Source organism: Sylvia atricapilla, chromosome 5 (genome assembly GCF_009819655.1).
Source record: "Sylvia atricapilla isolate bSylAtr1 chromosome 5, bSylAtr1.pri, whole genome shotgun sequence".
In the NCBI taxonomy this organism is placed as follows: Eukaryota; Metazoa; Chordata; class Aves; order Passeriformes; family Sylviidae; genus Sylvia; species Sylvia atricapilla.
Window position 1 is genome coordinate 59961103 of NC_089144.1, and position 71790 is coordinate 60032892.

Below are 71790 nucleotides of genomic sequence, written 5' to 3' on the forward strand. Positions count from 1 at the left end.
TCAACCAACAGCTTCATATTGGATATCTGCAAACTGTTAATACAATTGTGCAAAAAAAAAAAATTAAAAAACCAAAAAACCACCCAAAAAAACCCCTTAAAAAAAACAAAACAAAACAAAACAAAAAAGCAACACCAAAAAAAATTCCCAAAAACTAAAACAAAAAAGCCCCAAACAAAACAAAAAACCCAAAAGTTGCTCCAACTCCTTTGCCATCTAAATGCCTCTTCATTACAGGTGGAGCAGGAAAATAAATTCAAGTACACTGAATACACCTTTGTAATAAAACTCCAAGGCGCACACCTCGATGTTTACCACCATGGCTGTTGCACCAGCAATTTTCTTTCCTTGTCCATAGATAAACACACGGGTGGTATTAAAGATCCTTCTGTGACACTGAACAATACAGATGGTCAGGCTTTTATCCGGAATGTCATGACAGGAATGTCATCTGAAGCGGGTGTTGGTATTTCCAGCAACACCGCAGCTAAGCAAGTACACCAGATACTGGAAAATATTGACTATAAAAAGCTATACAAAGCCTTGCTTTTGTGATTTCTCTTTTTTTTTTTTCTTTATTTTTCTCTTTTTTTTTTTTTTTTGTTTTTCTTTCCTCTGCAAAATTGTCATAAACCATCTCATTTAATCCCTTAGGAAGAATTTTCAAAGTGCTTTTCGAATGAAATGGTTTACAAAAACACTCACTGTGGATCAATAAAGTTAATGAAATGCTGAAAAAGTGTGCAGGGGGGAGTGGGGGGAAAGAGAGATGAAGGAGCAAACCAAACCTCATCTTCTTTAACACAGTGAGGGGCTATTACTAGGGAAGATGTACAGAGCATCATTTAAATGTCTTTGTGGCCAAGCTAAGAAGCTGCCAGAAGTTAACATGGACGTGAAGCGTTAGCACTGTAAAGGATTATAATGCTTTTCCTAAATGATCCACCACATCTTGCAATCCAAAGGTTGGAGGTGGTCTGCCCAGCCAACAGGTCGGGATTAATGCGTGCATTCCCCCCTGACCATGAACACTTGGGAACTTTGGCTCGGCCCACGGCTGGGTAAACGGAATTGCTCTCATGCCAAAGATGCTGCTGTGTTTAGAATGAACCATGTCAGAAGGAAAAGTAGATAAAAAGTCAAGAGGGGCAGAGGGGAAGTTGGGGCAGGGGAAAAAAAAAAAAAAAAGAAAAAGAAATCAACTGAAAAAAAAAAGCCCAAAAGACACCTGCTCTTCTGGCTGGTAAAATAAAGCATCTTCTTTCTTAGGTAGCAGCTACCACAGACAGCAAGAGTAAACAAAACTAACATACAGAGATCCAACAAACACTTCTGACTAATAACAGAGGTGACAGATCAGCAAATCTCTTCTGCATTCAAAATGGTTCAATTGCTTCAGGGATCTTTTCCCACTTTGCCCTAAACCCCTTATTCTATTGCTTTGCAATCTAGTCAAGCCATAAAATCGCACACACGATTCCTTTCTTAAATCTAAAAAAGGGGTGTATGCACTAGTTCATAATACACAGACAAGTATACTCTACTTTGTTCCCACAAATGCAGGCTTACATTGATCTAGCTACTTTGTATGCTTTTATAAGCATTTAATATCACTGATACATAATCAAATAGCAATTACCAAATATATCGTGGGATTCCCTTCTGTAGAACATCACAGGCACCAAATGCTTTTTTTTTTTTTCATTATTCAGTTTTTGTACTTTTTTTTTTGTTTTTCTTTATACCTAAAAGAGCTTTAAATATGTTCTATGTGGGAGCAGATTAAAAAAAAAATTCACTCTAAAAATAATAACAAAAATAAAGGGTCAGGGGGAGCAAGCGTGACTTTGTGTGCCGGTGTCCTCACAGGTTGATGTCTCTCACATCTGTGGGAGTGCTGGCCTGGTCCAGTTCATCCACTGTCTTGGAGGGGTTGCTCTGCTGCTGCTGCTGCCGGACTTGCTGCAGGCTGTTCACAAGCACCGCCTCGATCTGTTCCTGACAAGCTTTAAGGCAGTCCTAGAGAAAAGAAAGGAAATTTACCTATTAGTAAAGATAAAGGTGGTTTTTTTTTCCCTTACTGAGCCAGCAGAAGTTGGAAGTGCATTGGTCAGGTACTTCCAAGAAGTGCCTGCTCTGACACGAATCAACCTTGAATTCTGAGAGATAATTACTCTGCACAAACTCCCTGGGTTCAACACTGTTCATGCTGTAATGATTAGGCTCTAAATCATAATATTTTACTGGTCTTTGATCAATAGGTTGCCCAGAGAATCTGTGACTGCCCCATCCCTGGCAGTGTCCAAGGCCAGGCTGGATGGGGCTCTGAGCAACCTGGAATAGTGGAAGGTGTCTCTGCCCATGGCAGGGGGTGGCATTGGATGGGCTTTTATGTCCCATCCAACCCAAGCCATTCCATGACTCTGTGATTATGTGATTTATGTGGTTCTTGAGCAGGAACCTAAATATTACAGAGAAATAATTTTTCCCTCTCTTATGCAGGGTTAAACCACCTAAGTTGGTCTTCTCTACAAAAACAAGTTGCAATTTTATCCTGAAATAACCTCCATGTGCTGTACCAAGATCACACAGACATGCTCTTTATACAAAGCAAACTGATGGGAAACTGAAGAAGTTTTGAGGTCTCTGAAAAAGCATAGTGCTCTGGGGCTGAGTTTTATCTGTCACATATTTGGGTCCCCCAGGAAGAGGCAAAAAGGTTAGTTTATCTGTGAAAATTCACACAAGAGAAAATTCACACAAGCTCCAAATGTGCAGCTGCATTACTGAACTGTAGAATCATTTAGGTTGGAAAAGACTTCTGACATCATCAAGTCCAACCTTTGTGCAAACACCACCTTGACACCCAGACACTGAGTGCCATGTCCAATCATTTTCTGAACATATAAGCAGTTCCCAGGGACCACTGCATCACAAACTACAGAACATTCAGAGAAATAGCAGGGTACAGTACAGTAACATATATATGGGAGCCTGTTTATCAGGAGTCTCACAATTAACATGAAGTATAAATACAGAAGTAAGTGCAAAGGATTCACCACACTTAAACTAGACACAGCGATGAAGAAGGTGACTATTAAAATAGGATTACAGGATGTCCCACACTCTTGATAATATACTGGAAGACCAAATAACATGGTTATTTAACCAGAAAAGAAAGTGAGAGAAAACCTTGACAAACTCTGAGTTATAGGAGAAACTTGAAACCCAAGTTGTGACTGTATGAACACAATGCCAACCATGTTCAGTGTGCTGGCACTGGGCAGGGGGACAAGTGGTGCTACAAGAAATGGCATTTTCTAAAGGCAGCCCTGAGGAGTCCTTCTGGAAAAGGCACTAATTCTGTAAACTTCCTGTGGCCTCAGCCTGCCTAAGAGCTGGGTCACTCTCTCCGGGAGCCTTCAGGGAATAGAGCAACATAGAGTTTGGTAGGAAGATTTCAACAGCACAGTGCTTTAACCAGAGCCCCCACAGCATCTGTCAGGGTGAGACCGAGCATCACCATTCCCACTGTCAGGCAGGGGAGCTGGAGAACAGAGCAGTACACTGACCTCCACAGGGTTCCACAGACACCTGTGAACCTACTACGGGATGTGACTGCAACACTGAGGAGCCAGGCACTGACCAACACACCCCTTTTTCTACACAGGACCTGGTTATTGGGGAGGGTTTGAAATACTTATGTGTGGAGGATTGATTTGCCATCCCAGCCTGACTCGGAAAAACACATCCAGTGAACAGGATCTCTACGCTGGCAATGCTGACATTTGTGATGGGCAAAATTAGCTCCAGTGGGTAATGAACACCCATTTTTCTTGGCTACCAGCCGGCAGCTGCTGGCTGCAAAATCCTGTCCTCACATAAAGGAAAATCCCTCATTATCAGCTAGGGAGGGCTTTAGGTCCATTGTAAACATTCACCTGTGTGTAAGAGGGCAATGACAACAAATCACTGTGTGGGTCAAGGCATTTTTAAATGCGGGGGCACCAGTTTGGAGACTCTTGTAACACACGACACACGTAATGCGGTTTTTTTGGGTGTAAGAACCTCTTCTTTTAAAACACAGTTCTGAAGTACTGTGTCCTTCTGAAAACAAGCCAGATTTTTTTTAAAGCAGCTTCAGTCTGAAAAGCTTAATGAGGCAATTTCCTTGCAAGCAGGCTTGGGGAAGGAAGGGTGGTGACATGCAGAACATGAGGCTCGAGCATTTGGAGTCAGCTTTGTCTGTTCCTAAACACCCTCATGTAATCATCATTTACACCATCACTATACAGACTTCTGATGGGCAGTGTGATGATTCATTTCAGGTATGAAGAGGCTGAAATCTCCAGGTAACTCTATAGAGAAATGGGTCATTTCTGGCATTTTCATTTTGGTACATAAAATCTATGAAGTGGCCTCAACTGGAATAAAGTGTGGATTTTATTTCATATGGGAATCCACAGGCCACCATGTATTATTTCTCTTGTCTACACTTAGGCTTTGAACTTAAAACCACTGAATTCTTTAAAACAAAGAAACCTACAGTAAAAATGACCACCACACTGCATTCATCATGAAATAGTTTTCCCAAAAAAGTGTTGCTATTTGCATACTAAACCCCCTTGGATGTTAAATCTCTCAGGTGAAAGGAAAAAAAACTTCCTAATTTAGAGTATCTTATCAGCTCAGCTGTCATAGTATGATAAGGTAAGTGGCTCTATTGTATAGATGAGGGCATCACTGGAACTTTGAGACACAATACAAAAAAATACTAAAAACCCATCAGGACAAACAGCCTGGCCTTCCCATGACACAGTATTTTTAACCCCTCCAAGTTTCATGGGGATTTGCTGCATGAGTACATATTTTACCGGTGGACTTTCATTTTGCAAGCTCTAGATGGCTCTGACAAGAGAGAATTAAGTTTTAAGAACATATCAAAGAAAAAACCCATGAATTGCATTATTTTCAACAAATCTTCCTTGAAAGAACACTACAATGCACTGCAGTATGACCCCAGACTTTTCAATACAAGGACTAGGCCATTCCTTCAGAATACTGCAGGGTTTGCCTTTGTTGTTTTTATAAAAAACTTTTTAAAGTGTGTATCACATGGATCAACTTCCCCATTCTTCTATATGGTCTAGTAGTTTTAATGATTAAAATAGTTCTGGTACTTTCCATTCCATAGTTTTATTTTTACTTCAGAATTTAGAGAACTAAAAAGGCAATTAACTTTGAGGTTTCTTTTTTTTTTTTTTTTTTTTCATTATGAAACTCTTTCATCCCTAGGTGATTTTACTAGCACGCTTGAAATGCATTTGAAGAAAAAGAAAAGCTTTCCTGTGTCTGATGAGGGGCAGCCTGGTGGCCACGGTGGAAAGGCTGGTAGTGAAAATAACTGGAAGGAGGAATCAGCAGCCCTATGGCATGAGCTACTTATTTAAGTCAATAATCATTGAAGATTTCAATTTCCATTCATGACAATCTTGAAAGAAAGCACTAGCCCTAGGGAAAATCCTGGAGAATATTACACATAATTCGCTTTCTTGAACTTTTCAACACTTCTGTGGAATACTCATGTCCAATATTGGCCCCCAGCTTCCAGTTTTAAACTGGCTTTATGGTTCACTGGCAAGCTATGAGGGAAGGCCTCCCACTCTAACCCAACTCAACTCAACCAACAGGCTCTTGCTTTGCACTGCCCAAAATCCCAAAGCTGGGAATGCTAAAAAAGCCTCCTGGAATTTGTGTGTTAGAGGGTGGTTAGTTTTCCACATAGATATTAATTACTTCACAAAAAAGTGTTAAGGCCCCGATCTCTTCCTCTTTCTTAAAACTAATTTCAAAAGGGAAATCTGAAAAGGGCATTTTTTAGGTGCAGGATCTGGTTTAATAAATGCAAAGGATGCTGGAGATCCCCAAAATTACAGTACTGTTCACTGGTCATGTATGCATTGCTTGGATAATCTTAAGAAAGCAGCAATCAGACATGCATTAAAGAGTTGGGATTTACATAAATTCCAGTGTGGAACATGTCATCTGTACTCCTACACACAAAAGCCGGCTGGATTCCTCCACTGGTTCACATTTAAGCCCCAATTCAGACCTCTCCAAAGCACATGCTTCATTGTTGACATAAACAGGGATTCCTTCCCAAAGTGGGGCCTTTGTGTGCTGAGCGCTGGCCTTTACCTCACTGACCTTCTCCAAAGCAAGGGCTTGGAAAGCTGCTGTGGGAACATCTTATCCATTTACTGTATTTACAGTGATCTCACATCTAATGGATGCAGTTAAAAAACAGAAATATCTTCCCTCCTGAATGTATGTTTTTGCTACTGTAACAAAGAGCATCAGTCACAGATAAGTGTCTAATGCCTCTTTTTCCACCTGGAAGTATAGAAAATACTGATTTGCTGTTCCAAAAGACACTTCATGTGGACTAACAAGGACATCTCATTCAAAAAATCTTAATAACTAATTCATGTCAGAGATTCTCCACTTACTGTATCCATGTTATTGCAATAATGCAATAAATAAGGTGACAAACATTAAGAATCTGAAATACGGTGCATTTTTCTCTGCCATTTTTTGATCTTTTCAGCAGTTTCAACAGTGTCCTTTCTAGATTCGGTTCCACTGTTTGCTTCACCACTCAGTTTTCTGGTTTCCTGTTGCTGCTTTGGGTATTTCTCATTGCAAACAGGAGAGAACAATGTTTTCAGAACCGGGAGAAGAGAGTAAAGCAAACACACCAGCAGGGCAATGCAGGGGCAGATGCCAGGATACTCCTTGCTCAGCACGACTTGGGATTTCTGGTAATCTCTACCAGGTCGTACTTTGAAGACATGAAAAGGTGAGAAGGTGCGGGATTCATGCTGCTGTAACACACACCCTGAGCGTTTAGCGGAAAAGGGGGTTTTCGAAAAGCTGGGCGGAGCTGCCTGCGTTCCGGAGAGCCTCAGGAGCGGAGCAGGGATTCCCTGCTGGAGCGGCCGATCCATGGGAGCCGCTCCTCGGGGGCCTGGCTCCCTGGGCGCGCCGCGCCTGTCAATGGACCCGACGGAACTCCGCCATCAGCCCGCGGTGTCACTGCATCGCCCCATTGTTGCTACACACGCACAGCACTCACTGGGGAACAAAAAGCTGAATGAAACGGAGCAGCTGCCAACTCAGGCAAAGACAACTTAGGAAACTATCTCATTCTTCCTTTCTCTGGGAGGCTATTTCGCCTGTTGTTTCCTTGCATACAAAATGCGGTCTGCAACAAATAAGGCAGGATAAGATACAGCGAGTCCTGTTTCTTGCTTCCAAAACCACAGGCCCTAGACACTACAAAGGAGGGGATAAATGGTGTATGTGCTGTAGGGACAATGTTCGAATGCAATCCATTCAAGATAGATTTCCACAATTTTTTTTTACTGCAGCTCTGAATTCTTGAGCATGAGTGGTTCTTCACTTCCGTTTCTGTGCAGAAATCTGCAGATCTTTATGAAGGGATGTCTCTGATCTTGGGAATAAAAAAAAAATCCCGGCACTGACATATGTGGCACATATAAGTGGAGATATTTTAGATGCCATTTATTATGGATCCAGTCTTCAAAACGGCCCCACTCCACATTTTTAAGGGCTCACAGCCAGCTGTTTCGACAAGCCTTTAAAAAATGTTTGGTTCCTTGCTTTTTTTTCTACTTCAGGCCCTTAAATATGCTTTAGATTTTCCAAACTATTCAATACACACCAGTTACCATCTGGGAACAGACTTTTAGACATGACTTCTGCCCACATACAGGCTCTACCTGAAAACTTCTCCCTGGTTGCTGATGCTGTGGAGACCAACTCTGTGTGTCATCCAGATGCAACTTGGATGACTGCTCTTCCAGGAGGTGAGGGCCAAGGAAGGTCTCAAGCAAAGCAGAATATTGACTGCAAGGTCTTAAAATGTGCCCTACCCATTCAGCTATCCCTCCTCACATCCCGTAATTGTGCACAGCAGGGATGCTTGTATCCTCCTCCAAAGCATCTGGCTCCACCAGGGACAGGATACTGCTCACACTGGAGTGCTGGTCTGGGATGCTATGGGAATTCCTGACTTCCTGAGTTGTTTATTTTTCCTTTGCAATGACCCACCAAGTGATGCACAGGGAGCTCTGCAGCTTCCTGCCAGTAGGTCTGTTAACTCCTTGCTCACCAGCCTTTCCTCTTCAAGCAACCACAAAGGAAATGTTCCCATCCCCTGGCAGGAGGACAGACTGGAACATGCAATCCCCATCCTGCAGAGCTGTGTAAAGTTAGAATCAGAGGCACAGAATGGTTTGGGTTCAAATAGACCCTAAGGGTAATATTGTTCCATCCCCCTGCCATGGGCAGGGACAGCTTGCTCCAGACCAGGTTGCTCAGAATCTCATCAACCTGGCTTTGAGCACTTCCAAGGATGGGGCAGACAGTTTCTCTGGGAAACCTGTGCCAGGGCTTCACAACCCTCTCTAATTGTAATTGAAATTGTTATTTGAATTCCTAATTTCTTCCTAATATCCAATCTAAACCTACTTCCTTTCAGTTTGAAGCCATTCCCCCTTGTCCTGTTACTACAGTTCATAATGAGAAGTCCCTCTCCAGCTTTTCTGGAGCCCATTCACAGATGCTGGAAGATGCTCTGAGGTCTCCATACAACTTTCTCTTTTCCAAGCTGAACAGTCCCAACTCTCCTATACTGTCTCCATAGGGGAGCTCTCCAGTTCTCTTTATCAATTCCGTGGCCTGCTCTGAACTTGCTCCAGCTGCTCCTTATGTTGGGGGCAGCAGCCCCACAAGAACAGAGTAGAAGGGGAGAATACTGTCCCTCAGTTGTGTGGGATTAGCTCTTAGTGGCTCTTAGGGACAGTAGCAATCAGAGAAGGCAGTTCAGATGCACCATGCAGAGCTACTTTCACTGCCCTTCAGGCTGCCGTTTATTTTGGTCAGTGGAAGGAGTAATGAAACCAGGGTTTGCCTGCCCCTGTTGTCACACTTTCTCCGGCCCGTGATTCAACCCTCACCAAACAGCCCGGGGCAGCTATTTACCAGAAATAACTGGTTATCCCTAAAATGACAGTGGCAGGATGCCTTGGACAACTCCATCTCATGTCTGGGACACTGCTCTGGATTCATACAAGGATAGCCAACACCAACATGTTTTTGAAAGGAACTCGTGCTGGTTATCTGCTTACCCAACAGCTGGGCTCTAAATTACATGTTGCTTATTAATAACGTATTTTTGGCCTAATTCTTAATTAAAAAGGTCTATTTGAGCTGTAAATGCCAAACTCCAGTCACAGTTACACGAATGTAAATCTAAAATAACACCATTGATTTCAGCCTCCTGGTTAATGCTGCTATTTCCCAGCAAATAGACTGCACCCTTAAATTATCATTATAAAACACTGAAAGTTCAGAAAAGCTCACTGTACTTAAGTTGCATCAGGGTTTCATTACCATTCTTTCTTTTCATCTGCTCACAGCTTTGAAGCTGAGATTTTTCATGCTTCACCTCAGACAGTGACATTTTTTTGAAAAGCCAGTGAGAAAGTCCTATCATCTGTTTCCATGCTAAGCAATCACACACTCCAAAACAAAAATGAAGCAGAAGCCCTGGCTGAGAAGGACTCTTCCCCAGCTGCCTGATAGTTCCTGTGGGCTACCATGAGGCACAGGGGGCCAGAAGGTTTTCCTCTGCAGAACTGTAAATTTCTGTGACTTCCCCACTTTTCTCCTGCATGATGGTCCTAAAGCCCAGTAACTCTCATTTCTCCCTCTTCCCAAAGCCTCCACTGGAAAACAAAATCATTCACACAGTGACAAGAAATTAATTGTGCCACGGCAGGAACAGCTCTCAGGCATCAGAAATTCGGAAGTGAGAGAACTGAAGCTCTTCATTCAACTTTAATTAAAGTCCCAGTGTAAAATGTATTACAATAGTCTTTACTCTTTATTAAAACAGCCTTGGGCCAACTCTTACACAATCCAGACAGTACATTTTTTCCAACAATACATTTTACACATGAGGCTGGTATTACTACCTATTGCTAAGTCTGTGTCATGCTACTCTGAGATCCCATTTTCAGTTGCTTCTCTCTCAGGCTATATCATGTGGGGTGAAAGTTTCCAGTCCTGGACCCTTTTGTATTTTTCCAATGCAAAACTCACAGAGAAAATACCTAGCAAAATATTTCTCCCAAACTGAAACAGCAGGCTAATGAAAAATACACTATTTTGCCCAAGCTCAAAAATTCTGGCAACCTGTGGTTAGGCTGAGGCTTCAAACCTTGCAGGGAGTTAAGGGAAAAAACAGCACCTTGAAAAAAACAGCACCTTGAAAAAAATAACAGCCCCTCTAATTTCTGCAAAGGCTTATATTTTTATAAGCAATTAAATTATCCAGAAGCTCCTTTTGTCTCAAGTTTGTTCTGATTTGGGGGATGAGTGAAACTCTCCTCTATATCTGTGCTACTGTGGGCTGAGACCAGGAGCAAAGAGAAGATGCTGGTCTCTACGCAATGCTGACAGATTCTTGGAGAGGAGATGTGAACAGTAAAATGTTAGGAGTTCTTTGTTATTTGGGAAGAGTATTAATTTTGTCTTCTGAAGGAATGTAGGCTCAGTCATATCTGGGAAGATTTTCACCAGGATGACAAAAAGCATGCTAAATTTAAAAGAAAAGGTGTGAATCAACAAATAACAAAATCCCTGCTAAATTTAAAAGAAAAGGTGTGAATGCATTTTAATTGCAAAATGAAAACCCCATCTTCTGACCACTTTAGAACTACTATGATGTTTTTGTAGGTATTTTCTTTCAGACTTAAAGAACCTGAATAGAAAATATGAGCACAGTAGATAAAAGTTTTCCAAATTGCAAGATGCAGCAAAAGGGCCTTATAGGGCTTACACCCAATTCCCTCAGGCAGAGAAGGTGTCCCTCCTCTCAGAGGGACCAGGATGGTCAGAGGGATGGAGCAGCTCTGCTGGGAGGAAAGGCTGAGGGAATTGGGATTGCTCAGCCTGGAGAGGAGAAGGCTTTGGGGTGACCTCACTGTGGCCTTGCAGTGCCTGAGGGGAGCCCACAGGAAAGATGGAGAGAGACTCTTGACAAGGGCCTGGAGTGACAGGACAAGGGAGAATGGTTTCACACTGACAGAGAGCAGGTTTAGGTTGGATATGAGGAAGAAATCGTTCCCTGTGAGGGTGGTGAGGCCCTGGCACAGGTTGCACAGAGAACCTGTGGCTGCCCCATCCCTGGAAGTTCCAAACCCAGGCTGGATGGGGCTCTGGGCAACCTAGGATAGTGGAAGGTGTCCCTGCCTGTGGCAGGGGGCTCAGAATGAGATGGTCTTTAAGGTCCCTTCCAATCTAGCCATTCTGAGATTTTATGGTTTAAACTTGAAGCATTCTCAATTAGAATTATTCCTTTTTCTATGCAAATCCAACTCGAATTAAAATAAATGGGAAATGCCAGAACTGCATTTGAAAATTAGGATCAATTTGATTGTAAGAAAAAAAGATAAACATCAAAATTCTCCCCTTTTAAGTAAACTGGAATTATTACTCCTTTTTAACCAAATCACAAACCCAAATCTTCATTTCACAATGCTACCACAGATGTAATAATGCCACATATTTACTCTGTGAATTAAAAACAATAAATTATTACATATTAAGGACAGTTTGAGTTGTGCCTGTCTCACATCCTGCCTCAAAATTAGCTCATTATTCACTTCCTCCAAGCCAAGAATTTTTAGGTGATACCTGAAGGAGGGCCAGAAGAGCAGTTTCAAAGGATGGAAGCACAGGACTAACAGCAGCACAACACCTCCTGGTTTGCTTTATGCCCCAGGGAATGCTGCCTGCTCACCCCATCACCCAGGGCTCCTGAGGAGGCTCAGCCTGCTGCAACACCAGCTTGGGCAAGCAAAGGCTCTCCCCACCACTCTGGAGACTCAAACCAAAGTGCTGGGTCCACACCTGCAACTCACTCCCTGCAGAAACATCCCCTCCTTCGCTCCACTCAGCCTTCAGGATCAGGCCCAGTTCTCCCCTACGCCCTGGGAAGTGAAAGGAGAAGAGGAATGTGGGACACTCACCACATCTGTGTTTGTGATCTTGGCCAGGAGGTCCGTGAGGCTGTCCCCATCATCGAGCTGAAGGCCACAGATGGCTGCTCCCACACTTCCAGTTGCTATCATTGATGGTGGGTACATGGCAAAGTTAAAATCTGCAAGAACAGATCTGGGAATTAGTCCAAGCCCAGACCAGAAAAGCTGCAAAACATCAGAGGCAAGCAACATAAAAAAAACCACACCCAAGAATAAAACCCGGGGAAGTAGAAGAAAGGGAAAAGTGCCACTCTTTTTGGTCCCATGGAGCTCATTAGTCACACTGCTCATCACAAGCAGTCAAAGGAGGGGGAACAGACCTGCAAATTAAAATGGAAATGCGGTTCAGTCTTTTATTCTCACTGATGCATAAAGTAAACCTGGACAATTTTTAATAGTCTTTCCTTAGTTTTAAAGAAAAGGAAAGAGAAGAAGGAGGCTTTCTGTAATTTATGTCAGAAATTTGGGTCTTGGTCACATTAGACCTCTCTGTACAACCAGAAAACTAACTGGAATAAGGTATCACAAAGGACCAAAATGAGATTTTTAGTCACGTCAATTTTTCAAGAGTTAATTAATTCGAGCATTTAAAGAACTGTCCGGGAAAGAGATTTTAATTAACGGTTCATCTTTACTACCTTAGCAATTAGGAAGTGAGAACACTTACAGCCCATAGCTATGAAATCAAAGAACAAAGATCACATTTGTTATTACTACTACTTCTTAATAAACAAGTTAAAAATACACTTCAGAACTTCCTCTCACACATCTGTCAAATAAGAAGAGAAATTAAAATAAAATCCTGTGATCTTTATAAGGCAATTTTATGGTTTATGATGCTGCCACAGACACTGGTTTATCAGCACTAGTTTATCTTGCTTAATACCAGATCTCCCACATCTTGATATATTCCTAAAATGAAACTTGATTTACAAGTTCTTTGGTTCAACAACAACTCATTAACAAACCTTTCTCTACTAATGTTCAGTATTAGCAAACCTTTCTCTATGAGTTTTCAGCAGGGGGAACTGGAGTAGAAGGAAGAGTAAACCAAAGTAATACATATTAAGAAATAAATTACAAGCATACATTCCATCAATAGAAACAGATTATAGAAAACTGCCCAGCTGCAGATCCCAAATCCCCTCTGTTCACAAATTCTGTAACCCTGCTGCTGTCTGTGTACCCACTCCGGTTTTAGACACATGGAGAGTTGTTCTCAGCCTCCCAAACTCAGAGCTGGCACATACTTCAATAGCTGTGGAGACAGCATGTTCTTCTCCAGGCTGGAATACATCCCTGGGATTGAAGCAGTCCAGTAAGAATGGCACTTAATGGACATAACATCCACCCAGATGGACCAGAATGGGGGTGTTAGAAGTGAGGAGACAAAAGGAGGAGTTGAAACCCTGACACAGATTTCTCTGTCTCACAAAGCCACCAGGAGGCTTCCACCTGCAAGCCCAGGACTGCACGCTGCTTCCTACCAGACATCACACTCTGACAGACACTTTTGAAGGGCAAATTCCCACTGGCTAAAGTAAGAAATATGGACTGCCATTATTATAAAAATAATAACTATTGTAATAGGAAGAACCCACTGTACATAGTAAAGATGATTCCTGGAAATGAAATTATATTGCCCTCCACCAACAAGTGAGACAACAAGGAGAACCTTGACTCCCAAACTAACAACAAAAAAACCTTGACTCCTAAATTCTCAGTGCAGGACACAGCCCTGACTATGCTGATCTCAGCACGTGGCAAGCGAATGGGAATTACACTTCCAGGACTGCCCTTTCTGCCAGTCACCAGTGCTGTCCCCCAGTGCTCAGTGTTGGGGCCAGTTCTCTTTGATAAATGACCTGGATGAGGGGATCGGGTGCACCCTCAGTCAATCCTCAGGTGACACCAAGTTGGGTGGGAGTGTTGATCTGCTTGAGGACAGGAAGACTCTGCAGAGGGATCTGGACAGGCTGGATTGATGGGCCCAGCACAGAGAGATGACAAGGCCAAATGCCAGGTCCCTGCCCTGGGGTCACAACAACGTTCAGCAGCTCCAGGCTGGGGAAGAGTGGCTGGGAAGAGCCCAGCAGGAAAGGGCCTGAGTCTGCTGGTCCATAGTGCGTGTCCTGGTGGGCAAGAAGGCCAATGGCTCCTGGGCTGGGTCAGCAGGGGAGTGGCCAGCAGGACCAGGGCAGTGACTGTCCCCTGCCGTGGGCACTGCTGAGGCCTCAGCCCAAGTGCTGTGTCCAGTTCTGGGCCTGGCACTGCAAGGTGGACATGGAGGGGCTGGAGCGTGTCCAGGGAAAGGAACAGAGCTGGGGAAGGGGCTGGAGCAGAAGTCTGATAAGGAGCGGCTGAGGAAGGAAAAGAGGCTCCGGGGAGCCTTATTGCTCTCTACAATTCCCTGATAGGAGAGGGCAGCCAGGGGTGGGTCAGGCTCTGCTCCCAGGGAACAAGAGACAGGACAAGATGAAACAGCCTCAAGTTGTGCCAGGAGAGGTCTAGATTGAGTATTAGGAAGAATTTCTTCAGGATGATCAGGCATTGGACCAGCTGCCCAAGGAAGTGGTGGAGTCACCCTTCCTGGAAGCGTTCAAAAAACATGCAGATGTGGCACTTGGGCGTCATGGTTTAGTGGTGAACATGGCAGTGCTGGGTTAGGGTTGGAGTCTTAGAGGTCTTTTCCAAGCTTAATGATTCTATGATCAAAATCGTTTTCATGTTTACTTCACGTGGAGTTATATAAACACACCGAAGGGATAACCACACCCCTAAGTTGGGAAGCAATTCCCATGTTTTATCTTGGAGGCTCCAAACTGTCTTTCACTTATGCATGGGAACTACAGGTAGCAATTGACTTCCTGTAATTTTGCCCTCCTTGTTCTGAGTTTCAGGCAGGATGTAGTAAAAAGCTGGTGCTGGGAGGGCCCATGTCCAGGCAGAACGGGCTGAGCAAAGGCCAGAGCTCCACCTGCCCTCTGAAATTCCTTGCCTGGCATCACGACCTCCACGTTATCCGAACACCGGTGTTCTCGTGGCTGATTTTAGATCCACTCCCAGAAACTGTCTTCCTAGGAAGCTGAATAAAGAGGCACAGTGTCCCTGCCAACTAGCACTGCTGTAGGTCTGCTTCCACGTGGGGTCACATGCGAACATTTCTATGCCCAATAACCTTGTTAGCTCCCTTAATGTCATTCATAATGCAAATGAGACAGCGAGCGAATGGCCAGAGGCCCAGAGTGACTAAAGCTCAGCATCCAGAAAGTCTTACATTGCCTCTAGCTCTAAACTAACTTCCCTCCATAACAAGCACCATAAACTTGGCTATCAAAGCTACACATGCCCAGTCTTTGTTGTACAACAGGCAGCGATTTGTATCACTGGCTTCTATTTTTAGCATATTAATTAACTACTGCAACTGGTGAGGCAAGTGTCTCCAACTGGAGAGTGTGGCACCATTGTCTGAAGTCATCACCTCATCTCGAGCTATTGAAAATCATGGCAGTGACCCTCCTGCTGATATGAATTTAACCTGACATGCCCACAAAGGAATGGGGGGTGGTGCACCAATTTTGTGCACATGGTTCTCCACATCACCCTGGACCCTATTAGTGTGGAAAGAGCTCATTGAAAGAAAAGAAGCCACATTGTGCTGGGCCACCTAGAGGGTTGAATAGAAAAGGCTGAGGAAAAGAGCAGGCAGCGCAATAAAGGCCATAATTAACATATTTCCATATTCAAGCAAAGCAATAACTACGTGAAATGTTTTTCAAGGTGCAGTGAAAGCATAAATATTAAGTACCGTATCTGAGGGGATGCAGAACCGCCGCCCCCCCAGTCTCTTAGATTCCATTGAGAAATTCAAACCAAGCTTTTTACATGCTATTTTCAATTATAAACCTCTATCTCTGCTTCTACTATGACAACAAGACAAGCCTTGCCATCCTCACTCAGTTTTCACCCAGGTAAAACTGTCCCCTCTCCAAACTAGGTCAAAAATTTACCATGAGATTCAAAGAAAAAACAAAATTTAAAAAGGAAAGGTGAGGGCACAGAGAGACAGCCTAAAAATGTGTGCTGAAACATATGCAATTACTGCAAATTTTTGTAGGAGATAATTAAACCTGAACAACAGAGGAAATTTTATAGAAAGCATTTCTTACTGGACATGGAATTTTATAAAAAGCACTTCTCCCTGGACACCTGAAGCAAGGTTATGGGCTAAATCCTTCTGTGTGCAAACTTAGTTAACACGCACCCAGAGCCTGCATCTAAAGCATGGCTCTGACTCTAACTTTGTTGTGATTTATAGGTTTATAGTTGGGCTCAATGATCTCATAGGTGTGTTCCAACCTAATTGATTCTGTGATTATGCCATTCCACGCAAAAAATACAAAAGAGTCTCATTTTAAGTTAGAGAAGCAGTGCCACAGCACATGCTCTATGAGAATCGGAGCACACAAACACTTTAAGGGAAAACACTGGATTGTTAGAAACCAAAACTAGTTTTACTTTCTATTCCCAGGCAATAAACATTAGAAACCATCCCATCTCATTTTAGTACCACCTATTTCCCAAATGACCTCAAAAACAAGTGACCAGCCCTGCACAACCCCACTGACTTCAGCGCTGAAAATAAAAAACGGCAATGCAAGAAATAGCAGCCTTTGAAACACAGCCACCTGTGGACCAGCCAGCCAGCCAAAGTCATCAAGTAAATTCAGGGTACCCTGAACCTGTCCCCCACTTTCAGCCTGGAGCTGACACAGCCAGGGCATGAGGAGGTTTTTCTGCCAGGGGAGCACACGTAATCCACGCCGAAGTTCCAGGGCTGTGAGCACTGCGGCTGAGCTGTTTTGCTGGCTGTCTCCCAATCCAGTGGTCTTCACTACCTTCAAGCCAGGAAAATGCAAGGCTGACAGTCAGTCCAAAGCAGAAGGGAACTGGAGGAAGGAACCCAGAGAGGTCCTGCAAGGGGAAGCCTTAACTTGCAGCCAACAAATAAAACCATCAGAAGGAGAAGAGCACTGACAAATACCCAGGCTGAACGTGCTCGGTGTGTCAAAGTCAGGTGGGGGAACTCTACCTACTTAAAATGACCCACATTACTGATCTGGCTGCTGGTTGAGCTTTTCTTCAGCAGCCAGTTTCAATCTCTGTAATTTGATAGATATTTATTTATAGAGTTGGAAACTGCTGTCTTTACAGAGTTGGAAACTGCTGTCGTAAGGAAGGTAATTTTTCCCATGGTGGGCGTAAAAAGGGATGGGAAAAAAAGTATGTTACCTCCATCAGGAAAACAGGTATTGATACATTAAAATTATATAGATAACGGTCACAGCCAGCCTCGGACTTCACCCAGCCAATGCCTGTACTATGAACACAAGCATGGATCTATATTTAACTATCTAAGTTTAAAAGAAAAGTCTATGATAAACAGTGGAAGTAGTGAATTTAATTCTTGTCTGCTTTGATCTGAATGCAATCCCAGGGTCAGTGTGGTACACTTTATTTTTTCCTAATACAGTTGGTTGTATCTGCAATGGCCACATTTTTTTTCTTGCTCTTGTATCTCTCCAAGACATTGCAATTTTTCCTCACGTTAACTATTTCTACTTTTAAAGGCAAAACCAGATAACTCTTCAGCCCTTCAAAGCAAACACAAAACTTTCAAGTAAACCAGGATGCAGACATGCTTCCATCCTTTGAGTAGGTGGGAGGGCAGACATCTAATTCTGGTCCTCGGTTACATTAAAGCAGACAGCATTTGGCCTTTAGCCAAATGGGTCTGAACTATCCTAAATGTTAATGCTTCATCACAACCATCCAAGAGAGGTAAAGACAGGGAAAACACGCTGAACAACCTATGCAAAGTAGAGGAGCACTCACAACAGTATGCTCATTAGCTAATGGTAAATACCATTTCTGAACAGCTGTTTGCACTGGTTATTATTTGCACTTATTTTTACACCTTTCTAACCAAGGATTAGGATGATGTTAGTGCCTGAACCACCAAAACGTCAGACCTGCAGCTGGTAGAAAGGAGGGCAACTCCTCCGGCAGCTCCGTGGTGGTGCCAGCTTGTATCAACACATTCTCTCTTTCTCTGTTTCTTTCCACCTCCTCTTGCCAGACCTGACTGGTCATGAAACATTCCCGAGGCTCTGACTACTTACTGATGGCACTTCCTTGGTTCTTGTGGCTCCACTAGCTGGAAAGCTCACTATACTGATAAGAGCTGCCTCTCCCTGGAACAAGCAAGAGCCTCCTTTTGTGTAGTAATAAATTAGTGCAAATTATTCTTTCTTCTGCTATGCAAGAAGTTCCTGCAAACACTGCCACTTTGTAACATGTATTTCATTTCTTAAGACATTGACATAATAATGAAGCCTCTGCAGACTTCATTCTTACCCTCAGCAAAGAACAGGTCCCAAATAAAACTTGTACCACACTTCCAGGCTCTGGTAACTTACACTGGATGAAAAGGGGATGCAGAGAATTGCCCAGCAGGAATGCTGAGGAGCAAACAGGCCTCATTCTGTGTGGTCACCCTGTAGATCACTACCAGGGCTGTAGACCTCATCTTGGAGTCTCTGCTCAGACAACACTCCCATTGACTTCCACAGAACTTCTGTATGAAGAAGGATGCAGGATTTGGCCCAGAAGTTAAAAAAGCCTCCTCAGCTTTCAAGTGTAGATGATTAATGTCCCAGAAACAGTGGGCAGAGGTTTGGCACACTTTATGAAACTGACTTAAAGCTGACATTTTCCTGCTCCTTCTCGGCCTCTGCGCTGACACAGGCCCTGAGATGCTGGATCCACCATGGGCACATCCCACCTGCCACAGGACTCAGCTCTGGCACAGAAAAGACCATGCAAAGGACTGAGTTTTGTGCAAGCTGCCTTCTATCTCTGCAAGCCTGCAAAGATTTTTGCTTCCAAGTTTTGCTTGCCACTCAACTAAAATCCTGTGAAGTTCCTCACAGAGATTAGTGCCTCCATTACAGCTCCTCTTTCTGAAAGTCTGTCATGCACAGGCTGCCCTCCCTCAAAAACCATTCCCTTGCAGACTCTCACATTAAAAAAGGGTATCTTGCACCAAAACTGTGGCAGGTACAGCCTCTGAGAGAAGAGTGTAACACAAGGAAGCAGTTGTACATCTGTGGCTCTGAAAAGGCTGCAAGAAGAAATGATGAGCACGCTGAAGTGTGAATGCACAGTTCTCTTTCCAGCAGCAGCGTGGCAGGCTCTGCACACACCTCTGTAACCACTGCTCTCTCCCACTCCTTCCAGCAGTGATTCCCCAGCTTGGAGCTCAGCACAGGCAAATGGCCAGCCCCTGAGAGAACATTTCCAAGCTGCACAGTGCTTGGCAAAGAGACAGAGGAACAAAGGGTGCAGAGCAGTAAAGAGATGGAGGTGTGAGCAGAGTTGAAAAGCAACACAATTCCAGCCAGCAAAATAAGGATGATCTCCATTGGGCTCACAGCTAAACAGGAACCTCCCATGCTGAAGAATCCCAGAATCATTAGGGATGGAAGGGACCTCTGGAGTTCACCCAGTCCACACCCCTCCCAAAGCAGGGTCCCCTGGAGCAGGTGACACAGGAATGTGTCCAGGTGGGTTTGGAATCTCTCCAGAGACAGAGGCTCCAGACCCTTCCTAGGCAGCTGTTCCAGGGCTCTGCCACCCTAAGGGTACAGAAATTCTTCTTCATGTTGAAGTGAGACTTCTTGTGTTTCAGTTTATGGCCACTGCTCCTCATCCTGTCACTGGGCATCACTAAAGAGAACCTGGCACCATCCTCTGACACCTTCTTTGAGATATTTATACACATTAATGAAATCCTCTCTCAGTTTTCTCCAGACTAACCACGCTCAGCTCCCTCTGTCTCTCCTCACAAGAGAAAAGCTGTAAGCACCCCTTAAAGGCCCCAAATGCATCCTCTTGGTGCCTTAAAAATTCAGAAGCCTGCTGAAGGAGATTTTGGCTTGCATGGGGAGCCACCAATGGGATGAGAAAACTGACATGGTGACAGATCAGGCTATGCCAGGGCATAGCATCCATCTATGCACTCTTACTGTACTGTGAGCAAGACAGCTGGAGGAAAATGCCACTTCCATGCCCTCCTAATGGAGAAGAAGACTCTTGAAACCTTTGTGAGTGCAGAGCAATGAAAGAGAAAACTCTTTATTCAGGAGGACGCACAAGCTTCTGCTCAGCAGCCGTATGTTCCGATGGGACCAAGGGCAACGAGAGAGACATTCCAGTTCCAGTCATGCTGATGTGAATCATTAATCACTGCAAGGACTGGGGAGAGGCCATGGGTTTATATCCAAGCAGATTGGTTCAGGAACTGGGCTCAAAATAAAGGCAGAGAAACAGAGAGAGTGCCAAAGTGACCAAACATGACTAAAAGGAATGTGCAGAAAAACAGAATATCACCTCCTTTTGGGGAACCTTCAGATGGAAAGGAGAACAGGGATGAGTATCACAGTGATCCTATGCATCCAGCACAACACCCAGTAATTGTTCATGCCTGCTTCCCTCTTCATTTGCTGACACTAAGTGCTGCAGGACTGAGATCAAAGCCAGCTCTGCACAGGCAGAGAGCACCTGGGAATTTCTGGTAAAAACGTTTTTGCTGGGAAATTAAAATGGAGAAGTTGGTGAAGAAGAACTAAGGCTAGAGGAGAGAAGTTCAGAATATGCCAGATTTTGCATTATACTTTTAAGAAGAAAAGTACTTGAAAGCAGAGAAAGCTGTGCTGAGATGAATCAGGAAGTAGAAAGAGATTCACTGCTGTGCTCCAGACCAGAACTATTAGCCAGGTCAGGTCTGGGAATAGCAAAGAGTCAAACCCAGGTTATAAACACACATGGGAAGCAAGGAAAGAGGGAGCCACATGTCAGAGGAGGTTCTATTGCTGAAAGAAGGCAAATGGGGAAATGAAACACCAGGCTTAACCCAGGCTGGCAGAGAGCAGCAGCTCTGAGGGAAAAGGAGAAAGAAGAAACAGAGCAGCTGATGAGAGCTCTGCAACAAACAGGACAAGAAAAGGAAATGACAACTGGATCTGGAAGGAAGTCTGATGAGAAGGGGCTTTTCTTCAAAGACTGGCAGTGAAAGGGAAATTCTGTAGTAACAGCATTTCCACAATGGAAACTGACGTAGCAGTTCACAGGTAAAGTGGGAAAGTGGTACAGAGTGCCTGGTAAGATCTCTGCTTTTGAAATGAGAAGGTGTTGTAGGCCCTCCACAAAACAACACAGTGGTCTGTGGACAATGGGATGAGAAGAAAAGAAAATCTCCAGCCAGCACCACGGTGCCCTCACTTTTGGGAAGCTCTGTACTCAGCAATTTTGTCTTTCACTTTTAAGAGAAGAAACTTTTGACTTGTTGCCTCTTTATACTCTACACAAAGAACTTCATTTCATGCATTGGAGACGTATAACATGAGAGGCAGATCACATGGGGGACACACATAGGGGAACTGCATGACGGGGCTGAGGGCTGGAAAGGGGGCACTGCTCTGGATCTCAGTAGAAGGGCCTCTATAGCATGGAGCTAACCACCAAAGAATTCATGGAGTGGGAAAGAAGCCATGGACTTTGGAGCTTCTTTCACGGCCCACAGTCTTGTAATGGTTTGGTTATTTAGAAAAGGATTATAAGGATTACAGACCAGAATCTGAGAGGTTAAATCATTATGAAATTCTAGGGCTCTCAAGAAAACATTGTGCTGGATAAGAAAGAAAACAAACCAAAACACTACTGTAGGAAGTGAAAGCAACGAAAGAGTGAGAAGATTGTCTTGTTTGGAAGGCAACATGGAGCTGTATTGGAGTTTGATTGCTGATGGTGTGAAGATCCAGGGAAATGTCCACGGGAAAGATCATCTTTTTCATATCACACAAGGCAGAACAGTGAATGCATCCTGAGTAAGGGGAGAAGGCAAATAAATCACAAGAGTGATCCTGCAGTATTTGAGCAGTACTTCTATGGAGTCCTGTGGTCTTTGGTCTGAAAAGGATCATGCAGCAGTGGGAAAAGAAGAGAAAGTCTGAGCATCATGGCAACCAAAAAGTTAATTACCCTAACACAACACATATACAAATCTCTAAAACAGATCAACTGAGGTAGGAAGAATTGGTCAAGTCACTATTGTCTTAAATACCAAGAAGCAGGTGTTCAAACCCAAAAGTTGCACCCAGTGTTCCCTTCCTCTCTGCAAACACAGAGGCAAAGCAGTTCCTACAACAAAGGACTAGGTATGTCAAACTGGTGAATTCAAACACTAACCCATCCACTTCTTGATAATGACTATGGAAAACACTGCATGCTGTTTATCTAGTCCAGGTCTAGCTTCTAAAACATAGTCTTACCGTTACCCCCAGATGAAAATTCAGAGCACACTAACTTTGTAAAAGCAACTGATGAAAGAAAAACCCAAATAACAAAATAACACACAAACAAAAACCAGTATTTTGCAGACAGTTCAAAATTTAAAAGCCTCTCTTCCACAAAGGCAATTATTCTTATCTAAATCTTCAGAAACTGTGTTCAGCCATATGGCAAAAAGGGTGTGCAATGATTCCCTATGAAACACAGTAGTTTCACTGCTTTCCTGGGGTGAAGCTAGGAAAGAATACAAACGTTTTTAGGAAAAAAAATGTACCTTTTAAACTATCATTCCTTGTGCTTCAGGAATGTGGTAGTATCACATAAATGCTAAAACACACAATCTTACCTTTTATCTGGACAGAGTCCAGGTAATGCAAAGTTTATAAACACATTCATGCAATGCATTAGCTCAATACATTTTGGGCTAATTGCGATAACAGCTGCTGTATTTTGAGCTGTCCTTACAAATGATCCATGGCCCTCTAAAAGAAGGAGTGAATGGGCAAAATAAAACCCAGGATGGTCTAATCCAGCCTTACTAGACTTCACTGCAAAAGCACCACACACATCAGCTGCACTGTGGCTCACTACTGCAAGAATTCTGTCCAATGCACAGTTCTGGGGCCTGATTCACAACACCCTTTGCAAACAGTCCCATGGGATTTAGCTCCTTTTCCCACATCGTGTAAGGATGGAGGGGATGAAGTAGCACCAGAACAAATGTGCACTTCTGACCACACTATGAGTAGCAGCAGCCAGAGCAGCTGAGCCTACCTGTGGCACAAAGGGCGATGAAGGTCTGTGCATGCTTCCGGATCAAAAGCAACTTGTCTTTAGGGAGAGGCACCTTCCTTAGGATGTGTTCAATGAAATCATGTGGGGTGACGGCTGCAAGGTTCCACTTCAACTTCCCCAGCACCACCAGCTCCCATTCCTGCAGAGGGGGGACAGGGAGAGCAAAAGAGAAGAAAAGCCATAAGCAAGCCTGCAAAAAACCTCTGCTTATTTCTTATTATAACTTTATCACTGCTAAATTTGGTTTGCTCAAACCCTTTTTTCCATACGCCTCTACTGCTTTGAAGTTGTTGACTTTATATTCTTTTTTTTTTTTTTTGAACACCAGAAATGTCAGGCTCTACTGAAAATAATGAGACCTGGCAGCTCCTGCCAAGGTTTTAATTTTTTTTTTTTCGTATCCAGTGCTGAATGCCCACCCAGAAAGTTTAGCCTGCAATTAGATATTGCCAAGGTCACTGTAGTCCTTTCCTAATAACTTCTTTTAAATGGCTATAGTCCTTACTTTATAGCCATTTAAAGCCCTAGGGACAGCCATGCACAAAAATAACCTAGATATACATTCTTTTTTTCAAAACTGGGGAAGTTGGCTTGATGGCATTCCCTCCCAAAACTGTACTCCAAAGGTCCTGCAGATAAATCTGATGGTTCTTAAACTACTCCAAGACAGGCTCTGCAGAAAGGAAACACACACAACACAGCCAAGAAGTAGCCTGTGTAAATTATTTGCCAGTAAATCATGTAGGAGCCATTCCCAGATTCTTTGCACGCCCAAAACTCGCACTGCAATCAAAGGAAAACTTGGGCGTGTACGTAACTACCGGCCATTCCCTACAACGGGATTCCATGTGCGAACAGCACCCAACTGCCAGATCCAGCCATGGGGTGCATGACTTGCATGTTTCAACATTTAAACCCAGTTCTGAACAGTGCCCCACAGAGTGAGCAAAGCTCAGGCCTCCGACTCGCATTTGTCTCATCCATCAACTATTAGCTATTAACTAAATTCCACACACTGATTCCTAAGTCCTGATGATGCCTGATGGAGCCCAGCATGGTGGGGAGCCCCAGCTGAGCTCACAGAGCTGGCAAGTCAAGGAAAAAAAAAAAAAAAAAAAAAAAAAAAAGTCCTTTAATTTTGCAGCCACGGAGACATCAACCAGCGTTGCTGAGAAACCATAAACATGGACCCCACAATGCCATTTCTGCAGTCGTTTCCCTGAATAGATGCCCACTTTAAGAGCAAGTTACTTTCCTACGGACATTCCTGCTGGATTATGACAGAGCCCTCCATGGCCTGAAAAATCTCACATATATGCAAAAGGCTGCAGAAACCAGACAGGTTTTTTTTTCATTTCTCAAGAAAACCTGTAAAATGCTGGAACATAACAGCTATTCTGTGAACTAAGGCCTGCTCTTCCTGGCATTACTGATGTGACAGGTTTTGAGACAGAACAGTCAACCCAGAGGACCAAATACAAGGAAGCACTTTAAACGTATGTTTAAATCCACGTGGCACAAGAAGGTAGGGACATCGCTCTGCATATTTGCACATGAGGACCATGGCACATCTGTGCCACCAACAGGACACCTCGTGGGCCTCACAGCCAGGCAGGCTTTAAGGGCACAGCTCTTTAACTCTGTGGAAGCACAAGCTACCAACCCAAACCCCTCCCCAGGGGGATTCCCAGTGATTCATAGGAAAAAGTCTCCTTGCTACCCAGATGGTTATAGCCATGTCTCCGACCTAGCAGCCATGTCACCAAGGGGCCCTGGTGCAGGTTCAGTGCTCCACATCATCATGTATACGTCACTTATTTCCTTCAGTAATTATCAATTTGCTTCTGCTCCCACTGCGTCTGAACTGAGAGAAGCAGGAGACACAGGGTGGTTTAACTGAGCTGTACCACACACGATGGGTGAGGCTGGAAGGGACCACAGTGGGGTACCTGGTGTCGCCTCCCTGCTCCAGCAGGGAGTTTCCCAGAGCACAGGGCATAAGACTAGGAGCAGACAATTCTGGAATATCCCCAGTGAGGAGACTCCACACCCTCTCTGGACAATCTGTTCAGTGCTCAGTCATTGCACAATGAAGAAACTCTTCCTCGTGTTCAGGTGGACCTCCCTGGGCATCAGCTGGTGCCGTTGCCTCTCGGGCACGGCCGAGCATCCCGGGCCTCCCTGGAGCATCCCGGGCCTCCCTGGAGCATCCCGGGCCCCCCGGCCGGGCCCCGGCTCCGCACCGCCGCGTGTCTGCCGCCAGGTGGCGCCGGCGCGCCGCCCGCCCGCGCACGTGCGCCCGGCGAGGTCCCCCGTGGGGACAGTGGGGACACGGCGGGGACACGGCGGGGACACGGCGGGGTCGGGCCCACCCCCGGCACCGCCAGCCCCGGAACCCCCGGCAGCGCCGTGCCCCCGCACGAGGCGGGTGGCGGCCGGAGCGCCGCATGGCACTGCCAGGAGTTTCGGAGGACGGGGATGTTCCCGCGGGTGTCCCCCGCCCTCAGCGTGGAACCCCGAGATTTTCTGGCCGTTCAGAAACGCGGGAAAAGCGTGGGGTTTTTTTTTTCTAAAAGGCAGGGGTTGGGTGGCGAAGTGCTGGGTGGTCTGACAGCCAGAGAAAGGTGCTGTGCCGGAGAGGAGGGAGGAATGGGGCTGCTTACCAGCAGCTCTTGGGGTTTGATGGAATTGTCCGTGTATATGCACAGCTTCTCGGCTGTGAGGGGGATTGTCTCTTTCAGCTTGGAGGCCAGGAACATGCACACCGCCCCCAGCAGCTGCAGATGGCACTTCCGAGTGGGCACCACAGCTAAGAATCTGTCCAAGTAATTCATGGCCAGAGGGAAAACTTCTTCTTCGCACTTCTGCTCCTCGCAGACCTGCAAGTGACGAGCGTGGGGAAGGAATGATGGGGCAGTCGGGGGACAAACGGGGGTGGGGAAGTGAGAAAGAGACAAGAAGGAAAAAATGAATAAATCAGTGAACCCACCAAACAGACCACTACTTCCCTTGCTTTTGCTCCTGCTATTTTTGTTTCCCGGGGAGCTAAATTTTGGGGGAGGGGGAGATCTGTGGAGAGGCTGGGAAGGCTGTCAATCGGCTTTCACATTCCTTTAGTTCATTCAGTAAGAAATGAATTCAAGACACTGTGTGGGAGAGCCGAAAAGCCCCATCCAGCAGCAAGCGAGCAGCCTCAGACTTTTTTTTTTTTTTTTTTTTTGCGACCCAATTTTTCTTTTTTATTTCGTCATATTTTCAAAAAATCGATAAAAAATATCAAAACTTCCCCGGCGGTCCCGGTTTTGGGGCTGGTGGCATCCCGGGACGATCCCCTATCGTTTCCGACAATTGTAAAAATTCCCCCGCCGGGTGTCCCCCAGCCCTGCGCCCCCAATCTCGCGCTGGGGGGGAAGGACGGGAGACAGACATAGCGAGGGCGAGGTGGGGTGGAGAGAGAGCCCGAGTCGCCTGGATCTTTTTAGCAGGCAGCGAGCAGCAAAATTACTTTAAAAATTTACCAAAAATCGGAGCGGCGGAGAAAAAGCACAATTCGCACATGAAAATCAAGCGGGGAGTCTGGGCTTTCCAACCCACGGGGTTTGGCTCGGGAAAGGTCCCCCCCAAAGGAGATCCGAAGGGGCAAAGGATGGCTGGTGGGGCCAGCGCGAGGCAGGCGAGCCCGCGGGGCTCCGGGCCCGCTACCGCTGCGCCTGAAGCCTCGGGGCGAACAGGGGGTTCAGCGCCCGCCCCACGGCCCCGACACACCGGGGCTCCCGTTCCGCGGGGGCGGGGGGCACTCTCGACCCCCCGGAAAGGAGCGGGGGCAGCCGGGCTCGGCTCTGCAGAGTCCGCATGCAGCGCAACATGGCGAGAAAAAGGCACGTCCTCCCCACTGCATACGTGGGCACAGAACCCTCGCCGGGCAGAACGCGAGGCACACGGGGCACCCCCGGACCCTCGCCCCGCTCCGGGCGCTGCTTCCTTTTCCCAGGAATGCCTCAATCACAAGCGCTCCCGGAGGCGGATTTTCTTTGCTTTTAATTGCAAATGACTTTTCCAACTCTCCCCCCCACCCCAGCACGCCGCGCTTCCTCTCCTGCACCCCGCTCCCGGAGCCCCCCGGAAGGGGCGACTTCCCCCGCGGGCTGCCGGTGTCCCCTTCCCGCACCGGCTGAGCTCCGGAGGGGAACAAGGAGGACGGGGGATCGACAAGAAGGAGCCACCCGGTGATCAGAAGAGCGAGGGGCTGCAGGGGGAGAGGGGCCGGGGTGCTGCCCGCCGCCGCTCTGCCTCCCCCCGCTCCGAGGGGCCGGGGTATACGAACCTCCAGCATCCAAGTGGCCACCATCCTCCTCATGAAGGGCTGGATGTCCTTCTGGACGCACTTGAAGTAGGAGCATTGGGGCAGATACCTTTCCTCTATGGTTAGTAAGTTGTGCAAAACGCGGTCATCGTAGAGCAAGTTCGGGTCAGGCAGAGCTCTCCTCATGGGATCCACCTCGCAGCACAGCAGCTCCATGTTTCCAAAGAGGTCTCCCTCTTTCTCTGATGGGAAAGGTTTTTCCTTTTTTTTTTTTTTTCTTTTTTTTTTTTCTTTTTTTTCTTTTTTTTTTTTTTTTTCCTTTTTGGAGGGGGGGAAGGGGGTGGGGAAAGGAGAGGGGTAAAGGAGGAGGGGTAGGTGGGTGGGAGGAAGACGGCAGGGCTTTCCAGCTCGCTCCTGCCTCTCTTGAAACTTGTCTCTCCCTCTCTTGATTTCTAGCCTAAAGTTGAAGCGAAGTGACGCAACTCGCCAGGGCAGGCAGTTCTCTCTTGTTATTATGGAGAACAGCAGCTGGTCAGACGTAACATCAAACGCTTTTTTTTTTTTTTTTCCCTCTCTCTATAAGCTAACAAGGAACCAGGAGGCCCTCGTATAGGGACACACAGACACAAATGACAGCTTCTCTTTTGCTTCCTTCCAGCAACCAAATTAAAACCGCTCCACACTTGCCTTCTGAGGGAGCCCGTCCCGATCAATTTCCCTCTCCTTTTCTTATTGCAGGGAGCTGTGGGCTCCCCTCGGTACCCACCTAGACGATGGGGGCATAGCAGGGTGCCAGGTCCATGTCTCGCTCTCCCTGCTCCGGCACCCCCTTAAACCTGCAGCCGGAGGGGGACAGAGCTCCCCGCTAACAGCAACCCTCCCCCAAAAAAACCCATGAGGGGTGGGGGTTCCGCGGCGTCTTCGGGGTGAAATCTCACAACCACCACGCTACTTCCTCCGGCACACATTCGTGTTTCGAGCAGGCGAACCGTCTTAGCGCTGCATGGCCACAATGCTACAACTTTCTAGGAAACGCGGCGGAGGAGGGAGGGAGGGAGGAGGGAGAAAGGTTGGCTGGGGAGGAGGGGGGAGGTGAGAGGAGTTATGTCCCACACACGGTGACTTCCACCATGCTCGCACTTCCCTAGCAGTCGCTCCCCGCCTGCAAAATGTGACAACTTTTCGAAGTCTGCAGGCTGCGGCAGAGCGGAGACTCCCGAAGGGGAAGGCGCTCCCGGGGCGGGCGCGGGATCCCCGCAGCGGCCGCCCCTCAGCCCCCCGGCCGCGGCCGGCGCGGAGGGTGGGCCGGGGGCGGCGGGCACGGAAATACCGCCTTAAAAGTGCGAGCGGGGACTTTGGGGCGCCGCTTCCCCTCCCGCTATTTGCATAGCCAATAGCTCTGGGGCTCTCGCCGCTGCGCGCTGATTGTTACCGGGCAGATTATATTTTAAGGGCGCATGGTGCCCGGGCATCGAGAGTAACCGCGGAGGGATGTGGCGAGAGGGATGCCCGCTCAGCCTGAGGGCACCGCCGGTCCCGGCAGCCGCACGGGCCCTGCCGGCACCGGGGGCAAGGCGGGCGAGCGGCCGTCGTTGCCCACCACCGGGCACCGGCGGCCCCTCCCACGCCAGCGCTCGCCCTTCTGCATCAGAGCGGATGGGAGGGGTGGGAACAGCCTTGCCGACTCTCGCCGGAGTCCTGCAGCCAGGCTGCCCCGGGAAAAGCTGGCTGGGATACTGCCCCGCAAAGAACAACCCGCCCGTCGGAGCAAAGGGCTACTTGGGCAGCAGAAAGCCAGTGGGAGTGTCGCCCGCCCCCATCCCCGGTAGCGGGGGACGGCCGAGAGCAGCGTTTCCCCACAAACTCATCCCCGCGCACCCCTCGTCCCGTCCGCGGAGCGCGCAGCCTCCGGGCGCAGCCGAGACGCGGGGAGCTGCCGGACATCGTGTGTGGCCCCGGCGCCGAGCCGCGGGTTACCGGGACCAGGCGGAGCCGTGCCCGGCAAGGCTGGCGTTTGAGGGGCGGCGAGAAGGGGGCACCCATCGGTGCACGGCGAGGGCGGCCAGCGGGACCCGCTGCGGCGCGCTCCGCAATGAAAGGCTCTTTAACTTCCACCGTTCATTTCCCCTTCCTGGCTGCTCCTGCGAACAGGGAGGGTGTTGTGTCAGCGCACGTTTTCCTTTTCCAAACTTAAATTCATAAGCGCTCCCGTCTGGCTTTGTAGCCCTACAATGCAGCGATTGTGATTTATGTGGGTTTCGGGGGGGGGACAACGGGTGTCCCGATTGTCCGGCAGCGACTTTCCGAAGTGGGGTGATGTCTGGGGCACGGCGGGGAAGGGATGCGGGGCCCCCCGCGCCCCGCGATGGGGCGGCAGCCGGGAGAGCACCGAGGGCACCGCGGGCGGGCCACGGCGCTGGGCGTGTGGTGGGGATGTCCCGTTAGGGGGAAAAAAATCCTCCCTAAATCAATAAATGGAAGCGTGCCAGCTCTGCACGCGGAGGTGCCGCTGATCTGCAGCAACGTCGCGAAACAAAACAAAACAAAAACAAACAAAAAAAACCCCTCACCAAAACAACAACAGCAAAAACCCCAACCAAAACAACCAAAACACTTTCTCGCCGTGCGACGGCTTTAATTGCTCCCCATTTCCAGCGGGGAAACGCGGTCCCTGGGAAGCGCGGCCGGCGGGCAGGGAGCCAGGGACCCGCGGCCGCGGAAGCCAGCGTGCCCGAGCTGCCCCTTCGCCTTGTCCCCGTGCCCACGGGCGCTGCCGCATGCGTTTGGAGGCAGCAGATGTTTTAACAGCCTCCGTGTAGAGATTACCGAGTGCCATATGTTAAATACCACCCTTCCTCCGGAAAAAAAGAAAGGAAAAAAAACCACCCCAAAACAAAAACACTAAAAAACACCCCCCCCCCCCCCCCCCAAAAAAAAAGGGCAAAAATAATAATAAAAAATAGTACAACAGCAAAACCCACCCTTTTCCCACTCGCTCCCCTTCTTTTGCTGAGCTGCCTCACCCATTTAAAGCGTAAATGATTAAATCAAACATCGCGGCGATGTGCGCGCAGCCCCGGGCGGGCGCTCCCGCGGAGCTGCCGCCGCGGCCGCGGGGACACCGCGCTCCCGGCACAGCCGCTCCTCCTTCCCAGCCCCGAGGGACGGGGGCTGTGCTGCTCCCAGCCCCACCGCAGCCGCCGGGTGGCAACACCGCCGGCATTATTTAGGTCTTGGAACACTTCTGCAGGGCACCAAGTCCGGTGTCACGGCTCCTCATCACGAACCCGACGCGCGGTTATCGTGTAATCGATAATATGTAATCATATTTTATTTGGCTCTGTTGGAGAGCCCAGCAAAGCTCTTGGGGTCTTTTTAATAAATCCTAAACTCGTCATCACTCCTATTTATTTAATTTCTTTTCCCAGCAGATAGCAAACAACCAGTAAGATGCTTCAGGGGACAGGATGGGCTCAAGCTTTGCAAAGCAATATACACGGTGTGAGTGCGCCCGGCGGCCGCGGGTTTTTGTTTGTTTAAATGGAATAAGTATTCCTTTGCAGTGCTTGAAACCTGAAGGCTGGAGTGTGAAACATGAGAATCTGAAAGTGAAACCGACTGGAAGCCAAAAAAGAAACAGATGAACGTGTTTCCACTGTCCAAACTGAGGAAAACCCCGAAAGCAAATAAGCACCATGAATAATGATATGCGCAATAGATTTGAAATAAAATTATTCCAGCTTCAGTTCACTGGAAGCAGTCTCGTTTGGTGGTTTGGGATTTTGGTTTTGTTGGTTTTGGGTTGGTTTGGTTTTTTTTAATTTATCTGATTTTTTTTCCACAGTTCAAAGGTAAATTGCATCATTCCATGCTGTGCATTCAAGAGGAAAAACACGATGAAAACTATCTTTTATTTCCTCTGGTTTTTGATGAAAGACTGGGAAAGGATGCAAATAGCACAGGATCTTTTGTGTATCATCCATGTAATTTTCAAGGAGTATTTTAATTATACAGGTAGTTTTCAACTCCAAATAACTGTGTGATGGCAACTTTATGATTAAGCCATATCAGACAACATAAGTACTGAGCAGGTGAAACGTACCTTGTAATAAAACTATTCTCACCTTTAAAGGGTGATTTTATGCAGGCTCAATAGTTAACAGCATTAACTAATGGATTCTGTGTGATTGGTTAATATATTTTTAATTAATTGCTCCTTTCTGTTTTGTGTAAAGTTTCTTCTTTAACCTTTCTCATTCCCTAGTTGAAACTTTTTCAGAGCAGAAACTGTGTTTGTGCACAGAATGTACGACTCCAGTAAGATTTCTTTATTAGGTGAGATGGGAAAGGAGTGAAAAAAAAAAAAAAAAAAGATTCAAGGATGGTCACATACCTGGGACTGATGTTTTATGCTGGAAGATTCGATAAATTCATCACATTTAGCCCAAAGAATTCCCAGGCTGACATTACTGCCTTATCTGGCAGGGGTGCGGTGTCCTTTGCAGCCGCCGTGCTCCTCTCCTGGGGGAGCAGGGTGATAAGGCTGCCTTCGTTTACTCGGACAAGGAACAGGGAACAGGTGCCTCCCACGCGCCAGGAAGTCAATGGAAAGTGACATTTTTTTACCCTGGAGTGCAGAGCTGTACAGAAATGCTATCATTCTTTTCTTTGGTTTGGGTTTTTGGTTGTTTTGGTTGTGGTGGGGTTTTTTTTTGTTTTGTTTTGTTTTGTTTTTTTCCTTTTGGTACAGGTATTGGAAAGAGCAAGCACAATTCCGATGAATTACAGGTATGAACCACTGATATCTACTTCATCATTAATGATATGATAGAATCTGAAGGTGACAATCCCCCCTCCCCCTTTTTTTTTCTCCTCACTGCCTATGAATCAGCTTCCTTTTCTGCTTAAAATGGCTTTGCTGTTAACCTCTTGCATTCCCTACCTGCTGGCATGTTTGTATCAGTCCTTAGTTCAAGAATGGCTTCAACATTAAGTGCACACGTTTTTTTTTCTTTTCAGACTGTTGAGAGTTATCAATAAAAGACTTTTGATCCCCAAACCTGCAGTTGATCTCTAATTTTCAGAGCATCTTGCTGTGACATAGCTACCTTCCTTCCTTCAAAAGCAATGCCTAATCTTTTCTCTGTTTCTCTAAAGGTGGTTCTGCTCTTACGAAAACAAATGTGGAGCATCAATTCCATTTTATTTGCTTTCTGTCTACACTGAGGCAAATATTTTACATTTCATACACATGTGTAGCATCCCTAAGTCTATAAAAACAAGGAATAGGAAGGGAAGATAATAAGAAGAAATTGCTCCTTTTATGGGGATTTCGGAAGGGCATATTTTAGTTGTCTTAACAGTGCTGTGAACTGCTAAATAATCATGGTACTTACTCCCAGGAGAGCAGCTGTATTTAAAAGGTAAGTGCAATGATTTTGTTCAGCCACAGTGAGAGAATTATCCTGACACAGGGTCCCACACCGAACAGTTTGCTGAAACATGAGGCATGTATTGCCTGCCAAAGAGCGAGATATTTTATATGGAGTTTCATATGGGATTTTGGTTTGGAAGCCACGTGAATGACTGTGGGATGGGGATAAGCTGGATCTCTCATTGTGTGCAGATGTGTAGAGCACATCCAAATTCTGAAAACAGGTGGATTTTTAAAGGGAAGAATGGCTTGTCTTGTTACCTCTGTGAAAGCATCAAAATTTGTCCATAAAGAAATACAAGGCTCTCAACCAGTATTTTGAATGTCCCTTTCTCATTCCAGGGACAATGGAACTCTAGATGTACTGATTTTTGTCTTCTTAACATGATCAGACAAACAAACAGAATAAACTTTTATTGCCTGGCAAAGAGACAAACACATAAAACCCCTAAAACAATAGTATCATCAAATGAAACTGTAAATAAATTCTCTCTACTGAGGTAAACTATTTTACTTGTAATTTCCTCCACCAAAGCTTCTGAATTCAAAGCTATTCCCATAGATAAGCAGTCAGGATATTTTACTACTTGGCTCTGTGTCGATTACACTTACACCTGGGAAAATTATTTGTTTTTAAAATATGAATAGCCTAAAACACTACATTGCATATAATATTAATGACCACCTGAATACAGTGCTATCATTTGCTTCTTTTTTCTCTCATTCTCTTTTGGGAATGCAGCACTTTAGTCCTATAATGGAGTGTTCCAGCACCAGTATGCTCCAAAATTATGCATTTTATAGTGGTCAAATTGAAGCATTTTGAAAGGTGATGCCCCTTTTCACAGTGGCACTTACAGCCAGAGCCTTCAGTCACTGCCAGGTGCCACGTGGCTTTTGAATAAATGGCTTTATTGAGAATGCAGACAGTATGGGCAGTGAGAAAACCCTCTGTCATCCATGAGGTCCTCAGCATCCCTGGCTTCCCCAAACCCTTCTGCTCAGCAGTGCTGCCTGTGGTGAGGTTTTGCTGGGCATTTAGGTGAGTGATGGGCAAACAGGAGCTCAGGGACTCTCCCTCTGTGCAGGGGAGCAACAAACATCTTTGTTCCAAGCTCAGCCCTCAGATATTTCAGATCTCAGCTCCCAGCATTCACACACAGTCGGATTTTGGCTGGCTGAGGTGTCTTGCTAGGCATGGTCAAAGTCATGTCTGCTTTGTCTGAGTTCCATCCAAAGTCTGAGGAGGTTCTTGTTTGGTCTGGGCAAAGCTCCTGATGTGGATGACAAGGTCGTTTGGGCAGAGACAGGAAGGCTGGTGAAGTGATAGCTGCCCTCCTGGTGAAGTAGAAAGAAATTCTCACAGGTCTCTGTGAAGTCCACTGCTGCTGCCCCTGGAGAGCTCCCAAAGCTCTTCCATCACTCCACAGGGGCAGAACACTTTAGCAGCAGCAACTGGGCAGTAGTGAGTGATTTCTCTAGTGCTGCTTCTCCCCAGCGGTGTCCAAGGAAATGTCCTCCCCTCTCTGCAGCTCTGCTACCTCACCCTCTGGTAGCATTTGGCTTTTACTCTCAGCTAAGAAACCCTCTTGCCCCACTGCTGTTTTCCCTGAATCTGGAGTTGGAGTTAACAGGCAGATACAACTTCTATGCACAACCTTATGCTGCCCTCCAGATGTTTTACAAGTAAATATACCAGGTCTGAGGGAAACATTGCTCTTATAAAGAGTTAGGTTGGAAGTCATCTAGTCCAGTTCACTGCTCACAGCAGGCCACCTCCCAAGCTGGACTGGGGTGGTCAGGGCCTTGTGCAGCCAAAACACCCAAGGTTGAAGATCCCACAGTCTCTCTCTCGGTAATGCCTCAAGTGTTGCACCAGCGTCAGGTGGAAGAACGTTGTAAAAGACCTTTGTTAAGAAGGGTTAAGAACTTCTGTTTCTTTGTTAATAATCCTCGTGCCTGGTCAGAGTTTGCCTGGCTGTAATTCTTGTCCATCCTCTTGAAGTCTCCTGAGTATCTGAAAAGTAGAAGGAAGCAGTGATGAGTGCTTGCTGGCCACTGGCATAACTCCATATACATAGCTCAGGGTGTAGCATGCAGGATCTGTAGTGTGCCTTTTATTGGTGAATGGAACTAAACTGCTTTAGTAACTAAAAAAATCACTAGCACATGTCCCACACTGCTCTCATTCACGGAAACCTCCAGATCTCCTCCACTGTATCCTCCCATGGCTCCATCCTTGGTCCTTCTTCATCCCTCGTGGTACAAATCTGTACCCCAAGCAAAACTCTGTTGTGCTGTTATTTCATTTCTCTGTGTGCTGGAACTCTCACCTGGGCTTTCACCTCATCCTGACATTGCAATAACCTGGAGCAGGTTCCTGGAGTGATGTTGGTTGCTCCTCATCCTGTCTTTCAGCTCTTCCCGAGGTATTGTCTGCTGGCTGGGCTGGGAGCCCATTTGCCTAAGTGGGTTCTCATGCCCAGACATTAACTGTTCTAACTGTTCCTTTTTTGGGTTTCAATTTTTTATTTATAAGGCTCATTGATGCCAGTCACCATCCTCAGAAGAGAAGCTTCCACAGGTCAGAAAAGCACCATTTCTGTTTTACAAATATCTGAGGCTCTGTGCTGTAAAGCAACATCTTACATATGCACCATGGCACATCGTGCAGTGGCAGTCCTTTTCCAGTGTCCCTGCAGTTCCTGGACAGAAACACCTCCCTCATCAGAGAGTAAGGTTCGTTTTACAGATGGTATCCACACTTTTGTCCTAGCACCACCTTCTCTTGTGCCCTATCTCACAAATGTTGCACTGGAAAGAAGGGAGGGGAACTGGTTTCACTGTCTATGAATAGATGGACTATTAGAGATTGTTGGCACCTGAATGGGCTTGTTATCTTCAGATAACAAAGGAATTGCTCCATCCTGGAGAAGGTCAGGTTATGCAGATTCTCTGGGAATTGAGGGACAAGCATTGCCTTAGAAGCAGGGCTAAGAAGCAATTTGCAAAGAAAGCCTGGGAAGGTATACAATCAAGAAGGGAACACACCTCTGCAAAAGAGAACCCTTTTTAATGAGTCAGGTACCTGTGAAGGGGAGCTAAAGAAGAAAGGTTTCAATTTGATGTGGCAACACCGTGTGCAGGACTGAAAAAAAGTCCTCCTAAGAGGATTTGGAAAGGGCTGACAGAGGACAGTGAAGAACCAGAAGCAGGCAAGTGCAGATAGGCTGTGCTGTTGCATTATTTGGCTCTATAGATTCTCTTGCACATCTCAAGTAAAGCGTGATTATTTTTGCAAACATTACACAATCGCTTTGCTATGTATTTTAACAGTTATTTATCCCTGAGGTGGTAAATTATAAAGTAGAGGACCTGCAAGGGTGGGACGCAAATAGGAAAATAAGTTGGAACTCTTGGAGAGCTGTGAAAGCTGCTACTAATCTCTGTTTCTGCCTGTGGGGTCTCAGTAAAGGAGGCACCCAAGGGAGGACACACTATGTCCTGAGAACACACTTAGGAAACTCCTGTTCCTAGGCTCTGTTTGGTTTAAAGTGGCATAAAAATCATCTGCTATATCCCACACAAAAGCCTGTTATGAATAATCAAAATATTATACATAGGGTTTTGAGAGGACTCAGCAAGTTTGGGGGACAGAGCTTTGGTGGTTTTTTTGGTTTTTTTTTTTTTCATTTTGTCCTTTTTGCTGGGAAAGTCATGGGCAGACTGAAATTTGCCGACTCCAGCACTTACAAGATGGTTCAAAGTTGGCTTGGAATTTCCAAACCCTGCTGGGAATCAGAGCGTATGTCCAGAAGAGCATCAGATACCCAGCAAATGTTAGAAGTAGAGGTAATTTGGTTTATCTTCCAAGCTGAATAGTAATTATAATGTTTGCAGACAACTTTCTGATGCTTGCTGTAACTGTAGCCTTTTTTCCCCCCCCTCACACTACAGAAACAGCATATTCTTGTCATGCAGCTGTTGCTTACTGTGTCTTCCTTCTGCTTTGGGTGGATTTTCCCATGTTCATATCTGTAGCTTTTGAGTCCTTCTGTCAGTGAACAGCTGCAGGCTGATACTAGATAGAGCTGTATTTTTTTTCTGTGTTCACACACAAGCAGGCTTGTGAACAAAAGATTTTAAAGGAAGCTGATAAATGAACAAGGTCTTTTGGACGATGCAATGTTGCTAACGGTGTGGACAATGGAAATCCTTGTACTTGTCCTCACTGAAAGCCAAGGAAGACATAACTCAAGCTGCTTTATCTGTGAGCCTCCAAGCTTTTCCCTACAGGCTCCAGAGAGGATGTTCCCTAATGGACTCATCTTTCATGTGACAGAAGGGGAATTGCTATCTACCAGCCTAATGCTTGCCTTTATATTTGCCATTTGACTTGGACGTGGCCCTCTGAGGGGAGCCCCTGTTTTCAGAGCTTCAGGGAGGATCTGGCCTTTCCTGAGAGTTCTAGATGGGGCACGTGCAAATCCCAGAGCTTCCCTGTGCCTCCAAGGGAAGCAGATACACTTCTCTGGATGGATGTCCATCTCAGCCCTGCTCTGAGGCTGGACTCTGCATTTTGCCAGCTGTTCAGCTGCTGGGCCCAGCCAGGCACAGTGGCTGCCATTGTGTCCCGAGGGGATGGGAACGGGAGCGTATGTGGGGAAGTTGAATGTACATTTGTCCTGTTCCTGCAGCTTTCTCACATTTCCTTTGGGTTCTGCTTGAGGACCCTGGGGACTGCAGCTTTTTTTTGTTTTTCCTGCTTCCCTAGCTTCATTTTCCATTCTTCAAGGAATTGTTCCACTTATATGAAAAAAAAACATTTGCAAATCGGCTGTGACTGACCCATTTGGCTGCCACCATGCAATGTCCATTCTTTCACACAATGGGACAATGACAGAGACAGATCCTGGTGCAATGGGAAGGGGCATCACAGGGAATTTCTCGGCCAGCTCACCCCAAGCAAAGTACAGGAGGGTTTTCTCAGGAGGGAAAGGAGAGGCCAGGGTGTTCAACAATGGCTTTGGCACAGAGCTGGCCACCCTTTGCCCCCTCTATGAAGGGGCTTTGCCAGCATGGACATTTGTGTGTGCAGTGTGGGCTCAGGATGGGGGAGGCAAACACGGACAGATGGACAAGGAAGGATAGAAGGGTTATGGCCAGCTCTTGCTCAGCCTCCCTGTGTCACAGCTGCTTGGGACACTGCCAGGGATAGGCTCTGGGGTGAACATGGGGGAAAGGCAGGGGAAGCACCAAACCCAGGCCTGACTCAAAAAGAAAACAATAAAAGAAATCTGAGAATAGCTGGAGACAAAATACAGAGTTAGGTGTATCCTTAGGCTGAACTGGCTCAGCTGTGTCTATTTGTTTTCCCATTTTGCTTTATCTATCTCTTGTCTTAGGTGAAGCACTGCAAGATTAAAAGTTAGGGCCACTGATTTGTGTTTGGGCACAGTCAGACACCTGAGGAAACTGTCCATTTGCCAGCAAGGAGACTAAGGCTCATCTCTACTTCTCTGAGGGCAGCCTGTGTTACACACCTGTGGTGAAATACATGAAGGCTTCCATGGCATTTTCCCTCCTACTGGTGGTAGAAGGGCAGAGTGAAAGCATGACATGATTTTTAACAGCTTTAGACAGCATGGCCTGCCCTGGGTAAATGTCAGCCTGCCCAGACACACTGCTCTGTTGGGGCAAGCCTGTGGGCACTGTGGCCTTGTGGAGAAGAGTCAGATTTGTGGAAGGTTCATCCTGTGGCCAGCTGGTAAAAATGCAATAGTCTAGGTGAGTTAGCTCTCGTACGAACTACAACAAAGCCAGAGTGCCAGTTTCTGCTCTGGAAAAAATATCCTGTGTCTTCCTCCCATCAGTCAGTTCAGCACCTATAACTGAGAGGAAAAGAAATGTGAAGGGATAAGTGGTATTTGAGATACAACTGGTCTACTTTTGGCACTTTCCAACAAATGTGTCCATTTCTCTGTACTAATCTTTGCACAGGAAGGTGCTGAGCCTCTTCACCATCCTGCAAACCTTTCCATGCTGCTCTTGTCTCCCTCGGCCCCTCCAGAGACTTGGCAGTGGCGATGCCCCCGGTGTCCTGTGATTGCTGCTCAGCATGCTGGATTGTCCCAGCTCATCTCTTCCCTGGGCTCCCTGCCCTCCACTGCAGCCCCACCTGCTGCCCCTCATTGTCCTGCTGCCTGTGTGGCCAGGCACACAATGGGAGCCGGGGCTGTGGTTTCTAGCCCCACAGGGACAGAGGTCTCCAGGCAGTGTGGATGAAGTGCCATCCTAAGAGTGGAGTCTCATGCTGGGAACATATTGCTTACCCTACCTTATTGAAATATGCCTCATCTGACACTGAGAATGGAGGAAGGGGTTCCTTAGAAGCTTTCTGTTTTCTATTTCTAGTAATTATGGCTTACCACTGTGGTGGAAACATGGATGAGGTGTGAGTGGGGGGAAGGAGGCATAAGGGACCTCAGGCACAGAAAGAACAGGGCCAGAGAAGAAAAGTCGGAGGAACAAGAGGAAGCTTTTTTGGGGGGAGAGAGTAAAATGTGTCAGTTGTGTGAAAAGTGGAGACCTGCAGGCAAAAGCAGGGCTTAAACCGTGCCTAGGGTGCTGTGCCAGCAGGAGCTAAGCTCCAGCCGTGGGGACTGATGGAAAATGACAGCTGCAGTTTAAGTCAGGGAGGCTTCAGGGCCATCTCCCATCACATTTTGACAGGCTGCAGCATGGTACTGGCCCAGGGATACTGCACCATCTCAGCTGGCACAAGGGGGAATTAAGAAATCTGGCAGTAATATGAGCAAACCCAGGAGCTGAGGCAAAGGAACACAGTATCAGACCCAACTGCAATAAAGGCTTTTAGCTAAAGACTTAAAGAAAACAATGTGTCTTGAAGGGATTGCTCCCACAGTGGCTTAATATTTTGCACTGAGGAATTATTACTATCTATAAAAACTTATTAATGGGGACAGTACTTTGTAAATAATAAAACCAAAACAAAACCAAATAAATCATAAATAATAAATGATAAATGATAAATAATAAATAATAATAAATAATAATATAATAATAAATAATGAAACCGAAAATTTTGCTTTAAAAACTAGCATGGGATTAGAAGGGATCACCCTTGTCCCTAAGGCAAGTCCTCTGCAAATCTCAGACCACTGAGCAAAGGTACTGAGCTCAAAGGACTTCATCCACCATTTATCTCCAACAACCCATCAGAGCTCAGAAGATTTTTCAGCACTCCATAAGAAAATCCTTCATGAAAATTCCCCTAGTAAGGCATGGGAAAACTGTGTCATGGGAAAATGGATAGATCAAGGAGTTTGCTGAGATGGTCAGCTCCTGCACTAACAGAGCGTTTTACTTTTGTAAAAAGTTGTTCCTTAAAAGTGGTTCTCCATCAACAACCTCTCAACTTTCTGTTTTGTTGGTTTTGTTTGTTGGTTTTGTTATATTTGTTGTTTTGTGGTGTTTTGTTGGTTTATTTTTTCCCCAGAAAGGATAGACCCAGCAGAAATATTCAGAAAAAGGTGGCAAATAAAGAGTTTTCACTGCCAAGCAGAGCTGGAGGGGAAGTTTCTGATGAGGTGGAAAGGAAAAGTCTATTTACACGTGTCTTGGAGAGCAGTAGGAGCAGTATGCACTGAGTATCAGAAAATTCTGAGCTAGAAAGGACCCACAAGGATCATCAAAGTCCCAGAACGCAGCATAGGAATTGCTGGCAAGAATAAAAAAATGAAACTTTCTTGTACCAGGCATCCAGACAATCATATCAGTGATATCATATCAGTATTTGTTATCACAAAGATAAAAGGGTGAATACAAGGAGAGAAGGACAGATCAGACAGTTTTCATTAGAAAATAGCAATCGTTTAAAATGTTGAGTTCTTTTCTAAGCTGGTTTCAGTTTCTCTGAAATCCCATATAGGAAAACTCCACAAAAGGCCAAGTCTCATTCTTAAATAAAATAATGCCATTTTTCTCTTTGAATAAACTCTTTTAGTGAGACTTTATATTGAGTTTGGGTCACACATCTGTCAAAGAAAATCTGAGCAGAAACTGAATGCTCGGGACTGTTCTGAAGAACTTCACCATTGCTGGTGTAATTTTCATCTGTGGAGAAGTGCGGAATTTCCTGTCTCCTATCTGTTTGAAGCTGAGCAGAATTTTGGGCTTCCAAAACAGTTTTGTGTGAGTGGAATCTACACACAACTGCTGGATATGTTTCTGTAAGAGCCCCTGGAGCATCCATGAGTCCAAAGTAGATCAAGGATGCAACATGGGGGAAAATTGTGGAGAGATGTGGGGAATAGATGGGCTCAGTCAAGGTGCTGAGCAATCTGGCCTCAGTTCAGAACAGCTTTTAACGGGCTTGGTGTCATTCTCAGTGACTGAGTAACAATTTACATGCCTGAAATTAAGCACTTGCTCAGGGATTTTTCTGAATTGCACCCCTGGGATGAGGTCTGCTTTTAACTCACTACGTCAAGACTGTTGTCCTCCTCAGTTTTTGCTGCTCTAGTCCAGATTCCCTACCTGATTCTTCTTCCATCCTTTATTTTCCAGGTCCTGCTGGAAACTCCAAAATATCTCCGCCTATTTTTTTTTTTTCCTACTTGTGTTTGTATTTATTCCCAATTTATCGGCTGTAACCTTCATTCATGCACAGATTATTCATCCATTCTTGAATGCAATTTAATAAAACCGGAACTAACACTGATCATTTTCACACCTCGGGAAGGAAACAAACAAAGCCTTTCCAATATGATTCATTGTTTTTTGTGAATTCTCTTTGTTTCTGTTCTTCCAGCCTGTTTGCTGCCCACATGTTAGTTGTTTTGGTTTGTTTTTTTCTCAAGCCAATTTGGACTAATTTCTCTGCTGTTGGTTTCATAGGACTTAAGATCAAATATTTGGTAAAATTCAAGCACATTGTAGCCTCTTGTATTCCCTTCACCCCTTAATTGTGTAATCCATCTGCAAATTAATCAAATTTATCTGGCAAAACCCAGTTTTCTAAACCTCTTGTTGCCTGTTCCTCATGATTCACTTACCCTGGAGATATCTAAAGATGTATCACCCCCATCATGCCACACCATTGTTGCTTCCATGCTGTATTTTGGATAGAAGCTGGGCTTATGGTATGAGGGGGCCACCCTGTGTTATGCTGAGCTGTCCTGGGAAGAAGGAATGCTGCTGGGAAGGGTGTGTTCCATGATGCATAACCAGATGAAACTGTTCCCTGCCAAATGAGCTTGACTGGGAGTGCTTTCACATGGTGTCATCCTTAGTCCGTGGTCCAAAGGGCACTTTGAGAAGAGTAGGCACCAACTCTTAAGCAGTCAGAGGAAAGCAAACAAAATCATGGATTTCTTTGACATTTGGGTGTCTCACTAATGGTGTGAAATGACTCAGCCATCAGTGCTGGATAGGCTGACAGTCTGCTGTTTAAACTCTTACACCTAAAAATACCTTGGAAAACCCTGGATATCTCATCCAAGGCCCCGGGGCAGCAGGGGAGGGGGGATTCTGCCCCTCTGCCCTGCTCTGCTGAGACCCCCCTGCAGGGCTGCATCCAGCCCTGGGCCAGCACAGGAAGGACAGGGAGCTGCTGGAGCCAGCCCAGAGGAGGCCACAAAGTTGATATAGAAACAGGCCTGGAGAAGAGAAGGTTGAGTGGAGACCTCACAGAAACCTTCTGCTGTCTGAAAGGACCTCTTCATTGGGAAGAACAGTGACAGGAACTTTCACACTGACAGAGAGCAGGTTTGAATTGGGTATTAGGAAGAAATTGTTCCTCGTGAGGATGCTGAGGCCCTGGCACAGGTTTTCCAGAGAAGCTGTGGCTGCCCCATCCCTGAAAGTGTCCAAGGCCAGGTTGGATGGGGCTCTGAGCAACCTGGGACAGTGGCAGGTGTCCCTGCCCATAGCAGGGGTTGGAATTTGATGATCTTTAAGGTCCTTTCCAACCCAAGTCATTCCATAATTCTTTGGAAGTAGATGTGTTGGAGTGACCAGGCTCTGAGTTATCCCTTACTTAAAAGGACTTTTTAGGAAAAGGGCCACTGCAGTGGGAGGAAGGACATCCTTGTGAGCCCATAATGGAGATACATGTGTTTGAATCAAAAGGGTGAATGTGCAGTACTGCAGGTGCTGAGGAACAGAAAAGATTGTATGGAAAGAGAGAATGAACTTTAACAAGGAGCTACCACAACAAAAAGCAATCCAAGCAGTAAAATGAGAGTTTGAAAAGAATAAATTAATTTTTTTAATAGCTAAATTTTTGTTGTCTTTCAAATCGGGGTCAAGGGTGTGATATAAAACCATCTGGGAGAGAAAACAATGAAAACCAAAACTGGATGATCATACATCTGGCATTTTGTACCATGAATTTTCTCCATGTGTGTGGGTACTCCAACAGAGCTACTTGCATTGCATACTTGAGAGCAATTCAATGACCACAAAATATTTCTTGTATTCTGGGGGGGTAAGGGGGGGAATAAATCTTGCTGATACTTTCAAAACTCTCTTAATCTTTGCAGCAGGCTTTTTAGCAGTGCTGTACTTCAGGTGAGTGTGATTTTGAGATGGCCCCAGATGCTTTGACTGGCAGAGACTCCACATGAAACTGTGGAGCATGTTTGTCTCCTGGGAAGCAGATTTGCAAGTCCTGAGGCTGGAATTTCTCTCAGAGTGGGAATCCCAGCCATGTAGTGGAGTTTTCTCTTTAAGCAAGGTGGCAGGACACCAGGGATGGCTGGCTTGTAGTGATGAAAAAGCTTGTGAGCTCCTCCACTGTCATTTCCCACAAAGCAGCATTCAGGCACCACTCTGAAAAGGGCTGATGGGTACTGACCCAGCTCAAAATGAAACATGCCTTGATATTTTTTGCTTACCAGCCCCTAAAACCGGGCACCTGGACAGATACACTGTTGGCTACTGGGTTAAAGCTGATACACAATCAATACCTTGTAGCCTATGTTTGCCTTTCATGGGGGATTACACTGCCCAACCAATAGATATTTTCTGGGAAAAGTCAGTGTAGCCTGGCTATAAATAGAGCTATACTTCTTAATCTCATTTTGGGGATACATACTTTATAATCTTAAGAACTCATGGATGCTCACAGGTTTCTACAGAAAATACATTTGTAGAATTTTTACTTCACTTCCTCTACACTTCTACTAAATTGAGATGTTTATGCAGCACAGTCAGATTTAGACACAGACCTAAAACAATCCCCCCAAGACCCAGTTCCACCTGGCCAAATCCATTTCACTCTTTTGAAGAGTCTTGGGTTTGCTTGTCCTCCCGAGGCTGCCAGGTTGTTTCTCCAGGAGAGAATGGGAATAGACTGGGCTTAGGCTTTGTGTTTGGTTGTTGTGACAATGAGCGACACAGGGACCCCAGGCAGGTGCAAAGGAGTGCTCCTTATTGCCAAAAACCTGGCCTTTTTAAGCCATTAGCCAGTTACCAGTTTACATAGTTCCAAGGCACAAGAAGCCCCAGTCAACCAGCCACCATACACCACGACATGGGCATGATGTGGACAAGTGGCAGCATGCAGCACATCTCTCACATCTCTCATGTCTCATTACTGCTATTCCAGCTGAGCCACTCTCCCACAGTTCCCTTCTACTTAGCCTGAGAGACAGGCCATATGACAAGGGTTTCCCTTTATAAAGCTTTACCTCCTGGTAACGTTTGCTCCCTGCCCAAGGAAGAGCTGTTTGGCGCAGAAGATCCAAAGCTCTGTTGTCTAAACTGGTTTCTTCTTCATCTCCAGTTTGGTGCATTAGCAAAGCAGGGTCTCCAAGGATAAACCACTGGGTTTCCAGCATGACTTTGCCCTGTTCTTTGCCTACCACTAAGGTAAATGTATTTTAACCTTTGTTGGTTTTCTTTTTACTTCTCAGTGATCAACCAGCACCTGCAGGAATTTCATAGAAAGCAAGACAACAATTGATCTGAAACTTTATGATTCTGCTTGACATGATGCTCTATCTACAGACACCTGGAGCAGGTGACACAGGAGTGTGTCCAGGTGGGTTTGGAATGGCCCAGAGAGGGAGGCTCCAGGCCCTCCCAGGGCAGCTGTTCCAGGGCCTTGACACCCATAGTCTACAGAAGTTCTTCCTCACACTGAGGTGAAACTTCTTGTGTTTAATTTATGTCCATTGTCCATTATGATCTCATCCTGTCCCTGGGCACCACTGAAAAGATTCTGGCACCATCTCAAAACCCTTATTGGAGATACCTGTACGTATTGATGAGATGCCCTTTCAGTCTTCTCCTGTGCCAGTGGTGAAATCCCTGTGTCAGGAAGAGAGCCAGCACCGAGGCCTGACGTGGCAGGACGCTGTTTGGTTGTGGCAGACGCACTGCTTTGTCAGCAGTTTAGGTCATGTGTGTCCTCTCTCCCCCAGAGCAGTTCCTTGGGAGGCCAGCTGAGCTCCAGAGCTTGTGGCGCACACACCTTGGCAAGCAGGCCGAGGCCTTTCCCTGCCTCCCGGCTCTGCTGGTCCTGAGGGCTTTCCTGAGCCGCTTTAATGGAGCACCTCTGCACGTGAGCTGTGAAATTACAGCCTTTAATAAGTCCAGTTAACCTTTGAACAGCCCTGGTGGCCTGTGGAAAACCCCGGAGCATTTGGCTGATGGGTGCTTGCCTTGAGCTTGGAGCTGAAAGGAGAGGAAGGACAGATTGCGGCCTACACATCCCAGGTAAGCTGGGCCAGAGCCTGCACTGCCCCTGCATTTTGGGGCTCTTATTCACAGTTTGTTGTTCACTGCATTCCTCTTTGCTGCTCAAATCTGGATTAATTTTCTCTTGCACTTTGGCTCCTGAAGGCAACGTGCTGCTACCATTAAAACTAAAAATAAATCCGTGCGTCTATGCTGGTGTTTTACACCCTTCAAAATGCCTACGGTGCCAGACTGAGTGGCACTGAAACTGCACCACAGCTGTGAGGAGAGATGTGTCCTGCTGCCCTTCCCAAGGCACTTGAGCACAGTCTCTGTGTGTGCTGGATGGCCCAGGGCAGTTTCCATGGCTCTTTGTGTGCAGTAGGTGTCATTAAAAACTCGACATTTGACACTCTGCCTTGGCTGGAGCACTTGGTGGCTACAGCTCCCAGGTGCAGTGGGATCAGGAGTGGCCTGGTGCGATGGACTTAACGTTTCTTTCTGCTCTAGAAAGAAACAGAAAGATTTGGAGGGACATGTGGTTTTCCTTTCTGTGGTTACAGATACTGATCATGAAATCAATGTGTCCGTGCGAGCCTAAGACATCAAATCTGGCTGCAGAATACTTTCTATGAATGCTTTATCCCAACCTCAACTTCTACCACCTTAATAGTGGGGATGGGGGAAGTGAAAGAATGGTAAGACTACAAATATCTTACAGGGCAGGGTAGGCCACCTGGTATTTCTTCCTTAATTTTTTCTTTAAAACATGGCTTTTCCCACTTTAAAACATGCCTTTTCCTACACAACCAGCAATCCCAAACCTGCTCAGTTTCTGTATGGGCTGACTTAGAGAAACACAGTAAAAGCAGTGTGGCAGCAGCTACAAGGCTGAGTCAGAAAAATTCGTAAAATCCAGTATTAGGATGTAAACTAAGCAGTGCACATCTTCCTCTGTATAACAGATCTGAACTGTCTTTGAACAGTTCCAAATTCAGATGAGGCTTATCCTTTCCTCTCTTCATGATGTGGGGAGGAGAGGGCTGTGCTGATCTCTTCTCTCTGGTGCAAAGGAATGGCTTAAAGCTGCATCAGGGGAGGTTCAGGCTGGTTGTCAGGGAAATATTCTTCCCTGAGAAGGTGATCTGGCAGTGAAAGCTGCCCAAGGAGGTGACACCAAGCCTCATGGTGTGCAAGGAGCACTTGGACAACATTCTTTGATACACAGGTTAATTTTTAAGCTGTCCTGTGTGAAGTCAGGAGCTGGACTTGATGATCCTCATGGGCCCCTTCCAGCTCAGATATTCTGTGCAGTTGGGTCCACTTTAAGTCCAACAGACATTTCACCCAGAAAGAACTAAAGCATGCAGTGGAGTTTGTTGTGGTTGACTCAAAATTACTTATCTCCACATAAACCCCAGCTGTTGGGATATCAAAGAGCAGGAAATGGGTCCACAGCACTCACTGCAGCTTTGCCATCTTTCCTTGCGCTGGTGACAGTCTTGTTCCTAACTTGGATTAATTTGTCACTCACTATTCCTACTGAGGGCATGGTGATTACAGAACCATCTTCTCATTATTAGTAATTATTACTAGATTCATGACTATTAGAGAGAAAAATCCTCATCCTGAGCAACATGCACATTAAGAGGACTAAAGAGATGAAATTTGAGTGACAAAGATTATAATTCTTATTTTTCATACGTGAGACACAAAGCAGCAAAATCAGTTGATTTCTCCCCTTCCCAAAATCATATGGACAGTGGATTTTTTAAATTAAGAGCTCTGGATGCCTAATCAGACTTCTGAAAAGTTGGCAAAGTCCAGACTTCCCTCAGGCTCTTAGTCTTTTGTTTGAAAAAATGTGTTTTAAAGAATTTCCAACCTGATTTTTATAGTTCTCCATGTTTTTTTGTTTGGTTGGGGGTTTTTTTGTGGTTGTTTTTTTTTTACTTCATTTACCGTCATGAATGCTCAGATGTGACAATAACAGTAAATGAACCAAAATTGTCAATTTTATTAAACATCAGAGCTCTAAAATATAGGAAGATTCCTAAAAGTCTGCTGAAGGTTGGAACACAATTGGACACAATATCTGAGTTGCCACCTGGAAAAGCAATCAGGAATGTGGCTTTCTATGGGCAAATCCAGCTCCCTCTGTTCAAGTACATGAAAGCAGCACCTTGAAATTACTCTGAAGCTATAACGATGTCATGGAAGTGGAACATAAATTCCTCGGTTAATCTAGGTGGTCAATTGGTGTGAGATTTCATGTATGCTTAGTTTTAATGCCCTTTGACATTTGTTTTGCAGTTTGGATTTTTTGGAGGTTTTTTTCCTTTCTTCTCTTAAGGCTCTTAGAGAAAATCTTTGAAATCAGATGCTGTGTGAAATTCAACCCCTTCTGGGTTTAAATTCATACTTGCATCTACACATGGATTTTTTATTTTTTTTTTGGTGAACTATATCTATATAGAAATACATAGTCAATTTTAAAAGGTAGTCATCCTGGATGCAGAGTTTTTATGGTTTAACAGCTGATTTAAAACTGAAATTGGATTTCCTTCCACTTCCAGCCATTATCCATGGTGTAACTGAGCAACACCAACCTTATGTTATTGAGTTATTGAGCATATCACACACACTGTGTGACTGCACACAGCTCTTGCTGACAGGGATAGGCATAACTGCACCCATCTTTAACTGGTAAACCTTGGGTTTCACAGCAGTGATTTCTTGCTGGTGCTGCTGGTGCTGTCCATACAGAAGCATTGATCTGGAACCCTTTGCAGGTGTGTTCTTCATTCTGATCTGTGCCTTTTCTGGCAAAGCCTCCCTTTTTTTCTATTACATGTCTCTTCTTCAATCACCTATTCCCAAAATAACATTTCTGAGTGCGATTTACTCCCGCAGCAGACATAGTGGGACTGGAGGAAGAAAACCAACTTAATAAAGGTTTGCACATTGAATGGGGCAGAATTAAGGCTGATGTGGTTTCAGTGCTTCTCAGGTGGGCAAAGAGCTGGTGAAGAGTCTGGAGCACAAATCCTATGGGAGGGAGCTGGAGTGGGGTGCTGAACCTGGAGGAAAGGAGGTTCAGGGGGGACCTTCTCGCTCTCCACAACTCCCAGACATGAGGGTGCAGCTATGTGGGGGTCAGGCTCTGCTCCCAGGCAACCAGTGACAGGACAAGAATAAATGACCTCAAGTTGCACCAGTAGAGGTTTAGATTGGATATCAGGAAAAAAAAATTCTTTACTGAAAGGGTTGTTAGGGACTGGAACAGGCTGCCTGGGGAAGTGGTGGGATCACTGTCCCTGGAAGTGTTCAAAAATGTGTGGATAGTGCACTTGGGGACATGGTTTAGTAGTGAACATGGTGAGTTCTGGGTTAATGTTTGGACTTGATGACCTTTTTGATTTTTTCCAACTTTAATGGTTCTGTGATTCTTTGGACCTTGGTGTTGACACAGTGGGAGCAGCCATGGGTGTGGAGATGGCAGCTGTAGCTCCAGGCAAGGCATGTGGGGCTGCCTTGGGAGAGCTGGGAAGATGGAAAGGGAATTAATTGATGCTTCCAGACAAGTCATGGAGGACCACTGGCTTTCTGAACAGGACTCAGGTCCCCACAGCAGTGTGTGGGAGGTGTGTCTAGTGGGTAGCTGTGGGAGAGGAGGAGAGAGTGTCAGTGTGAATTGATGGCCTGAAGATGCATTTTCACTTGTGAATTTGGGCTGGAGCTGTTCTGCTCCACCTCAGGTTGCTTCAACAGAGTGCTAGGCAGGCAGATTAAAAAATTAACTTTAAAGACTGTTGAGGGATGTCAGTCAAAGGTGCTTAAGAAAAGCCATATGCTGCTTCCTGAGAGTGAGGATGGATATACAAGGGTGACCATGAAGCCTTGGCATTGCAAAGGTTGAAGGCTGTGCCTCTCCCCCAGGAAAGAGCATTTAGGGAAATTTAATTGTGTATCTGCTTGCACTTGGAGTCAGTGATGGCATTCCCAGGCTCAGCAGCTGCTTATGTACTGTGGAATGATATCCAGAATTCATCCTCAAGGACCTGCCTTAAAAGAGGGAAGGATGTAGACACTCTACTAAATATCAGTGGGATCCACAGAAGAGGTCAAGCTAAGACAAAACACATTCCCAGGATAAGGTCTATCTGTCTGAAATTCTGACCTGAGTTTTCTAAGCCCAGTAAATGGATACTAATGCAAAATTCCATGCTGGCTAAATGGATTTCAGTTAGTTTTCTGCTATGAAAGCATTTCAATTTTAACAATAGCTGTCACTCCCAATATAATACAGAAATAGTTTAGTAATACAGGCCTTAAAACACTACTCTGATAAATATTTATATTACTTATTTTAAGTTAAAAGCTTGGTTATGAATTGTTTTCATTCCAGCAGTGTAAACATCCTTCTAGAGTCTGCACTGCAATGTTGAGGTTGAAGTCGCTTTCCCTATTTGCCTTCTCTTATTTTATCAGTACAAAAATATTCCTTAGTGGAGTCTGATAAAAGTATTTCACTGTACAAGTGCCCTTCTTTTCTGTACAGTACAGGAGGGAAAAATAATGTTAGATACTTTAGTGCAGTCAGCAAAAAAGCATCAGCTCTTTGTCTGATTTTAGTTTAGTTTAAACAGAAATTTGAATACATGACCATAAAACACAGGCCTTCTATGCAAGGGGCATTTTCCTGGTGATAAATGGATTTTGGTTATTGTTTAGTTAATGTTTTATGCTTATTTGATAAAGGAAAGCTTTATAAAATGAGAAACAAAAACCATTTAAGGTGTGTGAAGCGAGGTACCAGCACAAATAGTCTCAGCTCTGAATTGAGAAGTAATAGATAAATAACTGGATATGGGGTTTGAACTGGAATCCCAGCCATATTCTTGTGGTGAAAGGGAGGGATTTGAATGATGGCAGCAGAATGCAAGCCTCCTCAGTATCATCAGTCTGAAGTGGCTGTAGAAATTCAGGCAGTCATTTAATAAAAACACCTCTTTTACTATGGAGGCTGTAAATTATACAAGCCTGTCAAGTTACAGCTCTGCCTTTGTGCCCAGCACGATTGTAATGTTCTCAGTCCATAATTTAGAAAAGGATTAAAGTTCTCCAATGCTCTGCTGTTTTTACAATGTTTTGGTGATAATAAGATTACCTCAGCCTCCTTCTCTCATGTGAAAATGTCTCTAAAAAGACATACCATATTTGAAGGTGGGGTTTTCTCACACACAGATGCATATATTTGAGAGCGAGAAAATACATGACAGTGGTGTCTGGCATCAAACTCTTATTGTGGGGCTGGAGATGCCTCATTACTCATGGATGCTGAAGGCATGCAGCTGATGTATGGATTCGCTCTGTACAAATGCTCCTGCTTCTTTAAGGTCATGTCAGCAAGGTTTTTGTTTATTAAAGAAAAGGTTTCAAAAAGAGTTTTTAAAAAGCTTATGAAACAGTAGAGATTTTAGAGAACCTATTCCTTGGAAAGAACCTATTCCTTAAAGCTTCTTTAATTACCAGGGATAATTACTGGATAAACCTCAGGAGGACAAGAATACTACCAATGTTGTCTGTCAGAAAGTAAAAGCAAAATAGATTTTCTACCTGAATTAAATCATGCTTTTAGAAGCCTCATGCCAGTGGGCATTCTGGAGATGGCAAAATGACACAAGCTCTGCTGGTGGTCTGGAAATTTCCTGTTTTCAGCAGTAGCAAGTTCTGACTTCTTTCATCATCTGCCTCAGCACATCAGGTCTTCAGTTTGCCACTGGGCTTAGAACTTAGCTGCTGTGCCTTTTAGGGTGAGAAGATATCTTATTTTCGAAAAAAGTGGAAAAATATTCCCCTAACAAGTTTGTGGTTTGTGTTGTTTTTTGGTTTTTGGTTTTTGGTTTTTTTCAAAGATGGCACCATGAAGCCACCCAGATATTTGGCAGAGGTCCTGTGGAGGACAGATTAGACAGCAAAATGCTGGAGAGTCAGGCAAAGATGCATGGAAGACAGAATTTGCCATTTGCTTCTATAGTATTCCTCTGATTATCTCTACCACATACCAGACATACTTAGGTTTCAATTTCCTTGCAAAAACTTGTGTTAATAGCATTTGCTTGAATTATTTAAGAAACACAGAGGATTCTAGAAGACATCAAAGCCTGAGTCCTCACCTACATTCAGAGCCTACAGCCTGTATTTTAGAGGGGGAAAGCACCACAAAAAGAGACATTAAATTCTTTGTCTTTTAAGATCCAGGAGCAGACAGCTCCTATGAAGTCAGTCATTATTCCAGCCATGAATGACCCCAGAATGTCATTCTGTCAGGAAGGTTTGACTGTCATCCATGGACATCTTGATCACCCCTCCGTTTCCTTTCACCCTGCTGCTGTGAGGAGGAACTGAACAACACCAGCAAGCTGGCTCAGAGGAGGGTTAGGCTGGATATCAGGAGAAGGTTCTCCCCCCAGAGGGTGGTGGGGACACATAGGCTGCCCAGGGAATGGTCAAGGCCCCAAGACTGCCAGAGCTCCAGGAGCATTTGGACAGTGCTCTCAGGCACAGGGTGGGATTGTTGAGGTATCTGTGCAGGGCCAGGAGTTGGGTTTGACAGTCCTTCCAACTCAGCATATTCTGTGATTCTATAATTCTATGAACATGGCCACCTTTATTCCCCAGAAGTCCCTCCAGGCTGGATCATGTAGATAATGTAGTATCGCTGGGCTGTTGTCAGACATAACTTCACCCCCCAATCCCCCAGTCCTCTCCTCTGAGCTGTGCAAATACCCATTTCAGCTGTGCTATCTTGGCTGTTCACTGCACTTTCTGTGCAGATGCTGAGGAAAAGCTGAGGTCTTCAGTGGACCACGGTGGAACTGGATGAGCTGGAAACTGTGCCTATCACCTGGAAAAATTTTGAATGAGCACTTCAGATACCTCACATGCTGAAAACACCAGTGTCTGCCTCTGGAGCTGGGAATCTCTGGTGGCTGTGGAGATGCCTGGAAAGGAAACAGGGATCATAGGACGAGTCAGGTTAGAAGGGACCACAGAGGGTCATCTGGTCCCACCTCTCTGCTCCAGCAGGGCCATCCCAGAGCACAGGGCACAGGATTGTGTCCAGATGGCTCTGGAATATCCCCAGTGAGGAGACTCCACAGCCTCTCTGGACAATCTGTTCAGTCCTCGGTCACTGCCCAGGACAGAAGTTCTGCCCCATGTCCAGGTGGAACCTCCTGGGCTCAGTCCCTGCCCGTTCCTCTGGTGCCATTGCTGGGCCCCCGGAGCAGAGCCTGGGCCCTGCTCGGAGCCCTCCCTGCTCACAGGGACACCCAGGGCTGAGGGCCCCTCTCAGCTGGGGCTCCTCTCGAGGCTGGACAGCCCCAGCTCCCTCAGCCTTTCCCTGTCAGAGATGCTCCGGGCCCTAAATCATCTCTGCAGCCTGCGCTGGCCCCGCTCCAGGAGCTCCCTGTCCCTCCTGTGCTGAGGAGCCCAGGGCTGGACACAGCTCTCCAGATGTGCCTCCCAGGGCTGGGCAGAGGGGCAGGATCACTCCCTGACCTGCTGGCACTGCTCTTCCCAGTGCACCCCAGGATTCCATTGGCCTTCCTGTCCCCCAGGGCACTGCTGGCTCATGGAGAGCCTGTTGTCCACCAGGACACCCAGATCCTTCTCAGCAGAGCTTCTTCCCAGAAATCTTGTGCCATGTGCTCTGGAATTGCCTTGCTTGAGCAGAGTTGTGGGACCAAATGACTCGCTGTGGTCCCTTCCAACCTCAGCCTCAGTCTCTGTTTCTGTATGAAGGGAGGTTAAGGATTTGTTCTACCTGGACAAGACTCAGGTGGGTCAGTGCAGACTTCTGACTAAAGGGGAAATTTAGAAAAGGCAGAACTGGAGTCTCCTCAGAGGTGCATCGAGAAGGAACCAGAGGCAAGTGGCGCATGTTGCAACTAGAAAAATTCTGATTTTTGATTGGGAAAAGTTTTTCCCTGTGTGGTGGTGCAGTACAGAAGCAGGAGCCTAGGGAAGATGAGGGACATTGGAAAATGTCCAAGCTTGACTGGGTAAGGCCTTGTGGGATCTCATCTAGCTTTGGAATTAGCCCTGCTGTGAACAAGGGGTTGGACTGCGAACTTCCAGAGGTGCTTCACCACCTGAATTGTTCAGTCAAAACAGTGTTAAAGTCTCAAAGTTTGTGCAGGCTGTTCCAGCTTCTCCAGAGCCACTTTCCACCCCATGTTGCTGCTCCAGCGGTTGCTTGGTCAGTGTGTGCATCTCATGATATCATGAGGAAAAGAAAACTTGCCTAGTCCCCCTGGCTATTTCTGACTAAAAGTTTATTTTTCCTAAATAGTAAACTAGGAAATTAAAAAACAGCTCAATTTTTTATATTTCCTTATCACTCCCCACCCCCTGCTTCCCTCACTCCAAATCTCTTGAACACTCTTTTCAGTCAGCCTCAAGTTTCCTAAGAGGACATTCTACCCTGAGTTAATATCATGCCTGTGAAAGTTCAGGCTGATTATTTTTCCTCTAGAGAGGGAGTCAAAATTTGGCTTATAATGGAGGTCTTGTTTCAAACAACGATGAAAGAATTTAGCATTTCTGACATCAGTGGGGTGGCACAGGCATGGAGTCGCATGCGAGCGGGTGGGGGGAGCTGGGCTTCTCTCTGCTCCACTGGTTTTGTGAAGGACTCTTTCACTGGTGGAGGTTTATCCAAACCCACCTAAACACATGTACATATTTATTTACTAAAGCAAACCAGGCTACAAATAGGACCAAAACCCGCATTTAAACGTCCCTACAAGCAGCCCTCCACGCCAAAATCTTTCTTCAGCCCTACTTAAGAAAAAGCCTGGGAGAGTTTGTTTTCCTCAGGCTTTACAACTCATTGTTTTCCACAAAAGCACCCCTCTGCTTTTCCAAGAGTAAAGAATCATTCTGTGGCTAGAGCATATGACTAGGACTTGGGGTTTTCTTCCCAGCTGTTGCACAGACTTCTTGTGCGTCCTTGAGTAAATCTGATTAATCTTCTGCACATCTGTAAAATGGATGCACTGCTCTTCCTCCTCACTCACAGAAGTGGCTGTGAGCCTTTTAGACCTTTACAAGTCAACTGCATAAAATGGAAAGAAACAGGCATGAAATTTGTGTACGAGTGATTATCAAGGAAATAGTGGATTTCTTTTTTTTTTTTAATGTATTTGACAGCGCTTATTAATTCTATACAAGGTTGGGTGCAACATTTTTGTCCAGAAAGCTTATGAGTTTTTCCTTCCATACCAAAGGAGATGTTTCTTTGAGTGAGCCTTATTTTTTAAAAAATGACAATGAGAACACTAAAGGTTACTTTTTTAAATGAAGAAGAGAAACACTCATTTTATCAGTATTATGTATTATTTTTAAAGGAGGAAGTAGATTTTCCCAGCCAGCTATAAGCCACAGGCTTTATGGTGAAAGCAATGCCATTGTGGCTGAGTGCAGGCACACTGAGGGCTGGGAAGTGACTGCAGACAGAAACCTCCAGTTCCATCCCTGCATGCTGGTTCAGTGGGCAGGCTGAACAGACAGGATTTTCTCATGAGGTGGTGGAGTCTCCACCCCTGGAGGTGTTCAGGAAATGTCAGGACATGGCACTCAGTGTTTTGGGCTGGGTGTCAAGGTGGTGAAAGAGGCCAAAGGTTGGAGCTGCTGATCTTGGAGGTCTTTTCCAACCCTAACGGTCCTGTGATTTGTTTTATCCTCAGGGTCAGTGTGCAGCCCTGTAAATCATCATCCACGTCTGAACCCTGCTGTGAGGAGAGACAATTGCCACCTTCCTGTGGTTGCCTGTCACACTCACCATCCCTTGTCCCTTGAGTACTTCACAAATACTGACAGAAATACCTCCAGGAAAAGGCATCTATTACCATAGGCATTTTCTGCCTCAGAGTAGAAGTTACAGGGACATGTCTCCAGACACGTGGAGTCCTTTTAGATTTAAACCTGGCTTGAATCGGAAGGAGCTACGTACATAGAAAAAGCCATATAAGATCAATATATTCAACCCTCTGCATTTTAAAGAGCATAACAACAATTCACTATGGGCCAGAGTTTTTCAACTGGTCAACTTCTGTGCCTTGCTTCCAGCTGTTCATAATGTGATACCTCAGAGGGACTTGGTTTTCTGTGTGCTGAATATTCACAGCTGAAACCGAATTCTTCTGACAATGGGGCTCCTTTCAATTAATTCAAGATTAGGTTTTGAAAATAGTATGCAGATTTGAAATATCAATAAAGATTTTAAAAATCTGCAGTCATCCTAATTTTCAATTTGTTTTCCCTTCAAATTCTTTAATAATAATTTTATCAGGTATCATGTGGCTGAAAACTTTAGTAAAAAATGGGAACAACTCCATAGAATCATGAGATTAAAAAAAAAAAAGCTTTGAAAACTAATTTTTGAAAATTATAAACCACTTACAAAACCTGCAAGTGTTAAAGTTAGCATATTTGTGCCAGTGAATTTGCATTTATTTTGTCAAACTGTCATCTGTACCCTACACTTTAAAAAATAAGAAATATTGCCGGTGCCAAAAGTTCAGGTTGCAAGTATTTACGGGAGTGGCTGAAAAATGAGATTTAGGAAGTAGATCAAGTTCTGTTCACATTTTTCAGTTTTCATTCATCTCCTGTTACATTTCTAAGCTTTCTCATCAACAGCAAGCACAGATGATTCACTGAAAGAATATGAGTGAATTGCTTATGTCACCACATTTCTCCAGGAACTGGAAATTTAAACAGAAGAGTATCATGGAGTCATGATAAATCCCATGCATTGACAAAGTTAATTCACTGTACCTGTCTCTTTTTAAAAATTTAACTCAGTACTGTGCAGAGATGATCCTGTTCCTGCTGACAGTGATTACAGCACTGTGCAGGAGCAAGATGGGAACATGGGGAAAGGCATGGAGCTGTGTCAGGGGAGGGTTAGAATGGATATGAAAAATGTTTTTCCCTCAGAGGGTGCTGGGCACTGAACAGGCTCCCCAAGGTATGGTCACAGCCCCAAGGCTGCCAGAGCTCCAGGAGCTTTTGGACAAAACTCCCAGGCACAGGGTGGGATTGATGGGGTGTCTGTGCAGGGCCAGGAGGACCTGATGATCCTTGTAGGTCCTTTCCAACCCAGGATATTCTGTGATTCTATGATTTCAAGCATGGTTTTCTGACATAAATCCCAGTTGAAACGTGTGTGTCATGGGTTGGATTCTGATTCTAGACTTGGGAGGTGATTTGTGTGCTTTGCATTCCACAGGATTCTTGTGGGAGCCTGGGCTGTCAGCCCTCTCAGGTGGTACCCTCCTGTTTTGCCTATGGTGACAGCCACCTCTGGTCTCACAGCAGGTTTTCAGGATCATGGCAGCTCCTTTCTGAACCACTCCTAGTTTTTTAATGTCCTCAGAACGTGCCCAAACAGTAGCACCACATCCTCCTGTCAGACACTGACAGACATTGCTGATGTGTTGAGCCCAGATGTGCAAAGCTCACCACACCAGTGGGTCCTCCACCCAGGTGGAGCCCCAGGGAGCCCATCTGGGTGCTATAGCACTCCCAGGGCTTTCTCTAGCATCAGAGGCTCAAACATTTTAGGCTTTTCCCTATTTTGACAGCCAGCAACGGCCAGGCCTGGAATCCGTTCATTTCTTTATCAAGCAGGCCAATAAATGGTGCTGCACTGCTAAATCTGTCTTATTCAGTATCTTATGATTGTATCAGCCTGTCTTAACACAGCCAAGTATATTTACATGAAATAATGGAATGAGTTTTGCAAATTCTCCCCCCCCCCCCTTTTTTTTTTCTATATTTTAAGTGACTGTCTAGCCAAGTTCATTTCCTCTCTTGTCTGAGCTCCTCTCTGAAAGATATTATCCCACTTATTAGAAGCCAATAGCACTGTGCTTTGCTTTTCTTCCACTCTCCCAGAAGAAGGAGCATGCAAGGGATGCTTGGATTAAGTGAGTGGGGCACCCCAGAGCTGGGATTCCTTATGAATGAGCTCACATCCTCTCTCCGTATGATAAGAGGAATGCCGTTTGCATCCCGGAGCTTGCTGCATAAACACACACACACACTTGGACGGGGGAGCATTTAGCCTAAGCAGAAACTGGGATATCCAAAAGATCTCAGGGACAGGGGATTTATCTGCCAGCCCTCTGCTCAGACAGACCACGGCCACTTCTTGGTGGCCATGGTCCCTCATTCCCGGAGAAATCCATCCCTCCCGGGAGGGGGAGGGCAAGAGGGGAGAGGAGATGACAGATCCCTGTTTGCATTCTTCAGAGGGAGCAGCTGCAATTGTCTTACTACAGTATGTCAACATGAAATTATGACAAATCAGGCTGGGATGGACAGGCAGATGAAAACAATAAGGAGGAAGCAGAGCAGAGGGAAGCTGAGAAGAATGAACACCTAAAACTCAAGAGGCCTTTGCCATCCTGGTGGGAAATGCCTTTGGAAATGTAATAAGACTGTAATAGGATTGAAGTCTGTGGGTATGCCTGAGGATATGCTGAATTTTCAGGTTTGTTTAAATCTGCCTCTAAAATGCTTTTTTTTTTTTTTTTTTTTTTTTTTTTTTTTTTTTAAACATTCCATAGGAGGAACCTTTCAAAAATTAACCTGAGAGCAGCTGGAAAAGGCTAGTCTGACACCTTCTCCTGTGAATGAGACACAGTAAGGATCCCCACAGTGCCAGCTTAGCACCCAACAGTCTTACACTCTATGTGATGCCAGGCTTTGACCTTGGCAAAGGTAAGGAAACCTCTCTGGCCCCCACAGTTACACAGTTCCCTTTTATTTCTTTACTTCTTCATTTAAAGTAGTGCTGTTTGGTAGCAAAGTGAGAACTACCAAGAGCAAAGCTTCAGCTTCTTGTCTCCTTTCTATCTAATGGAAGTCCTTGAAATGGGATGCAATGAATGTTTCCTTTATTAAAAACTGAGCCTTCTCCAACCCACACAGTTTCACAACATTTGATAGAATGCACATTTTCCCAGTTTCTTTTTTTTTTTTTTTTAACAATGTCCAACAATTAAGAATAAGTCACTAAAGGGGCCATATTCAACATTAATGTAACTGGGAGCAGTTCCATCTGGTCCCAATAGGAGATGCATTTACTTTCACCAGAGCTGAATCTGCCAGCTTGTGGACACCTCATTGAGGTGATTTAGTTTAGATTTAAATCTAGATGATTTAGACTTAGATTTAGATTTAGATTTAGATTTAGATTTAGATTTAGGATTGTCACCAGTATCTGCTGAGCGTGTCTTATAAACTTCCTCAGGTTTGTGGATCTATCAATTTAGCGCTGTGCTGAAAAAGAAAGAAGGGAAAAGGCAGTGAACACAGGATTTTCCCCTAAAAGCTGGGTTTCTTTCCCTCCATCCAGGTTGTGTGGCCTCTGCCTGTTGCAGCTGGCTGGCACCTCTGAGGAGGCTGCCACGTCACACCTTGCTGGAGTCAGGGAGAATGTGGTGGGTTTGCTCTGGAGGGTGGAGGGTGCATGAAAATATTTTCTGTGGTTTCAGTTTGCATGTCTGCATGGAAAAGTCTAGGGAAATGTAATAGGTATGAATCCAGGAGGATCCACAGAAGTATGTGAGGAGAGATTTCAAGGAGACGAATGAAAAACCCCCAAAACCTTTTCAGGGGAACATATATTCCCAATAAGCTTTCAAAATCTGCAATATTTTTTTCCTCTTAAATTCCACAGGAGTTTTCCACAGGTTTGGTTCAAACCTCCCCTTTCCTAAGCTCTAAGCTTTACATTTAAATGAACTGAGAGAACTTTGCTCTGAGCTCACTCATTGCATCTCTCATCACTTTTAGAAAGTGGCCCTTTTCTAAGTGCTCTGAAACCCTTTTTTGCTTGCACTGCTCTTCTGATTCAGTGGGAAGTCCCCAGGTTTGGAGTGTGAGTGAAAGAGCTGCCCTTCCCCTTGTAATCATAAGAACTTCAAGTAATGTGACAAACATATCCTGCAAGATCATATCCTTCCTGTTGGGTTTCTCCCATCACACACAGTGCCCTGGTGTAACTGTTCTACAGATCCATGGCATCCATCTTCTTCTGGAGATCAGCACAGGAAGGACGGGGAGCTGCTGGAGCCAGGCCAGAGCAGGGACACCAAGGGCATCACAGGGATGGAGCAGCTCTGCTGGGAGGAAAGGCTGAGGGAATTGGGATTGCTCAGCCTGGAGAGGAGAAGGCTTTGGGGTGACCTCACTGTGGCCTTGCAGTGCCTGAGGGGAGCCCACAGGAAAGATGGAGAGAGACTCTTGACAGGGGCCTGGAGTGACAGGACAAGGGGGAATGGATTTAAACTGACAGAGGATAGATTTAGGTTGGATACTGGGGAGAAATTCTTCCCTGTGAGGGTGGTGAGGCCCTGTCACAGGTTTTCTAGAGAAGCTGTGGCAGTGTCCAAGGCCAGGTTTGATGGGGCTCTGGGCAACCTGGGATAGTGGCAGGTGTCCCTGCCCATGGCAGGGGATTGGAATGAGATGATCTTTTAAAGTCCCTTTCAACCAGGCCTTTTTATAATTCTTTCTCCCTGGCCTTAATGAGACAGTAGCAGAAATGTGTGGTGGGAAGCTCAGCTGAAACACTGGAAGGGTTGCAAGCTCTGAAAGGCAGGAGCTATGAAATGATCATATACAGCCTATCTAGAAAGCACTTTACAAAAAAGTATCCAGGTCAACATCACATTTAAGAGGTCAAGTCTCCTTAGTCTGACCTCATGTCCTGCCTGCTTGGCTATCACAAGGTACCAAAATTCAAAGGTTTTTTGCACGTGTCACCTCCCTGAACTGTTCGTGTATTTTACTGTGATGATTTAATGTAAAAACACACAAGACTAAAGAAACACCCTTTACCCTGCTGTGTACCCAAATTCTTGAACTTTCCCCCCTCCCATGTGCTTGTGTTCCAGAATTGGAAATTTCCTTTGGTATGTGTGGCTCAGCACCAGCAGGCAGAGCCATGGTACTTTTGCCATGAATTTGTTCTGCACATGAGTGGTGAATCTGGTGCTCCAGGAAGGTGCAGGAAAGGAAAAAGTGCACTGTGTATGAGAGGCAGTCACAGGGCCCAGGCTTTGTGTGCCCACCTGAACCCCCCTTGGTGCTGAATGGGGCAAATAGATGACCACAAAGAACAGACGGCAAGAAGAACTGAAATCTCAAACCCAACCTCCAAAATACACCCTTGTCACAGTCCTGTGACACTGAGTGTGAGATCAATCATTGTGAATCATCCCCTCCCAAAGGCTGGGAACTGAAGCACAGAAGCACTGAGTGACTTATCAGACACAGGAAACCTTGAGGACCCAGGAGCTCTCCCTTTTATAGAACTCTCTGTCTGGTGCTTTACCATAAAACCAAGGCTCTTCTCACAACAGCTCTCCCAGGGCCTTGCACTATGTGTTGCTGGCTTTTACTGTAACAGAGTTGGTTTAAAAATAATGACATTTTTCTTCTGAAAGTGTGACAGCAGCAGAGGGGAAGCCCTGCACATGTGTAGGTGAAGAGATGAGAATGTGCGACCAGAGAATAGGTGTTTATTCTCCCACACTTTCTGTTTTGCTTAACAGTACTAACCCCCCTTTACTTGCAGGCACTGAGTGCATCAGTGCCTTTTACTTTCAATTTGAATCACAAGTAATTTTAATCTGATTACGATCTCACAAGGCACCTACCCACTGCATTCCACACCTTTGTGAGCAAATTCCTAATTCCTAATGATCACAGAATCATAGAATATACTGAATTGGAAGGTACCCACAAGGATCATCAAGTCCGGCTCCTGGCCCTGCCCAACACCAACCCCAAGAATCACCCTGTGCCTAAGAGTGCTCCAGAAGCCCTGGCAGCCTTGAGGCCATTTACTGGGGAGCCTGTTCAGTGCCCCAGCACCCTCTGGGGAAGACCCTTTTCCTGATACCCACCCTAACCCTCCCCTGACACAGCTCCAGCCGTTCCCTGGGTCCTGTCCCTGGTCACACAGAGCAGAGCTCAGGTCCTGCCCCTCCTCTTCCCCTCCTGAGGAAGTTGAACCTTCATGCCAGCTTCAACAAGACACAGCTCCAATGTTCTCTTTTTATTCCTCACTCTGTCCCCATAACTAACTCTGACTTTTTGTTCCAGTCCTTATCTTTATCCTACTGCCTCTTTCTTGGCCTCCTAACCACTGCTCTCTATTTCCCCCTGTGCTGCAGTGGCAGCCAGTCCTCTGAGCTGCCCCTAGGAACAGCCCTCGGTTTTCCTTGGCATGGCTCTGGTTGGTCAGCAGAAGCAGCCCCAGGGAAAGCTGAGGTTTGTTCCTGTTTTCCTGGTGAGACTAGAGGAGGACCTTCTGTTCTTTTTGTGTCCCAGGTTCGAGGTGTGGGCTTTGAGGATTTGAATTTGGACTCCGAAGCGTCACTTCAGAAGTCACCACAGAGGTACTTTTTTTTCAGGCATGGTTGAGACAATCTGCCTTTTCACCTCTTTGTTCTTATAATCAACTAAACTCTTTTTTGCAAATATCTAGGGAAAAACCAAACCAACAATTTAGCATCAGAGTATTCTTTTCTGCTGTGGATGAAGGACTTGCACAGGTAACATATCAACCTAGTAATGTGGAAAAGTGATAATTCACTGAAAGCAAGGTCTTATCTGCTAGGAGCACTTACAACAAGTCACTTTTCTGACTGCAGAATAAGTGTGTATCTTACTTCTGGCTGCCCCCAGATGCTCAGAGCACTTTTATGCCATATTTCCACAGAGTGAGATCTCTTCTGGTCACCTGTGGCAGCCTCCCATTCCCACCATGAGGGGACAGTGCCAGTGTGCTGAAAGAAGAAGTTAATTGTACACTTAGAGATTTGAGAAGATCAGTATATTTCTTTTTTTTTAATGATTTTAATCTTTAATTCTTTCCAATCTCTAAAAGCTTGATCAGGAACAATGACATAATTTGTGCTTAGCTTCCAGTTCTTATTGTCCCTGTGACCACCTGATTATTTGCTTTTTCTTGCTTGCAGCTGCATCTCTCCTTCTTCTGTGGAGGAAACAGCTGCTACATCTCTTTTCATGGGCCAGGATGCTGGTACTTTGTGTCTCAATTGCTATATACTGAAATCAGTTTGTTTGACACTCTAAGGAGGGTCCATCACCTTTGACAAGAACAGACCTGAGGTCTCCTTCCTTCCTTCCTTCCTTCCTTCCTTCCTTCCTTCCTTCCTTCCTTCCTTCCTTCCTTCCTTCCTTCCTTCCTTCCTTCCTTCCTTCCTTCCTTCCTTCCTTCCTTCCTTCCTTCCTTCCTTCCTTCCTTCCTTCCTTCCTTCCTTCCTTCCTTCCTTCCCTCCTTCCCTCCTTCCTTCCTTCCTTTTCAGCAGGCTGTGGCATTCCTATATTCCCACTACAAAGAGCAATAAACATTAAAAACAACAACAACAAAAAAAGGGAGATGTGGAAGAAACATGCTTCAGTAAAAGAAACGCAGAAAAGCTTCTCGTCTTCCCAAAAAGTAGCAGAAATACCTTGTTTTTTCAAAATCCTCCCATTTCTGCCACAGAGACTCACAATCCCTATGTGCACTGCAGTGCACACACCGGGAGTTTTGGGAGAAAGTATTTATTTTCTTCCTTTTTTTTCTCTCTCTCTCTCATTCAACAGTGTTACATGATAGATTGGGTCAGCTCCTTTGGGTTTTCTGTGGCCTTCTTTCTAATCATAAGTCCTTTGAGAAATGTGGAAGAGGGGCCAGTCCCTTCTCAGAAGTTATGGGAAATGGAGACCGATTAAATCACAGGCTTTGCCCTGTCAGTAAAAATGTAAAAATGTCAAACATGAAAAAAACGTATTTCCATATTGGGTGATGTGTGGGGTTTTTTCTCAGCTATAATTGCTCTAGCAGTATAAGAGAGCAACACAAGGTTTAGATTAGTCAAGCACATTTTTGCACTGTGTATATAATAACAAAAACCCCAGACCTGCCAACCCACCCCCAGGCCTTGAATTTTTTGGTAGACTTTCTAGTAAAGTTCCCTCCGCAGTCCTTAGAGGAGTCTTCAAGGGTGAGCTGATGAAGACATGCCTCTAATACTAGTTGCATTTTTACATCTTGAGCTCTACTGCCATCTCCTCTGTCTGAAATTTGTTCCACTAATGCTCCACTCAGTGGGAGCAAGGACAGCCCCAGCTTCCCCTGCCCTGGAGTAGCCCAGCTCCCCTCTGTCATGGCAGTTTTTCTTGCTGGTGGAATGCCACAGCAGCAACCTGAGCCCATTGCTCTCCCTGCCACACAACCCAAGGTGGTGTGCTTCTGAGAGTGGAACCAATCCCTGTTGCCTTCATGCATTGCTTCTTTACTTCAGTGGTCTCAAAGATCAGAGTAAGACCCTGAACAGGCCATGGCAATGTCTCTTCTCTGTCTTTGTTCTTCAAAAAATTCTAAATCAGCTCCTAAATAGTTGTTGAGGCAAGCTGATAGCCCAGTGTGAGAATTGAATATTGCACCATCCTTGAGCAGTCATTTGAGCAGGTAGTAAGAATTCAGCTCTGGCAGGAGAGCTTTCATTCAAGTGGCCATAGAAGATGGCTAAATCCCGAATTTGGATGAGTTGTTTAGCTTTTAGAGAGGTAAAGATAGGAGAGATAAATCTTATTAACTGAGTTGGAAGGTGTCAGACCTTACTGGGGTAAAGAGCTACTTCATAAGCATAAGGAGGGCAGATTCTGGAGTGGAAGGGGGGTTGAGGGTGGGCTGGGATGAAGAGGCTTCAACCAGCTAGAAGAGCATTTTCCATATGTCAGAGCAGAGGCTGCCAGCTTTGCTCCTGCTGAATGCTACCTTTCCCCATGATTAGTCCCATTGATTTTCTCAGCTCTGCTCACAGGGAGCTAGACCAGACCTCGTGCTTCAGCCCCAGGAAAGGAGCCACCCACTGCTGAGCTACCGCTGGGACAGACCTGTCTCCTTGCTGCTCTGGGAAGGGAGCAAAGCGTGACGGGTCTGGAGCTGGCACAGTACATGCTTCTCGCTGCCAGATGCCTTGGGAAAGGAAATGAAGGATCCATCAAGTTCTCCCTTCTTCCCACTTGGGCTAAGGAAAGGGCATAGTCCGCACAAGGCTATTATTCCCCTGTGTGTGAGAAGCAAGACACCGGACACGTTATGGCCCCTTACTCCTTGCATTGGCATGCTGGCCATGATCTGGCCCAAAGTGAGGTGCTACTCTGCATGAAAAAGGGGCAGTGCCTGGCTCTCAGTGGCCAGAAGGTTTTACATGGCCCAGAGCATGAGGTCAGTGCAAGCCCCTTGAAGAAAGGTGTAGCGACAATGCATCCAGTGCATTTACTGGTAAACACAAAAGCCATTTACAAGAATAGGAAAAAACCTCAAAAAACAAAAAACAAAACAAAACAAAAACCACGGAAAAGAAAAGCCATGCATTTATTCTCAGGGGAGAACGAGTGTATTTGCCATCGAGCACCCACTGAAAAGCAAAGGGTTGGTCTGCCACAATTCACCATTTGCTGGAGGTTTCGGCCCCTCTATGATATTATGGCTGGTGCCTCAGAGACCTTGCTTTGCCTACCAATGTAATTGGCATGGCCTGGATGCTTTTGATGGGGTTTTAGCTGCTCCCCAGTAAATCTGCTAAATGATTCTGTGGGACCTGTGAGTTTGCAAAGCCCCCATATTCCTCACTGACCTGCCCCTCTGGCTTGCTTGTCATGCGATTTACACTAACTAGCACTGTCCTTGTAACGCTAAGGTAAGAAGTGAAACCCCTTTCTTTTCCCCCTAATTGTTCCACTGATTTTACAGTTACCAAGCTGTAAAGCACCTCATCACTCTTGTTAATTCTTTCTTCCTTTTGAGCTGCCAGTTAGTAATCAATTATTACCCTTGTCATTCATGCTGCAGCACAGCAGCTGGTCACAAGAAGCCTCTGTTTCATTGGGCTGGAGCCAATCAAGTCTCTCCAGCTGTCCCTTGCTGCTCTGAATCATAATGTACAGTACTTGTTGCTTTACAACTTCCTTTACCAGACTGCTTAAAAAAAAAAAAAAAAAAAAAAAAAAAAAAAAAAAAAAAAAAAAAGGGAGAGAAAAAAAAATGTTTTTGCTCCCAGTTCTACCCTTGTGGCACATCTGGCTGCTGGAGGTTAAACTAAATTCCCCAGCACTCTATTTTTATGAGGGGTGGGGGAAATACCCTGCTAACTCTAGCACAACAGATATTTTTTGTCATATTCTCTGTTTTATGCAATGACTGCATTGATATAAAGACTGCTGATAGATCAAAGGTTTCACTGGTAAAACGATATGAAAGGCAGAGACATTAACATCCATCAAGGTCCTGTTAGGATTTGCAGAACAGGGGTTCTGGGCCTCCCAAGTGAAACCTAGCAGGAAGGTCTGCGAGCCTGCATAGCAAATGAAAAGAAAACAAGAGAGGGCACACAGAATATTGGAGGAGGTAGTGACCCACAAAATAGTAGCAATTCGAGCTGCAAGGCATCCTGATTGAATTGCAGTGGAGGCAAACACTCCCAGGCTTGCCGGTCTTGTTCCGAGGCAATGTGCTCTGAGCTATCAGCTGAGCTTTCAGAGTGGCAAACAACAGTACCACCAGCTTGCCTGGCTGTCTTTGTTCCCAGCTCCCACTGCTTGCTCGGAGATAAGAAACCTTGTGAAAATAGCCAAGATGAGAAGTATTGGGGAGAAATGGCTGGTTTTGGAGAATCGGGATGATCATCCTCCAACTCACCTTCCTAACTGTGTAATTTAATCAAAAGGAAGAAACCTATTTCACAAGTCTGCTACTGATATGGGTATTTTGATTGGCTTCAGCCAATAGTCACAGGAATAAAAGTTTGGGATACATCTTTCCCAGTTACTTCTTTTCTTCTCTCATCTGTCCCAAGGAACCAATTTCATAGGAGCACAAAGCAGCAAATTAAGGCATGGTCTAACCCCCACTAATTACCACCTGTTGTAAGATTTTGTCTCCCTGATGCTGAAAACCACAATTAGTGTTATCTATGTGATGTACACCAGTGGCATTATGTAAAAGTGTGTCAGCTATATTGCCACTGCAGCTGAAACCAATAAGCTCCACTCTGCCAAACTGAGCACAAAAAAGGTTTTACTAGGGCACTATGCAAATTATAGCAGTCAGTGAATGTTTGCCATGGGCTTGGTAAGAGTTTTCATCAAAAATGTGAGCTGTAGAGGGGTAAAAAGCAATGCAACGCAGTCACCTGTATTCCATTGACAAGTCCTACTGCTTTGGCTTCGCAGCTCTTTGTGCCAAAGTGCCTGGGTGGTGATGGTGCTGCAGTGCTCCTCATCCTGACACAGGAGTCTTGGAAAGGCCAGCATCATGGGATGCAGTGCTGTGGAGGTGTATCACACTGAGATATAAGGGAGCACAGGTGTCAGGCAAGGTGTAGATCCTAAGTAACTGTAAAACACAATGACAGAAACATTTAGTTTTGTTAAGATCTTTAAGATCATGGAGTCCAACTGTCTGATCACCACTGTGTCAACTAGACCCGAGCAATTAGTGTTACAGCCTGTCATGTCTTGAACACCTCTAGGGATAGTGACTCCTCCACCTCCCTAGGCAGAGCCTTCCAAAGTTTAGCAACCCTTTCAGTGAAGAAATTCTTTCTGATGTCTAACCTGAACCTCCTCTGGTGCAGCTTAAAGCCATTTCTGCTGCTTGTCCTGCTGCCAGATTCCTGGGAGCAGAGCCTGATCCCCACCTGGTTGGATCCTCCTGTCAGGAAGTTGTGGAGATTGGGCAGGTCTCCCCTAAACCTTCTTTTTTCTGCCTTATACACCCCTAGCCCCTTCAGCTGCTCCGCATATGACTAATTCTCTAGAAAAAGGGTAATTTCAAGCCTCCCATTCAGTTCTAGCAACTCTGCTCAGTGGAGTGAATGTCTCTGATGTGCAGGTTGTATTGGCTGAGCGCTGTGACAGGTAGGCTGCTTTGGGACCCATAAGAGCCCCCGGGCTGCTTTGATGATGTCCATATGGCCTGGCCCAGAGCTGTGTAGAAGGCCCTTTTGAAAGGCAGGGCGTTTTGTCATTGTGCACTTCCAGGGTGGGATTAGCTCTTGGTCAGGGGCCAGCAGCCGGGTGTGCTCTGCTGGTGTCGTCCTGGTTTGCCATCAGTGCCCTGCTTGGACACGGAGTCTGCTGGGGTGTGGTGCTGTTCAACACACTCGCAGCTGTGACTGGCTCCCGAGGAAAAGACAAGCTCAGGAGTCCTCTTCAAAGAGCAAAAGTTTTCAGAGAAAGAGCATTTTTCAGAGAAAATGGCCCTTTCCATGGGTATATTTGGGAATCTGATGCCATGAAATCCTGTAGGCACAGAGCTGACACAGATATGCCCTGACGGTTGACTCTGAGGTTTTCCAGGTTTTTTGGCCTCCAAGCACATTCTCTAAGCTTCATCTAATTAGTCCTTAAAACCAGTGAGGAGAAACACATAACGTGAAAAGAGGGAGAGCTGTGGTGCTGGTGTTCCGTATTGTCCTGGAAGAGCTGCTGGTCAGACCCCATAACCTCCATCGCTGAGGACATGGCAAGTTTGTGCTGAATGTTTGACTGGTCTCCATGCTGTAAAAAAGGAAGTCTTTTGAAACAGACCAGTCTTAAAAGTATATTTTTAAGTTATTACAACTTTGAGGAATCAGAAAAAGAATTTACTTTTTATATGCTTCTCTAAATGACAAAAAGAAAACTCTTTTTAAAAGAAAAAAAAATAGCATTTGTTCCAGTACAAAAGGTGTTTGATCTTATTAAAACACTCCAAGACTCTTTTTTTTTGCGATCCATCACTTTGCATTGCATTTAATATTTTCCCATTGCTGTGTGCTTGTGCCCATATACATTATTTAATGGTCACATGAAGTAAGCAGTCATAGTGAATTCCATCTTGCTACACAGCGTAAACTTTCACAGCGAAATGTGAAAAGCATTTCATAAAAATAATAGAATATGCATCTAAATATATCATAGGTACATTTGGAATTATATAAACTAATGTTAGCATGTCTACTGGAATAAAAATTCTGGGTGTTTCTTAGGTTGCCGAGAGAGGAGGAGAAAAGGGTAAGGCACCTTTTACACTTCACCTCCTGCACAGATCTGGTGAAGAAGACTGTAAATTTCCTTTGTCTTCTCTGTCCCAAAAGATGAACTTCAGATCTAGTTCATAATCTTATTACTATGTGATCCACAGCAGACTAGGACCATTGGATCAGGCATTCTTTCCTCTTTGAAATATCTCTACTCCAAACAGTCACAGCTGGAAGAAAAACTTTCCAAGAGCCAAGGAAGGAGAAGTTTATATGATCTGCAAAAAAAGTCTTGTACAATTTCCCATCTCTCTGGAAATTCAAGTCAGGATTCAGCTCACCTACCATCAGATGTCCAGGTGAGACTGAACACTGGGGGCTATGGATGCCTAAAGGAAATAGTGGGAATGGCAGTGGCCTTGCCTGTCTCTATGCATCTTCATGAGCTTGCCATATAGGCTTCCCTTGGAGCCACCAAATTACAGAATCACAGAGTGGTTTGGGTTGGAAAGGATTCTAAAGATCATCCCATTCCAATCCCCTGCCATGGGCAGGGTCACCAGTCAATGGACACAAACATGGACTCCTAGTTTGTGTGTTCTGATCTCTCTTAGATGTCCTTGCTCTGGAAGAAAACCTGTCTCCATTATTCAGTTCATCTGAAATTACAAATTTCTGGTTGTAGTTTAACATTACAATGAATCTTGCTATAGGATTTGTGACATCAGATCACAAATATCCCTCCAACAGGACACCAAGGTCAGTGTTGTGTCATCTCACCTCATTGGTTCAAGGTGTTGAGAGGTCAGTCCTGTACCAGCAGGGTTTATATTGTCTACGGTGTTGTGCATTGCTGCTGTCCAGCTTTGTGTTAGATCATGCACCTGTGATGGCTCTGCAACAATACTCCAGGCAAGAAGCTTCTTAAAGCAGTGATCCCATCAGCAACAGCAGCACTAAACCTGATACTGGGGTTTTGTTGGGTTTTTTAAAGTAACTCTATGGTTCTAATGTTACAGTTCAACTTTTGCTGTTTGTGTGGCACTTACTGTGCAAGTACTAGGTGCATCTGCCTTGAAAGAAAGAGATGTCTGTGAGATTCCTGAATATAAACTTCCACACCCAGAGTTTTATTCTGTTCAATGTGATTCCTATAGCAATACCTTTTCCTTTCTTCAACTAATACCCATACCATTTTTCTTCTAAATCTTGATTTTCAGGAATTTTGCTCTCCCCTCTCTCCCAGAATCAGAGGTTTGTGGTTAATAGCTTCCTGGATACACAGCCTGACTTACACATTTTGCAAATTAAAGACAACGTCCCACTGAAATAAAAATCAAGTCTGATAAAAACACAAAGGAAAATACAGAATAGGACACTACCCAGATGTGAGATACTGGACTAATTTCTCATCTTCTCTGGACTTAGTGCTGTGGAAATGAGAGTGCTGGTGATCATGGGAAAAGCGCTACTGGCTTTTCTCGTCATAATAAGCTGGTCTTTTCAATATAGTCTGGTGGCTCATTCACTTTATAGCTACAGTTTTCTATTCAGTTTGGTCAGCCACTTGGAATTCCCAAGTGTCAGCTGCACAGTTTAAAAACTGCTTTCCAAAGGATAATTATGCAGACCTATTTTTAGATTCCTAAGTACCTGCTTTTAGAAGCAGAATTGTGGATTTAGGCACCCATCTTAGAAGTGCAGCCCACAGCAATGCATTGCTACCCAGACTCTCGACTTGGGGACTGAGCTAGGAGGATGACACTGTGTGTTTGTCCTGTGTCAGTGTCTCTCAATGGCTTACCTACTGCCAAAGACTTTACACACTTCCATAAACAAATGTGTCCACAAGAACTGGGATGAGGCAATGTCAGCTCTCAAATTGATGGCTGTAGTTCAGTGAGAAATTTACCCCACTGCCTTCAATTTTCCATCTTGCTTTGAGCTGTGGTCACCCAAGGATTTGTCCATGTTTGCTGGGCAAGCCATATTAATTTGAGGTATTTTGGATTTACCAGATCCCCCTGCATTAGCTGCAAAAGCCACCTACAAGGAACAGAGAGAATCCCCTTGTAGGAAACCCATATCTGGCACTTGATTAGAGCTTTGGAGCATTTTGAAACTCCTAGAAAAAAGACAAGATTCCAATTTCAGAGCATCCCTGACTCAGTTCATGACCTTAGTTATCCTCTAAGATTTTCTCCAGACTGCATGGACCCATTTTCATTGGGCCAATTTGCAGAGTGAATTCTCACTGAGATTCTCCTCAGCTGCAGAAATCTCCAGGTCATCCACCCAGGGTCATATCATATCTTAAATGTTATCTTGCACAGTTAAGCTTTAGATCTGCTGGACACAAGAGAGGCTCTCTGAAGCTACTTACACCTTTTCTGTACCATACTCTATTCACTTGGGCACTTTTTCTCCCTCTTTATCCAGGAACTCACAATTGCCATTTCCAATTTGTGGTTACTCAGTGAGATTTCTAGAGGAAACCCTTCATTTCACTAGTCCTGGGAGCATCTTTACCTATAATGCTCCCTTTAGGAGCTATCCCCATTGTTTGACTGGTCCCATTTCAGAACCAATAGCTCCCCAGGCAGTGTTTGGTTTGACAGACATTTAAAATCACCTAGCACTGCTGCCTAAAGAAACAGCCCCACTCTTGCTCTGTGTCTGCTGGCCACTCTTTTTCTCTGATCTGGATTAATAGGGGAAAAATTGACTTAAACACATTAAAGAAAAATAGTTTTGTTTTTGTTTTTGTTTTTTTTTTTCAGTTCCCCAGGACATTTCACCTGCCTGCAGAAAACCCCATGCTAGCAGAAGAGCGGAGTGGTACAGGAGATCACATCTGCTCCTTTCAGTGTTGTCAGCTTCAAG

General features: G+C 45.4%; 1 protein-coding gene across 1 annotated transcript; it reads right to left on the bottom strand.

Annotated features, from left to right (window-relative positions):
- Positions 1-555: 555 nt before the first annotated feature.
- On the bottom strand, positions 556-28747 carry CCND2 (cyclin D2). Its single transcript, XM_066319683.1, has 5 exons — positions 27661-28747; positions 26000-26215; positions 23316-23475; positions 12120-12250; positions 556-2019 (listed from the first exon to the last, which is right to left on the bottom strand). The coding sequence occupies exons 1-5, from the start codon at positions 27853-27855 to the stop codon at positions 1864-1866; spliced, it is 858 nt and encodes a 285-aa protein (XP_066175780.1). The 5' UTR covers positions 27856-28747; the 3' UTR covers positions 556-1863.
- Positions 28748-71790: the final 43043 nt, after the last annotated feature.

Excerpts from the sequence above, each read along its gene's own strand:
- CCND2 (XM_066319683.1), bottom strand. The coding sequence starts at position 27,855 with ATGGAGCTGCTGTGCTGCGAGGTGGATCCCATGAGGAGAGCTCTGCCT. Across the intron at positions 12,251-23,315 it reads CATCGCCCTTTGTGCCACAG|ATTTTAACTTTGCCATGTAC; the intron begins GTAGGCTCAGCT and ends CTGTTCTTGCAG. Across the intron at positions 2,020-12,119 it reads AGATCACAAACACAGATGTG|GACTGCCTTAAAGCTTGTCA; the intron begins GTGAGTGTCCCA and ends TCTTTTCTCTAG.